Source organism: Bombina bombina, chromosome 1, assembly GCF_027579735.1.
Source record: "Bombina bombina isolate aBomBom1 chromosome 1, aBomBom1.pri, whole genome shotgun sequence".
Classification (NCBI taxonomy): Eukaryota; Metazoa; Chordata; class Amphibia; order Anura; family Bombinatoridae; genus Bombina; species Bombina bombina.
Window position 1 is genome coordinate 122,314,488 of NC_069499.1, and position 72,089 is coordinate 122,386,576.

Consider the following 72,089-nt stretch of genomic DNA (forward strand, 5'->3'; position numbering starts at 1 on the left):
AATTTTTTTTATTAGATAGTGTAACTGTACATTGTTTTGCAAAACAGCTAACCAGAGCTCTGAGGATGTGGTAATCATTATAGCATATATCACAGTTGCACTCACACGTTCACATTTACTTTCATCTTGTAATACGAGCGCTACATACAACCTTCTCAAACAGCCACTATACAACCGATATCTGTTAGCGCGCTACTCGTAATCTGGCCCTTTATCAGGGATGGGCAAGGTGTCCGTATATGGACACTAGTGTCTGTGACTAGCCCTTGCAGTGTCTGCCACAACCTTAGTATATGTTTTCTTTTTGGTTAAATAATAGAAATAAAAAAAAAAATATGTAGTGTGAATAAAGTTAGTGGCTTGTCAAGAGACTGCTAGCGATATTGGGTGATAAGTAATAGAATAAATAAAGCCTGAGTGAAATACTGGATGTGTATCTGCATCTGTGTAATAACACCCAGCTCTATACAAAGACACAGTAGTGACACTGGCACATGCGTATAGCCAGACAAGGGCTAGTTATAGGGTCAGTGGTATCTGCATCAGTATAACACCCAGCGCTATACAATGACACAGTAGTGACACTGGCACATGCGTATAGCCAGACAAGGGCTAGTTATAGGGTCAGTGGTATCTGCATCAGTATAACACCCAGCGCTATACAATGACACAGTAGTGACACTGGCATATGGGTAAAGCAAGAGGAGGGCTGGTTATTGGATCAGTGGTATCTGCTTCAGTATAATAACACCAAGCACTATAAAATAATATTTTTAATTTGAAATGTACCTTAGTGTCCTTCACTAAGGTTTGTACTTTGGAAAATGTCCACCACAACCTTTGTCTGTGCCTATCCCTGCCCTTTATGAGTAACCAATGCTTCACTATCTGGCAGTCTGATGGAAGAATGTAGATGTGGTGGATGCAAGAAGCATGTTACCTAGTGGAATGCATAGAGCTTTCTGTATAGTTTGGTGGAGGAAGGATAATGGTCTGGGGCTGTTTTTCAGGGCTTGGGTTAGGCACCTTAGTTCTCATGAAGGATCATCTTAATGCTACAGGATGCAAAAATATTTTAGACAATTGGGTGCTTCCAACTTTTGTGGCAACAGTTTGGGGAAGGGCCTTTTTCTGTTCCCATGTAGTGCATGAAGACATGAAAACAACTTCCCACAGACACACTCCAAAATCTTGTGGATAGTGTTCCTAAAAAAAATGTGGCTGCTACAGGAAGGGGGCAACTAAATTATTAAAGTGGATGTAAAGTCACTGATAGCCGACAATCATAACTGCTGTATCATCCAAAAACAGCATAAGTTTAAGTCATGATTTTTTAAAATACATAATATTATATTGATTTATATACTTAGATAATTCCAAACGTCTTGCGTTCTCCCTCCGCCCGCCATTTTGTTCCGCGTTTATAACTTTGATTGACATTTCCCTAAACTAATAATTTGCCGTACCCCGTGGCGTCCAGCCCCTTTTTAATAACGTCACTCATGAATTTATGCGCACGCGTCTTTTATATGCGCATGCGTAAATCAACTTCAGCTTGATTTCGAAGCGCTGTGCATTCACGCTTGAGGCATGCGCATATAAAGCCTGCAGCCACAGCCATACTACTATGTTGCTTTGAGAACATACCCGCTCACTACACATGCGCACAAAAATTAGCTGTCAGGATCGCGAGTACACCCTTATTTAAAAACGCATGCGCAATTGCCGAAGTATATCTTGAACGCATGCGCATAGACGGCAACAAATTTGAAACGCATGCGTACAAAAAGAAGCAATCGTGAGTGCGCATTGCTAATACGTCATAAAGCGGGTGGGACCGCTCTAGACGTTATGCGAGTAAAAAAAGAAGGGAAGTTATGGATGGGAGGAGCTCGGAATCAAAACGGGGCTAAGTTACAAACTTGAATATAATGTTAAATTTTAGATATTTGAAGCTAATAACTATGCGGTATTAATAAAATAGTAAATAAGAATCGATTTTTATTGTCAATATGTAAAAAATTTACATTCACTTTAAAGGGATATGAAACCCAAATATTTTCTTTCATGAGCCAGATAAAGAATACAATTTTAATAACAACAATCCAATGTACTTATAATATCTGATTTGATACATTAATTAGATATTTTTGTTGAAGAAATAGCAATGCACGTGGGTGAGCCAATCACACAAGGTATCTATGTGCAGCCACCAATCAGCAGCTACTGATCCTATCTAGATATGCTTTTCAACAAAGGATATCCTGAAAATGAAGCAAATTAGATAATAGAAGTAAAATGGAAAGGTATTTAAAATGACATGCTCTTTCTAAATCACAAAAGAAAAAATGTGGGTTTCATGTCCCTTTAATGGTTTTGGAATGGGCAGTTCAGCAACCTCATATAGGTGTGAAATTCAAGTGTCCATGTTCATATAGTGCATGTGTATATGTGTATAGTGTGTGTATATATATATATATTTTTTTTTAATTATGAATTGCACCCCTTTTGTGGCAAGCAGGGAGTTAACATGTAAAATAGAAATTTGGCCCTTCATTTCCCTGTAAGCATAACCATCTACAACTACTTATAGACACATTTCCTTTATAGTAAAATAAGCATGTGTCTGGTAACATTTAGTAATAACTCAGTATGCTTATAATGTGCACAGGATCATTTTCAAGGCCATATGGGGTAAAATATTAAGCCCCACACTCATCAGACTTGCATTGAACCTGTACGTTACTCAGTCAGCCGTTTTATTTTCTCCGAACCAATCTCATGTGTCCTCTTGTATTTTGTATGCCAGAAATATTTCTTAGTACAAGCAGAGTTATCTAGAAACTAATTAGTGCTGTGATGATATTAATTCAGAGTCACAAATTATATGAAGCTAATATACTGCATATGAGCTTACATTTTCCATGGGAGTAAGCTATCCTCACACGTCCAATAATTCTCTGCATAGTCTCTAAATAAATAAAAATGTTGATTATTGCTCCTACAAACTCCTCGTCAAAAGCTACAAAAATCAGCAATGAAAAAAAAATATTTGAATCCTCACAGCAGGCACATTTATGCATGAATTTATTTATGAGACAGAGTTTATGCCTGTATTTTGTTTCATATAGCCATGTGTGTGCCAAACATGTCTCTGTGAAATGCAAATGAACTAATCACAAACAGAAGCTAAAAATGTATTTTAAAGGTCAAGGGGAAAAAAATAATTATCGTATACAGATCTTTTAATGCACACATTGCTTTTTGTTCACTTATTGATTGTAACTAAAAGCAATTTTCAAAAGTCACATTATTTACTTTGTAATGTTATTTAAATTATATTTATAATTTATAAGTTTAATAAAGTTTCACTGCATTGCCTTACTTGTTTGCTCAAAACTAATTTTGGTAGCAAGTTTTTCTTTTCCCCTTTAAAATATGCACCAACAACTTCTATATCAAAAAGGAATTGGCTGTGGGTTTACACAATTTAAATTAAAAGGAGATAAAAAGGTGCAAAGGACTATGGACTAGGGGCCTGATCCGATATGCAGTGTTGCCCGCAAAAGCCGGCGATGCCAGATTTTGCGCAATTTTGGTAGCATAAAAGTTATGCGCGCATATTTTACCCTTCGGCCGTATTTTTTTTACCCATAGACTAACATGGAACTACGCGCAAATTGGTATACAATATACAGCGTAAGGACTTACGCGCGCAGATTTGAGAAAATCTACTCCATTCTCATCTCACCACAATTTGAAGGCGCAGGAACCCTTGCACTGACTAAAAAACCAACGTAACTCCCTGGAAGCCTTAACAAACACATACATTTGTTTATTTGTGTATTTGAAATAGTTTCAAGCCACAACATAATCAAATGGATTGAGCTTGTAGGTACTTTATCACATTGTGGACATATACTTGCTTATTTACTTTAAATTGGATTACCTTCATCTCTTTAGAGCCCACTGGAGTGTAATTTATTCTAATGCTAACACAGCTTGGCACTGATGCCAAAATATATAAAGGGACAGTCAAGTCCAAAGAAAACCTTCTTCTTTTAAATAGGGCATGTTATTTCAAACTACTTTCAGATTTAATTAGAACACTTGCTTTATTCTCTTGGTATTCTTAGTTGAAAGCAAAACCTAGGATGGCTCATATGATCATTTCTAACACCTTCTTGAAGGCTGCCTCTTTGCAATTGTGTCAACCCAATCACAGACACCACAACCTCTCACCTGCGGACTTAAAACACCTGATAATGCCCACCCTATCAGTAACATCACTACTTTATATGCCAATGTGTCAATTTATATTGGATGTGAGATACATTGATTTACATCTTACAAGTGAATATTACTATATGTACCCTTCAGAAACAACTATTGTGGATGTGAGTTATAGTACAAGAATATGTCATAAACAGGATAATATTACCTTTTTTGGGCCATTTTCCACACAGGCCTTATTATATGTTTTAACAATATTAGTGTACTAAAACACACCTCACATGGATGTGGTTGACAATTATATGGTAAATAACAGAGGACAAGATTTATGGTGAACTATAAGAATATTTATTTCTTTTTTGGCTTCTTGTATGAGGGAGCTGAGGTGACTCTAGTGGATTGCCTTATTCTCCTGGTTTGAGAAGTTTCTTCTGTTTCTGCTGGTGTGCTGGCCACAGATGATAGGCTGGAGGCAGTGTCCTGCTGGTGTGTAAAGTGCTCAATCAACACACCCAAGAGTTGATTTTGTTCCCGCCATCTATTGTCCATCTGCATCTGCATATCAGACAGAATTATCATCATCTGTGACTGGTTTTGAAAATTCCATTTAATGATGCTGCCATGTCCCTCTGCAGCTCAATGCTATGCCTGAGTAACCTCTCTTGGCTCCTGTGAAACCTCTATTGGCCTCTTGCAGCTTGTTATGAGCCTCCTCTGGAGTGAAATGTATTCCTCACCCAGGGGAGAATACAGTGCATCCACAGGCTCTTGAGCAGCAGGCCTTCTAGGTGCAGGTTCAGCTGCATCTGCTGGTGCTTGTGGGACATCTTCAGCTGCATCTGCTGGTGCTTGTGGGACATACTCAGCTGCATCTGCTAGTGCTTGTGGGACATCCTCAGCTGCATCTGCTGGTGCTTGTGGGACATCTTCAGCTGCATCTGCTAGTGCTTGAGTAATTCCATTTATATGCTCATCTGCAGATGGTGGAGCTCTCCCAAGGGAAGAGGATGGTGGAGCTCTCCCAAAGGAAGAGGATGGTGAAGCTCTACCAAGGGAAGAGGATGGTGGAGCTCTCCAAAGGGAAGAGGATGGTGGAGCTCTCCCAAGGGAAGAGGATGGTGGATCTCTCAGGGTGGATTGGTAGTCCCATTGATGACCAGTGTGTGACCACTCAGCCTGTCCAGTTTGCACTTCTTGTGACATACCCTGTGTGTAAAAGCCATGACTGCCCTGATATTGTGTTGGGGGGGGGGGTAAAGACATGGACCCTTTGTGTCTGACTTGGCCCCCCCTCAAAGCCAAAAGAAGAATATTCCTCTGGCCAGGAAACTTGCAAGGGGTCATATGTCAATGGTGGTGGCATCACTTCCGTGTCCTCTACTGAAGCCATCCAACCATGCTCATGCTTGGGAGCATAATGTTCACGTGGTTGCCTGAAGACTGGTGGTAGTGGCTGCATGCCTGTGACTGGTGGTGGAGGTGGCGGCATGCCTGTTTGCATCCTGCTGACAGGAGGTTCTGTGGAGGAGTCAAATGATGAGAGGGATTAGTACAGTCATATATATGTCCATGTGGGCATACAATGTACATTGATACATGCTAGGGCCTATGCTTATTCTCATGTCAAACTCTATAACATGCATGTGCACAATGTGATTTGTGATATGAGGGATTTTAATCTGCACAGTAGGCCAAATACCGTCTGTTCCCCTATGGTGCATGGCTTCCAGCCCCATCTTCTCTTTCACCCGCCTCTTACAGTCATTCCACCTTTCCGACCTAACTAACTCCTCTGTTTGGACATCTCTCTCTTCTCTGACTAATCCTCCACTCCACTGTAGTGTGCTGTACTCAACGAACCATCCAAACACACTGAAGAAAATGGCGGCTGCGCATGGGTTTATATATGACTTTTGAATAGCGTAATTACGTGGCGCATTTTTAGATGTAGTCGCGGGTGATTATTACAAGTGTTAGCCTAATTTGCATAAAACTACTCTTTATTGAGACTTTACGTGGACAAAATACAGGCGTAAGTTACTTGCGATGGGTAAAATGTGTATTTGCGCACTTTTCGGAAGAACGCCAGTTTGTCCTACTTACACCAGTTTAGCATCTAACGGAGCAGTATATGTAATACCCCGATGTGCGAGGTGAAATTATGGACGGCGCGGGTTCCCTCGCTTGCGCCAAAAACTACGCTGTGTATCGGATCGCGCCCCCGATTACAAGTGAGGCGCAAATGTTTTTTTTCGGCTAGCGTAATCGTGTTTTTGCAAGCTATTTTCATACAAGTGGAGCGCAATCGCCCTTTACCCTTCAATACTTACCACAATCTCAGAGCTGTGGTTAACTGGTTTTCGAAACATAAAAGTTGCACAAAACACATAAAAAAAGAGATCTCAGGTGTTAGAAAAAAAGGCAGGCAAATGGCTTTAACATTGAGACACATACATTGCTAAAGATGTATTTATAAATATATATATATATATATATATATATATATATATATGTGTGTGTGTGTGTGTGTGTGTGTGTGTGTTTATATATGTGTACATATATATTAATGTATTTATATGTATTTACAGTCAAAAATACATATTATTCGGGGTTAATAATATTTATTATAGGGTTATTGAGGCGGGAGTGAGGCGGATTAGGGGTTAATAACTTTATTATAGTAGCGGTGAGGTCTGGTCGGCAGATTAGGGGTTAATTATTGTAGGTAGCTGGCGGCGACATTGTGGGGGGCAGATTAGGGGTTAATAAATATAATATAGGGGTCGGCGGTGTTAGGGGCAGCAGATTAGGGGTACATAAGTATAGCGTAGGTGGCGGCAGTGTGGGGTCGGCAGATTAGGGGTTAAAAAAATGAATCGAGTGGCGGCGATGTGGGAGAACCTCGGTTTAGGGGTACATAGGTAGTTTATGGGTGTTAGTGTACTTTAGAGCACAGTAGTTAAGAGTTTTATGAACCGGCGTTAGCCCAGAAAGCTCTTAACTCCTGACTTTTTTCTGCGGCTGGAGTTTTGTCGTTAGAGTTCTAACGCTCACTTCAGCCACGACTCTAAATACCGGCGTTAGAAAGATCCCATTGAAAAGATAGGATACGCAATTGGCGTGGGGGGATCTGCGGTATGGAAAAGTCGCAGCTGCAAAGTGAGCGTTAGACCCTTTATTGACTGACTCCAAATACCAGCGGGCGGTAAAAACCAGCGTTAGGACCCCCTAACGCTGGTTTTGACGGCTACCGCAAAACTCTAATTCTTTTTATTTTGGAAGTACAATTTTTTTTATAGGGGCCAATAAATTTTGTTTTAATACACTTAAGTTGGGCGTTGCGCATGTTCCTTTATATCTCCTATTCAAAAACCTTAAAACTTAAAATTATTTTTGAACATTCCTTATAATATTTTTATTGCTTTTTTATGATCTTTTTTTACATTCCAATGTTCTTCAAATAGAATAAATTGATCTTTGCATTTTTAAATAAATATTCATATATATATATATATATATATATATATACATATATATATATTTATATATATATTTATATACAGTATATATATATAGTGTGTCCCCCAAAAAGTCATGCTTTTTCAAATAAAGTACACTTGAAAAGACCAGAGAGTGCCTTATTCTACTTGATATACCTAACTGTTGGCACCCTGGCAGTTGCCATTAAGATGAGAGTGCTCTTGTCTGAACTGTATGTATAAATATATATATATATATATATATATATGCACACAATATCTCACAAAAGTGAGCACACCCATCACATTTTTGTAAATATTTTATTATAGCTTTACATGTGACACCACTGAAGAAATGACACTTTGCTACAAAATAAAGTAGTGAGTGTACAGCCTGCATAACAGTGTAAATTTGCTGCCCCCTCTAAATAACTCAACACACAGCCATTAATGTCTAAACCATTGGCAACAAAAGTGAGTACACCCCTAAGTGGAAATGTCCAAATTGGGCCCAATTAGCCATTTTCCCTCCCCGGTGTCATGTGACTCGTTAGTGTTACAAGGTCTCAGGTGTGAATGGGGGGCAGGTCTGTTAAATTTGGTGTTATCGCTTTCACACTCTCTCATACTGTTCACTGGAAGTTCAACATGGCACCTCATGGGAAAGAACTCTCTGAGGATCTGAAAAAAAGAATAGTTGCTCTACATAAAGATGGCCTAAGCTATAAGAAGATTGGAAAGACCCTAAAACTGAGCTGCAGCACAGTGGGCAAGAACATATAGTGGTTTCACAGGACAGGTTCCACTTAGAACAGGCCTTGCAATGGTCGACCAAAGAAGTTGAGTGCACATGCTTAGCGTCATATCCAGAGGTTGTCTTTGGCAAATAGACATATGAGTGCTGCCTGCATTGCCGCAGAGGTTAAAGGGGTGGGGGGTCAACATGTCAGTGCTCAGATCATATATTATGCACACTGCATCAAATTGGTCTGCATGGCTGTCGTCCCAGAAGGAAGCCTCTTCTAAAGAAGATGCACAAGAAAGCCCGCAAACAGTTTGCTGAAGACAAGCAAACTAAGGACATGTATTACTGGAACCATGACCTGTGGTCCGATGAGACCAAGATAAAATTATTTGGTTCAGATGGTGTCAAGTGTGTGTGGCGGAAACCAGGTGAGAAGTACAAAGACAAGTGTGTCTTGCATACAGTCAAGCAAGGTGGTGGGAGTATCATGGTCTGGGTCTGCATGAGTGCTGCCGGTACTGGGGAGCTAAAGTTCATTGAGGGAATGGTAAAAAGAAAGACAGCGCCTCATAGTGCAAGTGGGTTCCAACAGTAATGGATCACAGTGAGAAAATAGACAAGTGGTAGTATACTCACAAGGATGTTGGCACCTTTGTTGAAAATGGTGCAAATGGGCAGACTGACATTTAAATCAGCAGTCAGTACGCTGGAGCCAAAAGGATTAGGATTTCCTGGGTAGGCCGCTGTGGACTCTCCTCTATGAATCAGAGCAAGATCCTGTGATCTCCCGCTGTATATACAAACTGCAAACGGTTAGTCTATGCGTATAGCATACACTGAGTACAGGACAAACTTCCCAGATAATCGGAAGATATGTATTATCTGATAGTGGCTGATATAACTTTGGCAGGCTGAATAAAAAGCAAGTAATGCTGTGGTAAATAAAGTTAAAAACACTTTATTTTGCAAGCTTAGACGCGTTTCTCGGCCGCAAGCTCCTGGCCGTTTCATCAGGTAAAATGTATTACACATGTGATTACAAAGAATGTTTAAAAAGCCTGCCAATGTGTTTGATTGGTCACAATCTAACCAATCCTTGAAAAATACAGTTTGAAAAGCAACAATTTTTGGACACATAATATGTAGTTAACAGAATAAATAGATTACAATTTCGGCTGATATGTTGGTAACAAAGAATCTATAAACCTGAATAATGGGTGTTTAATCTGTTAAATGCTAAGTGTGATTGTTGTCAACATAATAAAAAACTAAAAGTAAATATTTCTAGCTGGAATTTCGGATAAAATGCATTTGATCTGAGAGAATCGTACAAATCTTATCTCCATAATAAATCTATGATGGATAAAGAATCAAAGTAGTATAAACTATTAAAAATATATATATATATATGTAAATTAAAAACGTGATGCGAAAAAAGGGGGGAGAAGTTTCTTCTCACCCATAGTATTAGCAATAGGTTAAATAAAGGCTGTATGTGAATCCGCCAGCAGTCAATAGCAGCACAATTTCACCTGTCACCTGGCATATTGTTCTCATATATTCTATGTCAAGATATATATATATATATATATATATATATATATATATATATATATGAGAATGCTGAAATGTTTAAAAGCAATACATTGTAAAAGATTGCTGAAATATTTAAAAACAATAAATTGTAAGAAGGGTCTCTATTTGAAGAATGTGTCAGGGGACATGCAAGAGCCACCAATCATTTTTGTGTTAATACTGTATAAATAATATTGAGAACCAGTAAACATCAATGTGTGTAATGTCTAGTTTTATGTCATGGACAGTGGCTAAAATTGATACTCAGATTTGGTGAGTTTATTAACGGACAAAAAATATATTGTCAAGTAATATTGAAATATGTTTGATTGTTTCAACAAAAAGATCGGTGTAATATCTTGTTGGATCCAAAAGGATAGGGTATTAAATGAAAACTAGAATTGGATGGAAATTATTATAAAAGTGAAAAAAAGGGATGTGAGAATGAAAAAAGGGGGTGTGATAGCAGATTGAATAATAATAGGATAAATCAAGATGTTATGGTCAAATAATGTTATTGGTTAGAGAAATGTACTACTGGGATTCTAGCATATAAGTGCGAGTGACCAGAAAATGGAATGAATAAGAGAATAATAATAATTTAATTGAATGCTGCTAGGTCTAGGTTGGAATTAAGGCCCAGAGGGTGTAGGGTTTTTAGTTTGTGGATCCAAAAGGTTTCACGGATCCTTAACTGAATGATTCTATTATAGTCTGTAGAAGGTGGAATATAGTCTATAGGGTAAAATTTGAAAATATCAAAATTTCCCTTGTGTTTGTTCAAGCAATGCTCGGGAATGCTGTGTTTAATCTTCTTCTTGGTGCAGTTTTTACAATTGCACCAATGTTCTCCCCAGCGTACCTTGGCTTTCCTAGAGGTACGTCCTACGTACTGAATTCCACAACAGCACTCCAAGACGTATACTACATATACTGAGTTACAGTTCATGAATCTACTAATAGTAAAAACTTCTCCACTCACGAATGATTGAAAGGTCTTTTTCCCAGATGTTATAACTTTGCATGTATTGCACTTCTTTTGTCCACATTTATAGACTCCTATTCTATCCAGAAAGGAAGAGGTGGTTTTCTGTTTTATTGTTAATTGTGTATTGCATGATGTGTGTTTGACCTTTTTACTTGGTGCCAATTTGCTCCTAAGTGTCGGTGCTCTGGTGTATACTATCTTTGGATGATCTCCCACAAGTGTTTTTAGAACAGGGTCTTTCCTAATGATATGCCAATATTTGTTAATTGCTCCCTGTATCTGTGTGTGGTTGGAATTATATTGAGTTATGAACAAAGGTTCTGAAGAATAATTTTCCTCTTTGTTTTTAGTTGGTTTGTTTTTGTTCAATAATTTGTCTCTATCTAAATTTCTCACTTTTTTAAGACAGTTGTCTAAAACATCAGGGGGATAGCCTTTGTCAACAAATCTTTCGTATATAATCTGACTCTGTTTTTCAAAAAGAGTAATGTCTGAACAATTGCGTTTTATCCTTTCAAATTGGCTATATGGAATGTTGTTTAACCATTTTTTGTGATGGTTACCTGTGTAATCTAAATAACTATTATTGTCTACTTTTTTGAAAAATGTTTTTGAGCTAAGGTTGCCCTCTGAATCCCAGCCCAAAGTAAGATCCAAAAAGTCTATTGTTGTTGAATTGATATTAGCTGTAAAAGTCAGGCCCATGTCATTCTTATTTAAAGATTCTGTAAAAGTGTGTGCTGTTATTAGGTCGCCCCTCCAAATGAAAATCAAATCATCAATGTAGCGGCCATAGAACACCAGATTCGCCCCGGCTGAGGAGTTGTAAATGTAGGTTTCCTCAAAAACGCCCATAAACAAATTGGCAAAGCTGGGGGCGAATCTGGTGCCCATGGCCATACCCTTGATCTGTAAATAATGTAAATCCTGATAAATAAAATAATTGTGTTTGAGAATGAACTCAATGCATTCTAAAATAAATTCTTTCTGTATTTTGGGCATAAATAAATCACGGTTCAAGAACACTAAGGTAGTTTGTAAACCCAAATTATGTGCTACATTGATGATTTGATTTTCATTTGGAGGGGCGACCTAATAACAGCACACACTTTTACAGAATCTTTAAAGCATTACTTGCTTTTTATTCAGCCTGCCAAAGTTATATCAGCCACTATCAGATAACACATATCTTCCGATTATCTGGGAAGTTTGTCCTGTACTCAGTGTATGCTATACCCATAGACTAACCGTTTGCAGTTTGTATATACAGCGGGAGATCACAGGATCTTGCTCTGATTCATAGAGGAGAGTCCACAGCGGCCCACCCAGGAAATCCGAATCCATTTGGCTCCAGCGTACTGACTGCTGATTTAAATGTCAGTCATTTTCAACAAAGGTGCCAACATCCTTGTGAGTATACTACCACTTGTCTATTTTCTCACTGTGATCCATTACTGTTGGAACCCACTTACACTATGAGGCGCTGTCTTTCTTTTTACCATTTCTAGAGACTGTGTTTTCGATCAGACATACCAAAGACCAGCTGCCTGCAATATTGGAAATCCTGTTTACTATATTGGAAATTCTCCTGACTACAAAACATCTTTATCATGATAAGTTTGAAAGAAACATTGTTTCAGAGACATTAACACTTGTCGGCATCACTTTTTAGCACCTTATTTTATGGGACTTATACCACGATAAATCGTTTGATCACCAGTATATATATCTAATATATATTTTTTTCTGTTTTTGGTTCCCTTTTATACATATTTTTTATGAATTGATTTTTATTAACCAATACTGTATTGTGCATTTATTACATAGGTAGTATATACATATATACATTTTCTAGTTAATCTACACCTATTTAATTGGTAACACTTTTCAGCGGATTTGATTCACATCACATTGAAAAAAATTTCACAACTTAAACGAGTATTTTATTTATATTTACACATTCCCTATATTATCATCATTTTATTATTTGTTCAAACCACTACTATCACAAACACATTAGGCGCATGCTATTACCTATTTTGTCAATTGGTATTTTTTCATTGAGGGAACCATGAATGCCAACATGTACTGTGACATACTGAAGCAGAACATGGTCCCCTCCCTTCGGAGACTGGGCTGCAGGGCAGTATTCCAACATGATAATGACCCCAAACACACCTCCAAGATGACCTCTGCCTTGCTAAAGAAGCTGATGGTAAAGGTGATGAACTGGCCAAGCATGTCTGTCTCCTTATTCAGCATCTGTTGGGCATCCTCAAACAGAAGGTGGGGGAGCGCAAAGTCTCTAACATCCACCAGCTCCGTGATGTCGTCATGGAGGAGTGGAAAAGGACTCCAGTGGCAACCTGTGAAGCTCTGGTGAACTCCATGCCCAAGTGCTGGAAAATAATGGTGGCCACACAAAATATTGACACTTTGGGCCCAATTTAGACATTTCCACTTAGGGGTGTACTCACTTTTGTTGCCAACGGTTTAGACATTAATGGCTGTGTGTTGAGTTATTTTGAGGGGATAGCAAATTTACACTGTTATAAAGGCTGTACACTCACTACTTTACATTGCAGCAAAGTATAATTTCTTCAATGTTGTCACATAAAAAGATATAATAACATATTTACAAAAATGTGAGGGTTGTACTGTGAGATACTGTATATATCTGTATATATCTATATCCATATATATTCATAAATATAGGCATAGATATATAGTATACAAAAAATAACTCTATATATATATATATATATATATATATATATATATATATATATATTTGCAAACAAAAAGAGAAGCTTCATCTATCTTTTATCTTCGGTCCTGGACGTCCTGTTCATGTGGTCACCAAACGCACACTGAAATTTGAATGCAAGATACCCCCTTTATATAGCGGTACCCTTGCATTCCTCTTGGCTGATTTTTAATTTCAAATTTAAATCATCCAATAGAAAAAGCTTTAAAATGGGAAATTAGCCAAATGGAATGTAAGGGTATCCCTTTATAAAGGGGGTACCTCACATTCAAAATTCAATGTGCAGCTGGTAACCGCATGAACAGGACGTAAGATAAAAAGATGGATAAAGATCGCCGCTGGGATGAAGATAAGAAGATTGCACCGGGATGAAGATGAACCACAGCTTCCTGGATTTAACTTTAGATAGTACCATCTTTGGGTTTTAGTGTTATTTTTTTAGTTTTAAGGTAAGGTTATTTTTTTTATTTTTAAAGTTTTTGTTATTTTTTTTTTTTTCAAGTAAGGTTAGTCTGTTTTGGGGTAACTTAGGGGTTGTTAGGTTAGGGGGTTTAAATGTTAGTGGGTTACTTTGTGATGGGGGTTGTGGCGGTTTAGCCGTTAATAGTGTAGAGGGTTACTTTGCGATAGGGAGTGTGGCAGTTTAGGAGTAAATAGAATAGTTTAGTGCAACGGCTTCCTCTGCCCAAGCTCTTCATTCGAGCGATTGCATTTTCTTTCAACTTGTAATACAAGCGGTCATTAACACTTAATGCCACCAATAGAAAATAAGGAAAGCATAAATTACCGTAAGTTCATGCAAACAAATTTGCGGCAATTTAAACAGCACTCCACTTGTAATATTGATTCAAGTGTATTGAACGCCACGATTACGTGATCACGTTAACGCTCCTCGCGCTAAAGATAGTTCTCCACTCGTTAATCTGTCCAAACTTTAATATACCTTAATTATTTGTTTATTCCACTTTTAACTATGAAAATTATATATATTTTTCACAGCCCTAGGGAATCTAGAATACATCCTTCCACATTCTACTCAATGATTGTTTTATCAGTGTAAGAGCTAATTGATATCACCACCTAAATAAGATGTAAGATACATATTCAAAAAGCTTTTGAAGTTGCATGTGTTTGAATTGTAAAGAAAAAAGATTTTCTAATAAAATGCATATAGATGGATGAACAGAGATATATAGATATAGATAGATACACACACACACACAAATCTAGGCATTTTGTATATGAGTAAGTACCATCCAGTTTCTGCTGTTTTTGTATATTTGTGGTAGCTGTTTCTATGGATTTGCACTGTTTTATTCTGAGGTTGCTTTGCTATGGGAAATGCACCCAGTATACTAAGATCGTTTACAGGGACATGGGATATACACCCTGCCCACTCTGAGAGTGCAGTCTACTGCTATAATACAAACTTATATATCTGAATGCCTATATCAGCGTGCAATTGAAATATATATCTAGCTCTCTTTGTGCTAGAGAGATAAGTGACAAAATAGGAGGAATGCCCCAGTAATATTATTCAGTAGCCTAATAATTATGTGTATAATATTAGCCTATTTTTTGCTATAAAAAGCAAAGACAGGATACACTTTGACTGAAGCTTGAGAATGAAAACAATACTTGAACAATCTTTGATTTGCTGACTGAAAGAATAAGAAGAGTGAAATACATAGCTCTCAGCAGCAAACAGGAAATTTTAATTTAGGCAAAATCTCACATTTCTATTGCTACAACCTTGAATATACAATCAAGGGAGAAAGAGGGAAGTTATGGTAAAAGACCAACCTTCACCCGACTGTCATGTGCAGGAGTCTATGGTTTATTTCACAGTTAGATCACTTTCTTCCTTCCTTCCTCCTTATTTAACTAAATAATGATGGATATAGCATTTCAAGGTTTAATGCAGAGCTCATACATACAAGTCAGTTATGACAGACCCTCTGTTACCATTTTACAACCCCATTAATTCATAGGCCTAGACATCCTCTCTCCCACTAAACCTAGAAGATTTGCACTCTGCAGGCAGTATCTGAACAGAAGCCAATATGAAGGATTTGTTTAATTTCCCTGTTACAATATTTATTGAAGAATGATTTTCAGGCACTACAGTTAAGACTAAATCTGTAGGAAGTGTCCTTTGAATAAATACTCTCAATCTTCCTGACTTTTCCCTAAAGGTCAAAAACCCTTTTTTATTTGCTTCTTTAATTCTCTGTCTATACATACATTTTGTCTCTGTCCTTTTTGGTATTTGGCTCTTTTTGTTAGATGTGTGTTGGCTGCAGTCCTATCTCCCTATAAAATATAATGAGACACCACAAACAAATCCCTTGTTATTTAAAGTACAAACAGGTCATGTACATAACTCATACCATGAGAACCACACAGTTGTGTAATATCATCTCACATATTTCAACTTAGTTTCAAAAGAAGATTGGCTGAAATCTCATTTCTTTACTCTGACACCATATCAGTGGTATAATTGTATTCTGAAAAATATTGCAGGAAACATTCCCCCAAAACACTGTTGTTTTCTGTAGCAGAATAAAAATGTGTAAATTTGACCATCACTGCGTGAAGTGACAGCATGATGCACTTATTGCATTAGTTCATAGAGCTTAATATTGTGAAGAATTATTTGATGACAGATAAAAGCAAATAAGTCCATTTATGTTATCCATATTCAGAACTAAATAAACAAACACGACTGAATTAATCAGTTTGATGTATCTATATCATTGTATCAGATGGACAAGAATTACATATATCTAATATATTTTCCATACAGTACATTCTGATGAACTATCTATCTTTCTATTTAAAGGACCATAATACCCAAATGTTTAAACACTTGAAAGTGATGCAGCATAGCTGTAAAAAGCTGACTAGAAAATATCTCCTGAACATCTCTATGTAAAAATGAAAGATATTTTTCCTCAAAAGTTCCTCAGTAGCCACATCCCATTGTAAAGGATTTCTAAGCAGCATATTAGTGTGTCTGTCCTGGGACAGCTGAAAGGATGAGCCTCGTGAACTTTAATATTATTTCACCAATCAGGTAAAGGAAGTTTACTATGAAATCTCATGAGAGTTAAGTCAAATCTCATGAGATCACAGTAAGAGTTCATGACCTCAGCACTGCTGATGCTGATTGGCTGCTGTTCATTTCTTCATTTTTTTTTTTTTTACCTGCAGCTGGGAGCAGGTGAAGTATAACTTTTTACACAGAACTTACTCTGCTGAGCTGAGGACATTGTGAGGTAAAATATTCTTCCTTTTTTACATAGATATGCTCAGGTGATATTTTCCTGTCAGCTTTTTACAGTTATACTGCATCAGTTTCAAGTGATTTAGCATATGAGTATTATGTCCCTTTAATATAATGCACTTGGATTCATGATGAATATTAGTGTAAGGTTTTTAACATATTTTATTAACGTTAAATTGTTTAGAAAGTATATTTTAAGACTGTGCAGACATTTTAGCCCAATTTAATAATTTTATTAATTATGAGTTCAAATCCATATGAATACACGCTGATCAATTTAATAAGACCTGTGTGTATTATGATATTATATGCTTCAATTGGTTGCGCAAAAATGAGGATGCATGAAAAGTAAACTCAAAAAACAAAAAGAGGAGTCCCGGATCCAAAGATAAAAAATTCAAAATTGTTTTATTCATCCAAAATATTAAAACAAAGAAACGCACAAGGATCAGGACAAGGGTAGGCAGACAGGTCCTACGCGTTTCGGCTATGAAGCCAGTAATCATAGACACTAATAGTCTGAGCATACTCCACCCTTTAAAAAGGGAGTACTAAAATGTGATTGGTTAATGGGTATACACACCCCACAAACTTAACCCTTTACATCCCACCTAATTTTGAACTCATAGAACTAAAAAAGTAAAATGAACAAATGAACATTAATGTCAGTAATCACACACTATAATTTATACATACGTACATTCATTGATTCCAATTTATACATTTTGAATTTTTAAAACACCTATGGAATAAATACAAACTAACATATTATGTACTTTAGAAAATAAAAGATTACTTTTTTTATATTTAGTACTACAACTAGGAAGGATCAGGCAAAAAAAGAGGATATACATATATACACATAATAGGATCATACAAATATTTTTATTTTTTGTTTCATGATTAACCAGATAGATCAATGGTCATGCAGAATAGAAGCAGACTAAACAGGTGGCATACTGCAACTTTATCTTCAATTACTGATAACATCAAACTCAGAGTTAAATATCATAGGGATCTGCGTACCCAACTTAAATATCCAGTATACCTAATGTTTAGAAAAAAATCTGTCGCTATCGCCCCCATGAATAGGTGTTTTAATTATTTATATAGCTCTCCAACTAAAAGTTCTAACATCCTTATGATGGATATCCAAAAAGTGGGATGATAGAGCAGAGCAATATTTGTCATGCTTGATATAACCTAAATGCTCACGTATCCTGGATCTAACATTTGAAAAGTAGCCTGTTTGCCTAAATATGGATGCAAAGGTGTCTTAGCTGGGGTTCTTGTATGGTTGGCCGCTGTTATAGTAACTTTAGCCTTTGCTGTTTACCCCTGTATCTCCCTATCATTGCCACTGTAATCCCAGCTGACAGCCTGGCACTTTTCCAAAACCCTTTATCATCATTAGTTTCTAGAAAGATGTGGCAAGAGGAGGTACTGTAAATGCACTGCCCTAGAGCTTTGCTTCTTATTTAAAGGCATAATCATCTACTAGAGCCAATGTTTTGATGCTGGTATCCATCAATATTAAATCATATAGTTTGTTCAGGTAAGTTGTAGCATTTTAAAAACCTAAACTACAGAACTTGCTTTTTGGTCTCTATAAGGCAGTGTTTTTCAACCAGTGTGCCGTGGCACACTAGTGTGCCGTGAGAGATCCTCAGGTGTGCCACGGCAGACTGACAACAGTGTGACATATTTTTTAAACTTTGCTTGTTTTTTACTCCCAGTGCAGGGGTAGTTTGTAGGAGGCATGGCATAACAGCACAATACATACAGTATGTGTGTGTTTGTGTGTATGTGTATATATATGCTGTAAAAAAAATCACTGCTCTAAGGAGTGTGGGACAAACAGATTTTTTTACACAAAATCAATAAGTGTTTAATGCCCATTTAAATTGTTACATAGTTTACCTGTTGCTTTCATAAAACTATAAACCGAATATTACAAATTGGGTTTTTGTGGCCATGATACTGTAAATGAAAGTGAAATCTAATGAGCAAAGTATAATTTTGAAAGGGACTTCCTGTGTGATTCAGGCATTTGTGCAACATATCACAAAATAAACACAGGACACAGAGTGCCTCTTAAAAGTGAGATTGAATTTAAAATGTAATTCCTCATAAAAAATAATGTTAATCTAAGAAAATGGCAAAATATATTTTGATTAATTTTTTTTCTGTGGTACAGCCTGAATTCTTCAGATCCCTAACCACACACAATGCCAAAAAATAATTGCTTGATCACTGCAGGAGCTCATTTATCTGTCTGTCCATAATGGGCCAACACAAAGGGGATTTGATAAACCTACTGAAGAGACTTTTCATAGTGGTTTTACCAGGGAAGCAGGGGGCACTGCCCCCCACAACATAATGTCTGCCTCCCATGTGTCTCCCCAAATGTGTTTTCCCATCACCTCTCCAGACATCCCAACCTGCAAAAACTCATTTCAGGGAGGTGGCTTCTCCCTCTACTGCGCTGCCACCCCCCCTCCCAATTATATATTGGACACCTTGAAACCCTAAATAAGATAGAGACTTATCATTAAAGTAGTTTCCCACTAAAGTCACATTAAAAAAAGTAGCTTTATTGCACAACCACACACAAAAAAACTATTTTCCAGTGATCATACGCTTGTTGAATGCTCAAATATTTTAGAATACAAAGAATTACATGCAGTAAATAAGGTAGTATTTGTGTTTTATTTTATTAGAATAAGTGGGGACTTTTTGGTTACTGATGCATGCTTTGAGGGTTCTATAACATCCTAGCAACTAAAGGCATTCCTTAAAGAAACACTTTTCTGGATTTGGGACACATTGGATCATAGTACTTGGAGTTACTTGGAGTTTCAGGGAGATTGCACTCCATTTTCTGTCATCAGGGAGCCGCTATTACAGTCAGGGAGACTCCCTGAACTTCAGGGAGACTTGGGATGTCTGCCTCTCAGTACAGAATTCCCCAAGCTCAACCTGCCCAGACCCACCTAACCTACCCACTGTATACCCGTTCCCACCCCTCCTGTTTCAACCCTGCTCAAAAAACACTAGTGGGCTTCTGGGAAGTGCCCCCCTCAATAATTAAGTCTTGGAGAAGCAACTGGCCAAATTGTAAAAAAAATGTGAAATTAATGTATTAAGTTCTTTTTATAACAATATTTTTTACTTAGATATGCAGAGCCTTGACTCTTCTCTTGTTGCATGGTGATTGGTTAGGATGTGCTGGAGCTCATTTATATATGTCTCTAATTGGCTAAAGAAACAAGATGAAACAAGTGATTTTTATGGGGTTGTGTCCTGGGATTGCCAAACAATGCAAAATTATGTTCTCAAAATTATTATTTTTTTAATGATTTTAAAACATTTAGGCCTAGATTATAAATAGAGCATAACATTGTTAGCACTGACATTGCTAGAGCACAGTTCATAGTGCTTCACTGTTACTCTCATATTACAAGTCGAAAGTAAAATATTAACGATTCAGCAAATACATCTAGATATTGGATAGCAGGGGTCCGCTAAGTAGGTGGGAGGTGGTTTAAAAAAAAACCTCATGTTAGCTATCAGTCAAGCATTAAGCTGAAAGTGCTGAATGGTTAATGACAAGGTGTTGGACTGGGAAGGCTTCAAAGGTCTATACGTATGTGTGTGTGTGTGTGTATATTTGTATGTAAATAGATATATGTGTGTATGTACCTATGTATATGTGAGTTTACATATGTATGTATATGTACACATACACATATATACATACACACATATATTCTCACATACACATACACATGTAAACATCTTTGAGCCCTTCTCATTCCAACACCGCTGCTTCTTAACTTAAATTTCTGGTGGACCCGAAATGATGGGGCGTCGATGCAGCATCCGCTGCTTAATAAATCAACCCCTATGTCATAAACAATATTTTTTATATAAAATGTATATATATATATTTATATATATATATATATATATATATATATATATATATATATTTGTTTCATACAGCTAAAAAGCTTTGGGATTAAATATATACATATAAAGAGCACTCAATTGCAGCTTACTCATGACTTTAGGAAAATATCTGACCTGACAAATCACATGGCATACTATGGAAAACACCTGTTCCATGTTCAATGTGAGGCTGTTTGAGCAACCGCTACACCAGGTGAGTGTTTTTATCTAAAGCTGTACGCTCAGGTGAGATGATCTAAAAATGATCATCCAGCACTGCAAGATCCCTAGTGAAAAGGCAGATTTTGCTATTCTTCCCTAATGGGAGTTCTCTGCATTTCTTTATGTGAACGAAATACATGCCCAGAGCAATATAGCACTGCATGACATGAGAGTTCTGCTGCATTTATAAGTTGTGCTTTGTATTTTATTATACTTTACATTTCAGATTACATTTTATTACAATTAAACTTTGAACTTTTTATTTTGTATTTTATTTTGTATAAAGTAGTGTATTTATGAGTAGGATTTTTACAAATTATGATTATGTTAACGGTTTCTGTGTAACTTTAACAAGTAAAACTCATACTTTGTATGTTTATGTATATTTTACTAAATACATTGCACTTTATTTCTTCTATTAAAAATAAAACTGACAGCTTTAGTTTTCCAGAGAGCTTCATTGCTTTATATGGGCTAAGTAAAGATTCTATAGTTTGGAAATAAATTATAGTGCAGACAGGGGCTGAACTAACTGAATTCAATAAGGAAAAGGATGGAACATAGATGTCCCATAAAAAGTAATGAAACTCTCTGGGATACAGAATTTCACAGGGGAGAGAGAAGGTAACTGGACAACATTTTTTACTTTTCTGTCAGATAAAAAAGTGTATTGTGAGCAAACTTCTGCTGCATACATATTGCAAAGAAAATCAGTAAGACCAGGGGCCCCATTACATATGCGGCGTCACCCGTAAAAGTCGGTGATGCAGTTTTTTGCGTGGGTTTGGTATCCTATATACAGCGCCACATATAAATGCGGTACGTTTATTTCACCCATCGCCTGCAATTTTTACTCCCATAGGCTAGCATGGGACCGTGTCGTAAATCGGTATCCAATATCAAGGATTTAAGTGGAAATAGAGAGAAATCTTACTCCATTTTTACCTCGCCATAAAAGGCAGCCGTAGCAAAAATTGCGCTGAGTATGGGAGCACCGTAACTCCCGAAAATGCCTGCAAAAATAAACTAACACCTAACGCATGCGCAATGTCTATCTACCTCTCAACCGCAATCCCCCCACCACAATAACTAATAAAGTTTATTAACTCCTATATCTGCCATCAAACCCACACCGCAAGTAATAACTAAATTATTAACCCCTAAATCCCAATATCGCAAACTACCTATTAAAACTATTAACCCTTAATCTGCCATTAACCCACAACGCAATAATCCTATTAAAGTATTAACCCCTAAACCACCAAAGCCCACAATGCAATAAACCTATTAAAGTATTAACTCTTAAACAGCCAAAGCCCACAACGCAATAAACCTAACCCCTAACCTAACCCCCCTAACCTAACCCCCCTAACCTTACACCCCCTAAATTAACCCAAATTACCTCATTTACAAAATACAAAAGTTACTATTAAATTAAAAAACCTAATACTACTTTAAAAATACAAATAAACTAAGTATAAATTAAAGGGACAGTCTAATCAAAATTCTGGAGTAGACTGTCCCTTTAAGCTACAATTACAGAAAATAAAAAAATCTAAGATTACAGAAAATAAAGAAAATTACCAAATTTTACAAAAATTATACCTAATCCCTATGAAAATAAAAACGCCCCCCCCAAAATAAAAACACCCCCATCTAATAAACTACCAGTAGCCCTTAAAAGGGTTTTTTGCAGGGCATTGCCCCAAGATAATTAGCTCTTTTCAAGAAAATACACAACCCCCCCCCCACCCACCAACCCCCCAAATAAAATAACCTGACATTAAAAACCCTAAACTACCCACTGTCCTGAAAAGGGCATTTGTTGGGCATTGCCCTTAAAAGGGCATTCAGCTCTTTTACTGCCCACCCTATCTAAATAAAAAAATAAATAAAAAAAAAAACCTAAGTCTAAACCCCAAGTGGTCCTCACCTGTCCTGAAGTCCGGCGGAGAAGGTCCTGTTCCAGCGGTGAAGTCTTCTTCCAAGCAGCGACCTCTTCTTTCTTCTTCCAGTAACCAGCCGGAGCGGAGGGCGGAGCTGAAGACCGATGACCGCGGAGCTGAAGACCGGCGACTCTGGAACTGAAGACCGGCGAGCCTGGAACTGAAGACCGGCGACCACGGAGCCATAGAGTGTGGAAGATCCTCTTCACATGATCTCCGCCATACACTGAATAGGAATTCAAGGTGCACGATTAAAAATGGTGTCCCTTGAATTCCTATTGGCTGATTTGAGCCTTCAAATTCAAATCAGCCAATAGGATCAGAGCTACTGAAATTCTATTGGCTGATTTGAATTTGTATTTTAAAGTAGTGTTAGTTTTTTTTTAATTTAATAGTAACTAGTATTTTGTAAATTAGGTAATTTGGGTTCATTTAGGGGGTGTTAGGTTAGGGGGTTTAGGTTAGGGGTTAGGCTTATTACGTTGTGGGCTTTGGCAGTTTAGGGGTTAATACTTTAATAGGTTTATTGCATTGTGGGCTTTGGCGGTTTAGGGGTTAATACTTTAATAGGTTTATTGCGTTGTGGGCTTTGGCGGTTTAGGGGTTAATACTTGAATAGGTCTTTTGCGTTGTGGGTTAATGGCGGATTAGGGGTTAATAGTTTTAATAGGTATTTTGCAATGTTGGGGTTGGCAGATTTAGGGGTTAATAATTTAGTTATTACTTGGGGTGTGGGTTTGATGGCGGATATAGGGGTTAATAGTTTAATTAGGCTTATTGCGTTGTGGGGGGTTGTTGGTCTATGGGTTAATACATTTATTATTAGTAGTAAGAGGAGGGGATTGCAGATAAAGATTTTTACGTGTCGGGCTTATTTTAGGGAGGCGTGTTAGACTTTTAAGGGAGATTTGTTATTTTCTTTACTTTTCTTAGGCGTCGGCAGTTTCTAAAGTGCTGTAAGTCACTGGCGACTCCAGAAATTTGTATTTGTGCTCATTTCTGGACATCGCTAGTTTATCCAATTTACGGCACTTTATGAACTGCCGGCGGGGTTTATGTAATAGCCCGATGTGCAAGGTGAAATTATGGGTGGCGCGGGTTGCAGCAGTTGCGCTGAAGCCTGCGCCATATATGTAATCATGCCCCAGTTGTTTAAAATGGTTACAGCATTTCACAAGACTTGGGAGAGAGTGTCAAACATGCCCTGGGAACTCCCCTGTTCAGCCCAGGCAACTCCCCTGCCCCCCACTCTTTCTGAAAATGTATTTTATTTTCTCAATAAAGAAAAAAAGTGCAATGTAAGTAATTATAATAAAATATGATCCTAATGTGTTCAAGTAACACAGAAACTTTCAAAACATAATCAGATTTTTTAAAATCAATGCTGGATGTAAATCTAAATGCATTAAAATAGAAAATAGAAAATCCAAATCCTAAATGTTATAATACTGAAAGGACTTTCATATATTGAAGTGCTTTATTGCACTGGGCTTGTCTCTTCTTCAGATACAAAAATGAGAGAGGTCTCACAGTGCTGGAGAGTTCCACCCTTTTACTTTGAGAATTCAGTGAGTTCAGCCCCTGTGAAGTCTTCACTACAATTTCTCTACAAAGAAGGAGAATCTTTGGTCAAAATTCCCTCAGAGAGAACATTTGGAAATAAATATTTATTACTTATATCTACTACCTCCGACCCAGGGCTTGATCCGATATATAAATCGTCGCCCGCAAAAGCCTGCGACGCCAAAATCTGCGCGGGTTTGGTATCCTACATACGGCATAACCTAGACGTTATGCCCGTATATTTCTGCCGTCGCCCGTAGTTTTTTGGGCCATAGGCAGGTATACCAAACCCGCGCAGTTTGGTATCCAATATACAGTGTAAGGACTTACGTGGCGAAAATGGAGAAATCTTACTCCATTTTCACCTCGCCACAAAAAGCAGCCGTAAGAAGCCTTACGCTGACTATTGGAGCCCCGTAACTCCCTAAACTACCTGCTAAATAAAACCTAACACCTAACGCATGCGCAATGTCTATCTACCTGTCAACCGCGATCCCCCGCCGCAATCCCTAATAAAGTATTTAACCCCTAAACTGCCACTCCCGGACCCCGCCACCATCTACATAAACTAACCCCCTACTGTGAGCCCCTAAAACTGCCACCATCTAACTGATCTATCCCCTAATGTGAACCCCTAAAACCGCCGCCATCTACCTTATCTATCCCCTAATGTGAACCCCTTACACCGCCGCCATCTACCTTATCTATCCCCTAATCTGACCCTCTACACCGCCGCCACCTATATAAAAATTATTAACCCCTAATCTAATCCCCCTATACCGCCGCCAGCTATATTAATATTATTAACCGCTAATCTAATATTCCTAAAGTAATAAGTTCTATTACCAGCCCTTAAAAGGGCCTTTTGCAGGACTTTGCCCCAAAGTAAACAGCTCTTTTGCCCTATAACCTGCCCTCCCTACACTGCCGCCACCTATATTAATAGTATTAACCCCTAATGTAAGCCCCTTACACCGCCGCCATCTATATTAAAATTATTAACCCTTAATTTAATCTACCTACCCTGCCAATCAGATTCAAGCCAATCAGCCAATCAGATTCAAGTTCAATCCGATTGGCTAATTGGTTCAGCCAATCGGATTGAACTTGAATCTGATTGGCTGATTCAATCAGCCAATCAGATTTTTCCTACCTTAATTCCGATTGGCTGATAGAATCCTATCAGCCAATCGGAATTCGACGTCATTTATGTTTAAATATTTTTTATTGAGTTTTTTACAGCATAAATATAACAAATTATAAACTGTTGCATGAGGTAAATACATCAGAGCCCCTTTAAGTGGGGGGCAGTTGTCGTCATAACATCGTATTAATACCTTTCATTATGGCATACAAACGAGAAAAAAGGGAGGAGGGGGAAAGGAAAAAGAGGGGAAGGGATGGGACAGGGAAGGAAATTGCCCTGAGTTTTCCAAAAAATTAGAACTGAGTAACATATGGACAGGGCTAGCCATATATCCATACATCAAAGAGATTAAGAGAGAAAAGAAAAAGAAAAAAAGAAAAAGAAAAGAGAAAGAAATAACTAAATCTCAAAACTAGGGGAAAAAAAACAAAACAAATTTTGTACTCACATCAAAGTTGCATATATCAATATCAAATATTTTAGGTTACGAAAGAAAGAGGTATTTAAAAATTGCTTTATAGAGGCTACTTATTCTTTCCCGAGCCAACACACCTCTGCTATTGTGTATATATTTTCTTCTGATCCAACCCCCAGATCAAGCGTCTGTACTATGTAGTGTTTAAATGGTAGTGGCGTTATTCAGGGCCCAATAGAACCAAACCCTCTCAAATGACTCTCTAGTATCCATGATCCATGAAGCTGACTCATACATTCTAAACATATTGTTAATTTTATTCCTCACCTCTATCCATGTTGGTGCCCCCGTTTTCCAGTGGTATGCTATTGCTATTCTTGTGGCCGTGCATAGGATTCTGATAAAGGCATTAATATCTTTATTATATTGTTTGAAACCTGTGTGTAATAAGGCCTGTGAAATATCAAGCTCTATCTCTTCCTCTAGGATAGAGCTAAGTAAAGTGGAGAGAGAATGCCATATCTGTTTTACCCCATCACAGTCCCACCACATGTGTTTAAAGGTGCCTATGTTCCCACATCCCCTGTAGCATAAGTTGGATGCCGCCTGTGACATATGAGAGGTAATATTTGGTGTGAGGTACCAGCGAAATGCTATTTTGAGAGTATTTTCACGTAGATCTGCACTGATCAACCCTCTTCCCATGGAGCTAAATATATTCTCCCATGTGTGTTTATCATATATGACATTAATGTCTTCTTCCCACCTCTGCATCAAAGGGTTTTTTAGGGGCATTGGGGTCTTTCTGTAGCGCTATGTACATAATAGAGATTGTACGTTTAGGCCTGGATGTTAGTGAGTATATGTTTTCCAGTGTTGTGGGGGAAGAGGCTCTCTCATCGCCCATATATTTACGGATGGAGGAGGACAACTGTAAATATTGAAACCACCTTATCTTCATCGGAGTCAGTTTACCTTGAATCTGAGTGTAGGTCATAAGTGTATTATTGAGTAAGGCGTCCGCAACTTTATACAGCCCTTTATTTGCCCATTTATCTATAGTGGTATAAAGTTCTTGAGGCATAATTTTCCTAAGTGGGATCATCACTGATCTCGGAGGTAGTATGTTGTGGTGATCTGTTATCCATTTTTTAACTTGTTTGGTGGATGCATGGATTGGTGATCTATATATAAGTGTATTACTTGTTTGGTCCTTCCATAACATGTCGTCTGCATTTGGTAGTCCCTCCATCCCCGCCTCTAACTTGGGCCAGATAATGTCCCCTTGTCTCCTCCCCAGTAGTATTGTTTGCGATATTCTAGCTGCCTTGTAATAGTCAATTAGGTTTGGGACACCTACCCCTCCCAGAGTTTTGTGTTGTGTCAGAACCACTGAAGGGATTCTTGCTTTTTTGCTACCCCTAACATAGGCTATTAGTTCCTTTTGTAGTGTGGATAATTCTAAAACCGGGATAGGTAAAGGTAGTGTGCGGAATAGGTAAAGTAACCGTGGGAAAACATTCATTTTGACTGCGGCAAGTCGGCCATACCAAGAAAAAGTATGTCTTCTCCAACTCTGGAGGTCCTTTCTTATAGTTTTAAATAACAGAGTATAATTGTACTTATACAGTTGGTTGTATAGAGATGTTAGCTGGATCCCCAGGTACCTAAGAGAGTGTTTCACCCATTTAAACTCAAAGTTAAGCTCTATGGTTTTTTTTGTATGGGGGGGTAAAGCTATTGGTAATGCCTCGCATTTCTCAAGATTGATTTTATATCCCGATATCTGTGAGAATCTATCGAGGAGGTTGTATAAATTCGGGAGAGACAACAGGGGTTTCGTAACGGTGACCAAAATGTCATCTGCAAAGAGGGTGAGTTTGTATTCTTGATTTGCTATAGTGGCGCCGGCGATATCCGGGGATAGTCTTATTCTAGCTGCTAGGGGCTCTATGCATAGCGCAAATATCAGGGGGGACAGAGGGCATCCCTGTCTTGTCCCATTCCTTATGGGAAAAGGTTTAGATCTATATCCTGCCGATACAACCTGTGCAGTGGGGCTAGAGTAAATTGCCTGAATTGCTTTAATAAAGGGACCATCAAACCCCATGTGCCGCAGTACCATCATCATGTATCCCCAGTCTATCCTATCAAACGCCTTCTCCACGTCCAAAGATAGGAGCAGAGAAGGCGTTTCCTTCTTTCCCAGGTGTTCTATAATATTTATCATTCTTCTTATGTTATCCGGGGCCTCCCTATTTGCTATAAATCCCACCTGGTCCGGATGGACAAGTGAGGGCAATATAGTTTTTAAGCGATTGGCCAATATCTTGGTGAATATCTTCAGATCCTGATTTATGAGCGATATAGGGCAATAACTGGCGCAGAGTTTGGGATTTTTCCCTGTTTTAGGAATGACCACAATTTTAGCCCCCAGTAATTCCTTTGGTATTTCCCGGCCCTCTAAGAAATGATTACAGAATTTCGTGAGATGAGTTAATAATGTTGTACGAAATAGCTTATAATAATCCCCCGGGAAGCCGTCCGGTCCCGCTGCCTTTCCCACTTTCAATTCTTTTATAACCTGTATAACCTCTATTGGAGATACGGGGGCATTTAAGATAATTTTGTCCTCATCTGAGATAACCGGAAGATGTGCATCAGTCAAAATGTTATGTGTGTCTTTTGTAATAGATGGTGAGTGTTTAGTTTTGTGACCATCATAGAGTTGGCCATAGTACCTTGCGAATTCATCTACTATCTCCTGAGGAGATGATGTTGTATCTCCATTGGCTAGCTGTAGGAAGGGAATAGCCATGGCTCTATTTCTTTCCTGTAGTTTATGTGCCAAATATCTGTCTGGTTTATTGGCAAATATGAAATATTGTACTTTCAGTTTATGTAGTGTTTTAGTGGCATTTGTAGTCAGTAAATTAGCTAATGTGGTTCTTTTTGCCTGTAATGTTCTTAAGGTATTCTCACTATGTGTAAGCCTGTGTGACTTCTCTAAAGTGGCTATCTCTTGGTGGAGTGTAGATATCTGTTTTCGACATTGTCTGGTATGTGCCGCCTTCCCTTGCATTAATATTCCCCTAAGATATGCTTTGTGGGCCGCCCATGTGTATAAAGGGTTGGAGGTGGTATCTATATTTATGTCCCAGTACTCTTTGAGATATTTCAGGACCTGGTCCTGTGCTAGGGGCTGCTGGAAATATTGTGGGTCATAGACCACGACTTTTCCCGCTTATGATCTTGTATCCCATCTAAAGATAGCGTCAGTATGGAGTGGTCAGACCAAACGCAGGGGTATATTTCAGAAGATAGTAAGATCGGGTGAAAGATTTGGCTGGTATAGATATAGTCAATTCTTGTATAAGATTTATGTGCAGCGGAGTAATAGGTGGTATCGTTTGTGGTTCCATATAAGGCCTGCCAGGAATCTATAAGAGTGTGGGACGCCAGGTGTTCCTGAATGTGCTTTATATCCCGGTTGTGTTGCTGTTTTTTATGTGATAAAGTCTCTCGACTGGGTGTCTGGATCGGAGATAAGTTAATGTTAAAATCTCCAGCTACTATAATCCTAATTTGGGACCACTGAGTTAGAAGATGCGATATATGGGCAAAGAATTCTGTCTGTTTCGTATTAGGTGCATATATATTGCAGAGTACTATGTCTGTGTTATCAATTTGACCTTTAACTATTAAATATCTCCCCTCCTCATCTGTGGTTATGGATTCAAGTTCAAAGTTAAGGACCGAGTGAATCAAAATGGAAACTCCTCTTTTTTTGGTAGAGGCTGTGGCATGGTAATGTTGTTGAAAGTGTCTGGACCAATATTTAGGAACCTGATTGTTAAGAAAGTGAGTCTCCTGTAGGAAGAGAATATTAGCTTTGATATTTATATATTGATTCATTGCCACTCGTTTCTTTACATCCGTATTCAGGCCTCTCACATTATGAGAAATTAATTTAATTTTAGGGGCCATCTAAGTGGATATAGGATGTATCATAAATATATTGGGATATAGTTTGAGAAGATGTGTGCATCTGGAATTTCTCTGACCGGGGTAAGCCTCTGACCATTCTACAACTGTGTCATCTGGGCGTGTGTGATGTGCTACAACATTATGTGGCTCTAAAAGGGGATTGTAGTGAGTAGTGTGAGTACAATAACAAATTAGTGAATTAACCATAGAAAAAAAACATAATTCCCTCACTTGAGGGCAAGGTAATAAGATAAATAACCTTAACATTTTAAGTTTAAGTAACTGTGCAAGTGTTATAACTATGCAATAGAGAACAAAAACAATGGGCGTGAGCCCTGTCTCTTCTACAGGCACATGGTAACTGCAGTTCATCTTTCTCCCAACTCCCTGCTTTACCCCATTACCTGCAGAGTTCTTCATATATAACCTGATGGTCTATACAGGGAGTCCCGTATTATACCTATTAAGCTTACAAAACTTCCATAGCTGGTAGCATGGCTACCACCTACTCATTAGAGAGTCACATAAAAAGGTACTTCATGTGAGATAGCTATGTTCCTCCTGCATTTGTCGACTTGTGGCTTTCATTTCTTTTCTCTTCCAGAGATAGAGAAAAAAAAAAGGATTTCCCAGAAGGAAGCTGTGTTTCACTTATTCTTAGAACGTTTTTTAATGACTGTTTTCCATCTAGGAATGGTGTTTGATCTCAGAAATGCCTGGGGTTCCAGTTGTAGGGCTGAGACCGGCGGATCAGCATTTTTGGTGTTTCTAGCCCCAGTCGTTGGCATAAGTCAGGGATGTCTGTCGCTTCCTTGATAGTCACAGTTAAGTTGCCCTTCAAGATATACAGAGCAAAAGGGAACCCCCATTTGTATTGAATCTGTTGTTTCCTCAATAGCTGAGTTAAGGGGCGAAAAGAGTTCCGCCTTTGGAGAGTCCTAAAAGATAGGTCTTGATAGAATTGAACAACTGACCCCTGGAATTTGAACGTAGGAGCATTTCTAGCTGCTGAGAGTATTAGCTCTTTGTCTTGGAAGAGCAGCATCTTCACTATTACATCTCGCGGTGGAGCCTCCCCCTTAGGTTTAGCCCTCAGAGCTCTGTGAGCTCTTTCCATAGTAAAATCACTATTTCCCTTATTTCCAGTTATGCTTCTGAAGAGTTGTTGTAGATAGGTAGGTAGCTCCTTACCATCCACTGTCTCCGGGATACCTTTTAGCCTTAGATTGCTTCTTCTACTCCTGTTCTCCAGATCTTCAATCTTGTCTTGCATCTCTATGAACAGTTGGTGATGTGAGGCAATGGTTTGTGAAAGTCCATTCATATCCTCCGTAACTGCTTCTGTATGTTCTTCAATTTTATCCATTCTACCTCCTAGTTCTGCTATATTAGACCTGATCTCTGTTAGACTAGCTGTAACTGCTGTGTGCATGGAATCAATTTTAGTCCATAATTTATCAAAGCTAGCTGATATATCTTGTTTTGAAACCAAAGATTGCAGGTCTGCTTTAGTTACTGGGGTCTGATCTGTGTTTGATACTGCAGATTCTGAATCTGAGTCAATTTCTTCTGGGATCTCAGCGTCTGGTTGGTCTATCTGTTTTATTGTTTTGGAAGGCTTGAAGTATGTGTTCAAAGATGTAGGCTTGTTTCTTTTGTCTAAGGAGGATTTCCTGGCAGACATTTCGGGAGACCTGTGAAAAAACCCCAGGTTCTCACTATGAAATAACGTAGTGCATCAAGGAGCAGGTGTCAATAGGGTTATACTCCGTTTGGTGAAAAAAAGGAAACTCGTGAGGTTCTTAAAAGTTGGAGGGGGAGGCTCTCACCGCGCTATCTCTGACTAGAAATGCATAAGGATTGTCACGGTGGTTTTGATATAATACTGGTGTTCTCTGTCCCGCTTTGGATGCTATTTTCCGGGATACATGTCCCCAGATACCTTCGTATGACTCATGTTAACAGACTAGCAGGGTATCAGTCCACACTTGCACAGCATAAGGTCAGCGGCTAAAAGTTCGGCATATTTTTAGACTGCAGTCACACCAAATTTAGCTTCGATAGCTGTAGGTTATTTGGACAAGGAGAAAAAAACAGCCGTATGGGCTCTCAATTTTCTGTAGCTTGTTTGTAAATCACCTAAGTGAATAAAGGCTGCGTGGTTTAGAACAGATTACTGTCCTGTATCAAAAGCTGCAAGACAAGATGGCCTCCTTTCCCGCCACTGGCAGTCCTGCTAAAGTATAGTGTTAATCCTCCAATTGGCCTTATAAACCCAAGAGGGTGACAATTCAGCAGCAAAGTGTCCCAAAGGATATAGTCAGCTAACTGGATGTGTGCAGCTAATTTCCTTCTGTTACATTTTAGGAGATAGGCCCGGAGTGTTTAAAACTTATTTCTGTCAATAGATATGTTCAATCTCATCATTTGTAGTTTCCTGGGGTCTCCCTTTATAGCACTCCTGTAATCAGATGGGTCACTCGTTTCTTTTTCCCTCTTTTTAGGGCTGGAGGTTCCGGAGTAGGCCGCAGCCGCGGCCTTTCCTAGAAATCTGCTGGTTCTCGTTTGTGGATATATCGGAAATCGGCAGGTATCCACTCCAAAGTTGTACCGGATAGTCCCTGTTAGTATATCTATCATCTAGTGGGCTTTTGACGGTGATATTCCTCAAATAAAAGTGTAAAACTGGTGTTATTTGTCACTTTCTGTGCAGAGCTAAACAGAAGTGCTGCTTCTCTCTTTGCTGGCAAACTCTGCCCCCCCTGGATGACGTCATTTAAAGGTACCTCATTCGTCGTTCAGTCGTCGGCCGGGATGGAGGCTCCGCGTCGGAGGAGCGAAGAAAGAAGATTGAAGATGCCGCTTGATGGAAGATGCTGCCGGATGGAAGAAGACTTTGCTGCCGCTTGGATGAAGACATCACTGGGATGAACACTTTTTCTTTGCCGCTTGGATAAAGACATCGCCGGGATGAATACTTCTTTTTTGCCGCTTGCATAAAGACATCGCTCGGATCGGATGAGGAGTTCGGCCCGGTTGGGTGAAGACAAGGTAGGGAGATCTTCAGGGGGGTAGTGTTAGGAATTTTTAAGGGGGGTTTGGGTGGGTTTAGAATAGGGGTATGTGGGTGGTGGGTTGTAATGTTGGGGGGTGGTATTGTGTGTTTTTTTCAGGCAAAAGAGCAGTTTTATTTGGGGCATGCCCCGCAAAAGGCCCTTTTAAGGGCTGGTAAGGTAAAAGAGCTTTGAACTTTTTTAATTTAGAATAGGGTAGGGAATTTTTTTTATTTTGGGGGGCTTTATTATTTTATAGTATAATGTGTAAGATCCTTCAGGCGCCTAACTGAAAGGTGGAGGGGAATAAGAAAGGATGATCAAACCCATGTAATAAGTATCAAATGTAAATAAAAGTTAATACAATTTATTACAAACAGTCTATCTGTACAAAAATTCAAATATTCAAAAAATTCAAAAGATACATGGATCCATGATACAAATATCACATATATAGAAAAAAACAACAAGGAGAATTAAAATTGAGATAAAAAATGAAATAAAAACAATGTGGATGATATGTCTCCTGATAAATTGGAAGATCCCAAAGATGGTGAATAATTCTAAGTGATGATAATAGTGCAAGTGACACCAGGTGGTGTGTAACTTAACGAATCACAATTGTCCAACTGTGAAAAGTGTAATTCGAAAAGTGTCCAACTGTAAAAAGTATAATCCGATAAGTGTCTAACTAAAAAGTGTGTCCAACTTGAAACTGTGTCCAATCCAAACAGTGTATCAAAAACAAAAATTGGCCATTCAAAAAATGTGTATATTTAAATGTATCCAACAGTTAAAAGTGTGAGTGAAGGTGAAAGGAGTATCCTGCGGTGAGGAATGATGAGACCACAATAGGAACAGTGAATGAATATAACTATAAACGATGTTATACTTCCTCTAGTTGTCCAAAATTAATAAAACATCCAAGGCGATGCCTATAAAAAAGTAAATAAAAACAACATAGTGGAATAACGTCTTTGTAATAGTGGTGATATAAGAATATAGCTTACCAATCAGCCAACGCGTTTCGGCCCTTGATAGGCCTTTATCAAGACTGATTTTTAATGAGGATTGGTAGCTATTTGTAGTCTAGGAACCGGAAGTGTCACGTTAATCCACTTCCGGTTTTCGTAAAGTCACAGTTGGATTTTAACATATATAATTAAACAAATATGTATCTATAAAACAGTTTAGTGTACATTTATACTTTAAACGGAGGTAATAGTGAGACAAGAGGTGGAAATAGTGCTCTTTGATCATCCTCTTATTTCTCCGTGTGCCAGTGACGTCACTTCCGGTTGGGTCTCTCGAGTTTCTAAACCTTACTGGTGCTTTTTTAAGTATTAAATATACTTTTCTTATAGACAATAATAGTCGTCAAAAAGTCTAATTGCTTGACTATTTTAGTATGAAAAAGGGGGGTTAAGCCCTTTCAGACGTCAGTGGGGACGTCTGAAAGGGCTTAATACTTATTCACTATCCTTCTTGTATGTATATATATATAACGGTGCCTGATCATTTAAATACAGGGGATCTTGAATTATGGTTTTAATATAAACCATTTATCTGAAAGGTGGGAGTTGCATGATCGTTATATACTGTTTACATACGATAGTCATCTGAATAAATATATATTTATAGGGTATTTCTATGACATCTAATGTGTGTATATAAAGCCTTATATTACCTTCATGGTATGGTTAAATAGGAATAAAGTAGGGATTGGGTTTAGAGACGAACCTTTATAATACCTATACGATATAACAAAATCTATGAGAACGAAAAATAAAATAAAAGAATATAGACCTGTTGGCTTTCAGTGGTTAGGGATATAGGTTTGGGAAAAAAGGATTCCTTGTTGGTTACTAAAAGCTGACCTATCTGTTAGATGTCTAAAGTCTTAATTCTATATAATGAAGCTGGAAAACATCAGTAGATGCAAAATCTTATAAATCGCTACTGGGAGTGGATGTATGTATCTCCCTACTCAGTGTACATGTTTGTGTCTTTAATCTTGCTTTAGCAGCAGAGTCTGGGGGATCGATGGATTTCTTCAAATTCTTATGTATACCCTTCTATTGAAAGTTCTTCATTTACCATTTAAATATATATATACCTTTTTTTGTGCATTTTTTAACCCACTATTATGGACTTTCAATCATTGTATTGTATTTTATTTTAATTTGTTTATCCTATATTATCTATCTATTTAGAAGTTACACACCACCTGGTGTCACTTGCACTATTATCGTCACTTAGAATTATTCACCATCTTTGGGATCTTCCAATTTATCAGGAGACATATTATATCATCCACATTGTTTTTATTTCATTTTTTTTATCTCAATTTTAATTCTCCTTGTTGTTTTTTTCTATATATGTGATATTTGTATCATGGATCCATGTATCTTTTGAATTTTTTGAATATTTGAATTTTTGTACAGATAGACTGTTTGTAATACATTGTATTAACTTTTATTTACATTTTATACTTATTACGTGGGTTTGATCATCCTTTCTTATTCCCCTCTGCCTTTCAGTTAGGCGCCTGAAGGATCTTACACATTATACTATACAACTTAGGTGGTAACTAGGTACCACTACCCTCAGGCTAGTAGGGGTTTGGTTGGCGCAGGGCCAGTACTTTTTCTTTGGCTTTATTATTTTATTAGGGGGCTTAGAATAGGTGTAATTAGCTAAAAATGTTGTAATCTTTTTTTATTTTTTGTAATTTAGTGTTTTTTTTTTTTTGTAATTTAGTTTAGTTTATTTAATTTTATTTTTAGATAGATATTTGTAGTTTATTTAATTTATTGATAGTGTAGGTGTATTTGTAACTTAGGTTAGGATTTATTTTACAGGTAATTGGGTAATTATTTTAACTAGGTAGCTATTAAATAGTTAATAACTATTTAATAGCTATTATACCTAGTTAAAATAATTAACAATTTACCTGTAAAATAAATATAAACCCTAACATAGCTACAATGTAATTATTAATTATATTGTAGCTATCTTAGGGTTTATTTTATAGGTAAGTATTTAGATTTAAATAGGAATATTTTAGTTTATAAATGATTTAGATTAATTTAATATAAATTTAGTTAGGGTTAGATAGAGTTAATATAGTTAATATAAATACTATAGTAACTATATTAACTATATTAACTATATTAACCCTAATATAATTAGGGTTAATATAGTTAATATATATAATGTAATAACTATATCCTATATAATAAAAGGCCAAGTGTGTTTGTCCGAAGCTGTCATGCGCAGTAGACAGCACAGCACGAGGACAAACACACCTGGCCTTTGAGAGTCCCTAAGTCTCTGCTCTGCAGTGCGAGCAGAAGTGTGCATGACCGAGCATGGCCGGGGGGGTGGCCGAGCGTGAAGGGGGCGTGGCCTAGCGCGAGGCCCGTGAGGGGGAGTGAAGGGGCGGGGTCAGACGGGCCGTGAAAGGCTGTGCATTTTTAGAGATCAAAACAGCTCAAAAGAGGTGAGAGAGGGGATAGGGAAAAGATAAGAAAGGTGAGAGAGAGATCAAGAGGGGAGATAAAAAGAGCACAAGAGAGGGAGCAAAAGAGAGGGGGAGAGACAGCAAAAGAGAGTGGAGGGAGAGCAAAAGAAAGGGGACAGAGAGATCAAAAGAAAGGGGGGGAAGAGAAAGAGAGGGGGGGAGAGAGAGAGGGGGAGGAGAGAGAGAGAGGGGGAGGAGAGAGAGAGAGGGGAGGAGAGAGAGAGAGGGGGGGGGGAGGAGAGAGAGGGGAGGGAGAGAGAGAGGGGAGGGAGAGAGAGAGGGGGGAAGGGGAGTGAGAGAGAGAGGGGAGGGGGAGTGAGAGAGAGAGGGGAGGGAGAGAGAGAGCGGAGGGAGAGAGAGAGAGGGGAGGGAGAGAGAGGGAGAGGGGAGGGGGAGAGAGAGAGGGGAGGGGGAGAGAGGGGAGTGGGAGTGAGAGAGAGAGGGGAGGGGGAGGGAGAGAGAGAGGGGAGGGGGAGGGAGAGAGAGAGGGGAGGGGGAGTGAGAGAGAGGAGGGAGAGAGAGAGGGGAGAGAGAGAGGGAAGGGAGAGAGAGAGGGGAGGGAGGGAGGGAGAGAGAGAGGGGAGGGGGAGGGAGAGAGAGAGGGGGAGATAGAGAGGGGGGAGATAGAGAGGGGAGAGAGAGAGGAGAGAGAGGGGAGAGAGAGAGGGGGAGAGAGAGGGGGAGAGAGAGAGGGGGAGAGAGAGGGGAGAAAGAGAGAGAGGGGCGAGAGAGAGGGGGGAGAGAGAGAGGGGGAGAGAGAGGGGAGAGAGAGAGGGGGAGAGAGAGAGAGGGGGTTGAGAGAGAGGGGGAGAGAGAGAGATAGAGGGGGAGAGAGAGAGAGATAGAGGGGAGAGAGAGAGATAGAGGGGAGAGAGAGGGGGAGAGAGATAGAGGGGAGAGAGAGAGATAGAGGGGAGAGAGAGGGGGAGAGAGATAGAGGGGAGAGAGAGAGTTAGAGGGGATAGAGAGGGGGAGAGAGATAGAGGGGAGAGAGAGAGATAGAGGGGGAGAGAGACAGGGGAGAGAGAGAGCGCAAAAGAGAGGGGTGAGAGAGCGCAAAAGAGAGGGGTGAGAGAGAGAGCACAAAAGAGAGGGGGAGAGAGAGAGAGCGCAAAAGAGGGGGGGAGAGAGAGAGCACAAAAGCGGGGGTGAGAGAGAGAGCGCAAAATAGGGGGGGAGAGAGAGAGCGCAAAAGAGGGGGGATAGAGAGAGCGCAAAAGAGGGGGGGATAGAGAGAGCGCAAAAGAGGGGGGGAGAGAGAGCGCAAAAGAGAGGGGGGAGAGAGAGAGAGCGCAAAAGAGAGGGGGGAGAGAGAGAGAGTGCAAAAGAGAGGGGGGAGAGAGCTCAAAAGAGAGGGGAGAGAGAGAGCGCAAAAGAGGGGGGAGAGAGAGCGCAAAAGAGAGGGGGGAGAGAGATCTCAAAAGAGAGGGGGAGAGAAGGCGCAAAAGAGAGGGGGGAGAGAGAGCAAAAGAGAGGGGCAGGGAGAGAGCGCAAGGGGTGGGACCGCTGTACCCTGCAAAAAATGGCCCGTGTGAACGGGCTTTAGAACTAGTTAACTATAATATACTTAGGGTTAATATAGATAATATAGCTGGCGGCGGGGTAGGTAGATTAAATTAGGGGTTAATAATTTTAATATAGATGGCGGCGGTGTAAGGGGCTTACATTAGGGTTTAATACTATTAATATAGGTGGCGGCGGTGTAGGGAGGGCAGGTTATAGGGCAAAAGAGCTGTTTACTTTGGGGCAAAGCCCCGCAAAAGGCCCTTTTAAGGGTTGGTAATAGAACTTATTACTTTAGGGTTATTAGATTAGCGGTTAATAATATTAATATAGCTGGCGGCGATATAGGGGGATTAGATTAGGGGTTAATAATTTTTATATAGGTGGCGGCGGTGTAAGGGGTCAGATTAGGGGATAGATAAGGTAGATGGCAGCGGTGTAAGGGGTTCACATTAGGGGATAGATAAGGTAGATGGCGGCGGTGTAAGGGGTTCACATTAGGGGATAGATAAGGTAGATGGCGGCGGTTTTAGGGGTTCACATTAGGGGATAGATCAGTTAGATGGTGGCGGTTTTAGGGGCTCACAGTAGGGGGTTAGTTTATGTAGATAGCGGCGGGGTCAGGGAGCGGCGGTTTAGGGGTTAATAACTTTTTTATTATTAGGATAGTGAGGGGGGATAGCGGTTAGAGGGTTAGACATGTCGGGCTATGTTTAGGTGGCGTGTTGGACAGTGCGGGTGATTTCATACTTTAGTCAGGTTTTGTAGGCGCCGGCAGTTTCTAACGTGGCGCAAGTCACTGGCGACGCCAGAAATTTGTACTTGCACAGATTTCTGGACATCGCTGGTTTATCCGACTTACAGCACTTTAGCAACTGAAGGGCCGTATATTGGATAGCTCGAGTTGCGAGCTGAAGCTGCGGGCGATGCGGGTTCCCTTGCTTGCGCCGCAAACTACGCCGTATATCGGATCGCGCCCCCAGAGTGAATTTTTTTACTGCTGGCTATGTTTACACAGCTTTTCTATAGCCTACACTTAATTATAGAAACTTTCACTATAGGTAGGGATCCCACAGGGAAAATCATCTATTTCAAATGCCGATATAAAGGAAAAGGAGTAGACAATTTTATACACTCCAGCAGGTAAAATGGATCATAGGGAACAAATTAAAGAGGAGAAAATGTTATAGTAAACTGTGCCTTTAAGTAACACTGGCCAGATTTTCAGGATTTCAATGGTTGAGTTTATCAGTGTCTCGATCTCTGTGATTGACTCTCCTGTGGCCATGAAGGGAAATCCTTTAAAGCTAGCCTGTTGTGGGTACTTAAAGACTGGAGTTGAGAAACAGTGCTTTATATCACAAAAATGTGCTGTAATCTAACAGCCATAAAATGCAAAGTGGTAACAGATTTACTAATAACAGACAATGGATGCATTTGAATGCAATAGCAAAGCTTATAAAATATTTTTATGTTTTCCCATTGGGGTTGTATTAAAAAAACAACACATCATGTGCAATTTCATTTTTATCCTTTTGTTTAATTTGGATATTTTCTTGTTTATTCATTTAATAGAATAGGAAGCAAGGCACATGAAAAAACTAATATATTTTATCCATATAGTAATGAGATAAAATAGCTGCATATGCTGTACAGACAGAACATTCTATTGCAAAGTGTATTAAAATATGCTCTATTTTTTATGTGTGTAATCTTTGTTTTGTTTTTTTTTTAACTTTATGGCCTCCCTAGATTACAAAAATATTAGCACTATTGTCGTTTGAACATAATTAATAATGTTTCTATTTTTGTAGGAATATTACAATTCCAAATTTGTTCAATAACTATTCATGGGCACACTAACATCTGCATATCAGATAGTGCAGGTGCGCTAAATCTCTCACATAACAGACTTCTATGACTTTGTGCACTAAATTTTATGTCAGCTGCTATGCTAAAGGTGCGCTAGGCATGCAAATAGTCCTGTGCTAAACTAGTAATTATAATGGTTTACCTCAGGTCTTAAAAAGAGCAACATTTTACATTGGTATTTTCAATTAAACTCTTGCTCATTACGTTTGTAATGAGCACCATAATATCGCTCTCAGCACTATCCATTAAAAGTGTAGGGCATGTTAAAAACATTTGGCGGTTTAAAGGGACAGTCTACACCAGATATTTTTTTTAAAAGGTTATCCCTTTACTACCTATTTACCCATTCCGCTGATTTGCATAACCAACACAGTTATATTAATACACATTTTACTTCTGTGAATACCTTGTATGTAATCATCTGCAGACTGCTCCTTTAATTTCAGTTCTTTTGACAGACTTGCAATATAGCCAATCAGTGCTGATTCCTAGGTAACTTCATGTGCGTGAGCACAATATTATCTTTGTGACACACCTTGAATTAATGCCCTCTAGTGGTGAAAAACTGTCAAAATGCATTCAAATAAGAGGCGGACTTCAAGGTCTAAGAACTTAGCATATGAGACTACCTAGGTTTAGCTTTTAAATAAGAATACCAAGAGAACAGAGCAAAATCGGCGATACAAGTAAATTGGAAAGTTGTTGAAATTACATCCCCTTTATGAATCATGAAAGTTTATTTTGGACTAGACTGTCCCTTTGACCCATGACCATTTTCTTGCTAGAACCCCTATACCGGCTAAATTCCACTTTTATTTTAAGTCTTCACTCCCTAATGAAATCTTGGGATTTCCTGAACTCCCCACTGAGACACCTTTCAACATGGGAAACATTCCTAACAACTGAAATGCAATGTGTGTCCCCCCCTATCCCACCACTATCAATGTCTACTAAACTCCCAAAACCTACAAAAAATATATATATATTCAAGCCTGGGAGAAAGACAGGAGCATGACTTTCCCTGAGAAAAGCTGAAGAGATTGTATAGCCCATACCAAACAAGCTGTCCATTGCACAGCACTTTATGAACTTTACCACAAACTTCTCACTAGATGGCACTTTGTACCGTTCAGGCTACACAAAATGTTCCCTGCCTGTTCACCACTGTGCTGGAGGGGCATTTGGTGGTCTTGCCCTGCCATTAAACATTTCTGGTCCAAACTGCTTAAATTATGTCAACTCCTTAACCTGGTGGGGGACCTACCCGCCGAAGTTGCTCTCCTCAATCTCAACCTCTAAAAACAGACCTTGCCGAAAAGGTGCCTTCTCATCATCATTTTGATGTCAGCTAAGCTCACTATTGCCAAAAAACTGGTAAAAAAAATCCCCCGCATTTGCAAGGACTGATAAACCAAATCACATACTTTAAGTCTATGGAGAATCATGTCTACAACTCCAAACAGCAATATGATCTATATTTCCTCATATGGGAACCCTGGAATGCTATCGGTGAAGATAGAATTCTGGCCCTTCCTTAAAAAATTTAAATTGATATCCTAATTTTTAATATTTGGCTGAAGGTAAAACCCTTTACTATGACTAAATTGGACACTCAGCTACCCCTCACCCCCTACTTTCCACCTGCCCACCCCACATAACCCTGCCTCCCCCCTTTTTTTTACCTGTCCTTTCATCTTTTCAACTGGAATAAAAATTTGGACTTCTAAAGGCCACCTTCCCTACCCTTTATAAACCACATCCTCACACCAAAATTTACCTGACCGTATTAAAAAAGTTAAATAGTTTTTGGATACTCGTTTTAAGGGTAAAAGAATACAGACACACATTAAAGTTTCATGCTGAATTGTGAATGTTTGGTTAATAAGTTTTATTATTGTTTTATTATTGTATTATGTAATAAACTGTTAAATAGACAAAATCAGAAAAGAGTAAAAGAAAATAGTTTAGAAAGAGAATTAAATAATAAAAAAAAAAATACAAAAGGAGAAAAGAGGAAAACAACAACATTTGCACTAACTCTTTCAAGTCTTCTAATTACAAGACTTTATACTTGGGACTTTTGCTCACGCAGCAAAGGATTCATACTCATGGGGTCATATATATCAAGCTCCGAACAAAGACTGCTGCTCCATAACCTGTTTGCCTGCTCTGAGCAGACGGACAGACATCGCCGGAAATCAACCCGATCGAATACGATTGGGTTGATTGACACCCACCTGCTGGCGGCCTATTAGCCACGAGTCTGCAGGGGGCAGCATTGCACCAGCAGCTCTTGTGAGCTGCTGATGCAATGATGAATACGGCGAGCGCATTGCTCGCCGTATTCATCAAGGTCTGTCGGACCTGATCCGCACTGTCATGGCCATGGACTGAACTATAAAGGGACTTGTTATTTAATCAGGCTCTCACGACATCTTGCATTTTGTTGTTCTTTGTTTATATTTGATTATCTCTTTCCAATAAAGCTCTTTTTTTTTTTTTTTTTTTTTTTTAAAATATCCTCTTTTATTACCAAATAAAAGTTAATGCACTCTCACTTGTACGGGTTATTATTGCATTTTGAATAGTGCTCCTTTACATATATTTACAGTACCTACATATTGTATATGCAAATTTTTTTATAAATCAAATCCTTATTTAAATATTACAAAAGTTTCAATATTGGTTCTCCAAAAGGACCTTTTACTTTAGTGCCGGCCCTGGATGCCGCCACACTAATCCTCCTATTAGTGGGCGGAGCTCTGTGAAGAAGAGGAGTGGGTGAGTGCTTCTCTACGGCATGCTAAAGGTAAGGTTTTTTTAACTATTTAATGGAAACTATTGAATACTGAAGAATTTTTCATTATTTTTTTTATTTTTTTTCGTGTTGCATTTTTTTGGATATTCCTTTCATTAGATCATGTAAGTGCATTTGTAATTAAATAAATGCACATTTCTAATGCCTACCATTAGACACATACATGGACAAAATGTGTTTCTGATGAATTGTTCATTAAAACAACAACAACAACAACAAAATAATCAGAGTAAGCAGGGATATCTGCACCATGCACATGTGTCATTTGTTAATTGCTGACATGATACAAGCCCCACTGGTGCTCTGTGTACCTGCAGTATTTAAAATGCTGGGGCACTGAGAATATCAATTCACAATCCAAAAGAAGAAGAAATGAGCACTTTCAGCAAATAAAAGTTCCTTTATTGACAACTTGTTTAAAAATTCATTAGTACACCATCAAAGGTAAAAAGGTTGGAAGGGGAATCCTGGACCCACTGACACGTTTCGGCTGAAAAGCCGTAATCGTAGTAAAATCTGATGGCCACTCAATGTTTTAAATCCTTCTGATTGGTTAAGAGACAACCACTGATTAACCCTATCAACCCATTATTTTAAATTTGAGTAAAATGCTAAATACTCGCTTAGAGAGTGAGCTTCCATGCTGAGCTTAATATTTACAAAACACATAGCATCTGTATATTGAAATATGGAACTTAGATTAGTTAACCAGAATATGTCTCAAAGTGCAATACTTTGCCGGGTACAAACTGGGGAAGGGAACGAAAAGAAGCCTAATTACAAAATAAGAGGTTAACATGTGAAGCACCATAATTTCAAATTGATCTACAGAAAAATTGACACAAACACAGATATCACTCTTTAGCAAGAAAATGGTCTATACCATGGTCACAATAAAGTTAGCAAACATAATGCTAGTGTCACTTCAACCATGGCACAACCTGCCATTTTGCTATTTGGGTAAATATTCTTATAATCATAATTATCATGTGATGGCCATATGTTAGCTAAATATTCTCCTCAGGATATGGTGCAAGTTTTTGACATGGTTATAACATGCTTGTAACTAAGAGAACACCTTATTGCTAATTCCACCGACAAAAATTAGCAGGACCATAGAATGTTATTACTTCTATTCCTATTGTTTACATCCCAATTATGTCACATTATTTGACTATAATCTCTAGAGGTTGGTAATATATAATTGTCAAAAACAACATATCTGACATGATATATTTACTCCATGATCAAGAGTTAAATGTGAATTGGTTCAAATAATCAAAAGGAAGAGTTTGGTTAGAAAAACTTTACAAATATCAATTGTGACTAGAAAAATTGCAGAAATAGATTCAATAACAAAAGCAGTTAACCTATTACATTTCATTATTATATACCCCTAAAATATCTATACTATAATTGCGTTTGTAATGTCCGTCGCCGTCGGCAGTTGCGCATGCATCCTCAATGGAATGTTGGCAACGCGAGGACATAAGAATTCACCTGGATGCAGCGAAGCTGCATCCAGGTGAATTCCACCACCCTGCCATTTTCGGAATCCACCGGGATGCAGCGAAGGCAAACAGAGCATTACAAAGCAACAACTAATCGCCCATATTAAAGTATTAAAAAAAAAAACGCCCGCATCAAGTATTAAAAAAAAAAACACCGACGGTACGAAATATAACAAAAAAAAATCCCACACAAAGTATTAACTCCTAAACCGCAAAACCCCTACATCGCAATAAATCTAATTAACTTATTAACCCTTTAAACCGCCAAAACCCACAATGCAAATAACTATTTAGATAACTAAGTACCCTAACCTAACACCCCCTAACCTAACAACCCCTAACCTAACACCCCTTAACCTAACACCCCATTAAATAAACCCAAATTACCTAAACTAATACATTCTAAAGTTACAAAAAATAAAAAAAAATAAGTTTACAAAAAATAAAAAAGGCTAACATTACAGAAAATAAAAAAATGAAATGACCAAGTTTAACAAAATTACACCTAATCCCTGTGAAAATAAAAAAGACCCCCCAAAATAAAAACACCCCGTACTCTAAGAAAAAAACTACCAGTAGCCCTTAAAAGGGCTTTTTGCAGGGCATTGCCCCAAGATAATCAGCTCTTTTACAAAAAAATATACAAAGTCCCACCTAACATTAAACCCACCCCCCAAAATAAAAGAACAACACTAAAAAAAACTAAACTACCCATTGCCCTGCATTTGTTTGGGCATTGCCCTTAAAAGGGCATTTAGCTCTTTTACTGCCCATCCCTAGTCTAAATAAAACAACCCCCCCCCAAAAAAAAACATAAAAAATCCTAAGTCTAACTTCCAGGTTGGTACTCACGGTTCCTGAAGTCCGGCGGAGAAGGTCCTGTTCAAGGCGGTGAAGTCTTTTTCCAAGCGCAACCTCTTCTTCTTCCAGAAACATCCTGTGTGGAGCAGAGAGGAAGACTGAAGATCGTGGAGCTGAAGACCGGCGACCCTGGAACTGCAGACCAGCGACCCCGGAGCCATGGAGCATGGAGGATCCTCTTCGTATGATCTCCGCCGTACACTGAATAGTGAATTCAAGGTACGCAATTAAAGATGGTGTCCCTTGAATTCCTATTAGCTGATTTGATTCTTCCAATTCAAATCAGCCAATAGGATGAAAGCTACTCAAATCCTATTGACTGTTTAAATTAGCCAGTAGGATGAGAGCAAGTGAAATTCTATTGGCTGATTTGAATAGCCACTATTCAGTGTACGGCGGAGATCGTACGAAGAGGATCCTCCACGCTCCATGGCTACGCGGTCACCGGTCTGCAGTTGAAGGGTCGCCGGTCTTCAGCTCTGCGGTCTTCAGTCTTCAGCACCGCTCCGCGCAGGATGTTCCTGGAAGAAGAACACTTCACCGCCTGGAACAGAACCTTCTCCGCCGGAATTCAGAAACCGTGAGTACCAACCTGGGGGTAATGGGTAGTTTAGGTTTTTTTAGTGTTAGGTTCTTTTATTTTGGGGGGTGGGGGGTTTAATGTTAGGTGGGACTTTGTATATTTTTTGTAAAAGAACTGATTATCTTGGGGCAATGACCTGCAAAATGTCCTTTTAAGGGCTACTGGTAGTATATTCTTAGAGTAGGGGGGTGTTTTTATTTTGGGGGGTCTTTTTTATTTTCATAGGGATTAGGTTTCATTTTGTTAAATTTGGTAATTTGATTTTTTTATTTTCTGTAATGTTAGCCTTTTTTATTTTTTGTAAACTTAGTTTTTATTTATTTTTTGTAATTTTAGAATGTATTAGTTTAGATAATATGGGTTTATTTAATGGGGTGTTAGGTTAGGGGTTGTTAGGTTAGGGGGTGTTAGGTTTGTGTACTTAGCTATTTAAATAGTTATTTGCATTGTGGGTTTTGGCGGTTTAAAGGGTTAATAAGTTAAATAGGTTTATTGTGATGTAGGGGTTTTGCGGTTTAGGGGTTAATAGGGTAAATAGGTTTATTGAGATGTAGGGGTTTTGCAGTTTAGTGGTTAATAGGTTAAATAGGTTTATTGCGATGTGGGGGTTTTGCGGTTTAGGGGTTAATAGGGTAATTAGGTTTATTGCGATGTGGGGGTTTTGCGGTTTAGGGGTTAATAGGGTAATTAGGTTTATTGCGATGTAGGGGTTTTGCAGTTTAGGGGTTAATTGGGTAATTAGGTGTATTGCGATGTGGGGGTTTTGCGGTTCAGGCGTTAATAGGGTAATTAGGTGTATTGCGATGTGGGTGGTTGAAGGTAAAGGGGTTATTAATTTTAGTTTTACTTGCGATTTTCTTAAATATTTATATAAAAGAACAGTTACAAAATAGGTTGTTTCTACATCTGTGGTTTAAAAAATAATTAGACTGCCCTCTGGGCAGGCTTATCGACTAGTCTTTTATAAAAATAATCATAAAAATATTTTGAGAGAGTGTTCTTGACACAGACTTGAGAACAAGTTATTTGCACCATGCACGCATGCCATTTGTTAATTGCTGACATGATACAATCCCCACTGGTGCTCTGTGTAGCTGCAGTATTTAAATGCTGGAGCACTGAGAATATCTAGCTATGCTTCACATTCACATGCAGAGAAAAATGTTAATACTAAAACAGTGATAACTATTACTAGAAGCATTTTTTCCAATACATGTTTATTTCAAATATGTTTCTATTCAAAGAAGTAATTTATCTACGTGCATTTAAATTTTGACTGGAATGTCGCTTTAATCGCTAACATCCATTTATAGAAAAGAGATTCAGCTGTTCTTTTAAGAATTTCATCCCTTTGGTTACAAAACTATGACTGCTGCACCTATTAAGAGGGTATATTGGTAATATATTGATGATATACATACTGCTTTCGAAATAATTGGTACAGGCGCATATTCCCAAATCCAGAATTCCAAAATCAAAACATATTCTAAAATCCAAACTTTTTAATTAATGTTTTTTTTAGAATAAAATTATTAAAAATTGCTATGTTCCCTGCTTGTAAGTCACAAAGGTATTACAAATTACATAAAACCACCTTGTGTTGCATTTATAAGCTGTATTATAACATTTAATCATTGCCTAAATTACATAAGATATTGTTGTATACACTTGGTTCCATTCCCTCTCCCAACTGTCCTATTTTAAAGATGCAAATATTCCAGAATCAGAACTATTCCAAAATCCAAACCTTTACTGGTTCAAAGCAGTTTGGATATAGGGTTTTCTACCCATAAATAAATTCTTGGAGTTGGTTTATTTAACATAATCTATATTAATTTAAAGGGACAGTAAACACCAGAATTTTTGTTGTTTATAAATATAGATAATCCCTTTATTATCCATTCCCCAGTTTTGAATAACCAACACAGTTATAATAATACACATTTTACCTCTGTAATTGCCTTGTATCTAAGCCTCTGCAAACTGCCCCCTTATTCCAGTTCTATTGACAGACTTACATTTTAGCCAATCAGTGCTCACTCCTAGGTAACCTCACGTGCATGGGCTCAATGTTATCTATATGAAACACATGAACTAACGTACTCTAGTGGTGAAAAACTGTCAAAATGCATTTAGATTAGAGGCGGCCTTCAAGGTCTAAGAAAATAGCATATGAACCTCCTAGATTTAGCTTTCAACTAAGAATACCAAGATAACAAAGCAAAATTGGTGCTAAAAGTAGATTGGAAAGTTGTTTAAAATTGCATGCCCTATATGAATCATGAAAGTTTTTTTTTGACTTGACTGTCCTTTTAAATAGGCATTTTTTAGGATGTAGATACATTTCATCTATAACATTCCAGTCTTCATATGACATCTGTTAAACTGTGTCATTTATGTTTCTTTCCTAAAATGTACATTTTCTTAAATGTGTTGTTTTGCTAAACAAATCTTCCAAAAAAACAAAATTAACTGAAGCATAAGGGGCGGCAGGTGGTAAATCAAAACTATATTCCATGTATACTGGTCTTCTGAGACAATCACTAACTGTTAAATTTGGCAAAGAACCATCACAAAAATTAGCATTAGTGATTGTAATTGGCAATGGTATGTAACTGCAGATACGAACTTGGAAGTTTTGCTGAATAATATTTTATGATCAAACAAGGATGGAAGATATAGCCCAACTTTATGTACATTTATGTAGGTGTGCAAGGATAAGCAACTTTGTTTTATTTAAATAAGGATTTGATTTAAAAAAACATTGACATATACAACGTGCAAGTCCTGTAAATACATTTAACCCCTTTGCTACCAGGAATTTCAGAGAAATATTTGCCCAAAGTACAGGAGATTTTTTTTAGCATTTTTTGCAATCACTCAGTTTAAACAGAAATATATATATTTTTTTATCTATGAGAACTATATATATATATACATTTTTAAAGTAGACAACCCAAGTTACTGATCTAGGCATATTTTATTATATTTGATGTCACTATTTAGCTATCAGATATGAACATATAAAAAAAAAAAGTAATTAACATTATGCAAACTTTGGGTTTCTCACTGAATTATTTACACAAAATGACTGCAGTCATAAGACAAATGGTTGTAAAAGCTTTTGTGGGATCCCCTTTGTTTAGAAATAACAGGCATGCACAGCTTTTGCTATTGGTTTTTGGCAATTAGAAGGCTGCTTTGCAACTGTGCACCACACTTCTAAAAGTCCTGGCAGTGAAGGGGTTAATCAGTTAGCTTTCAAAGTTAATATTTGCTCTAGTGCAATGATTTCCTTCCCACCTCACATCTCCCACCCCCTGATCCCTCCAAAACAGCTCTTCCACCCCTCCTCTGGTCACCACCATCCTAAGCCCTGGCAGACAACCTGCAGTATGTTGTTTAGTTATTTACGTACTTAATTTCTGTTGTGTAGGAACCCCTCCTCACTACCTGCAATGATTGGGCGATCTGGCTTCATATGGTAAGGGAACACACAACTTGCGCCTCTGTGTTTGAACTTGGAAGTAGATACTACACTGGGCAAATTATTGTGTGATGTAGTACCTACGTCCAATTGGTGCAAGGGGATAAAGAAACACAGTTCAAAATGTAATAACCACCCAAGTGGAGCGCAATCAATAGCACAACATTTTTTGTTCAAAGAATAAATCACAATCTGATATTACAAGTGGATGGTTAAATATTTTAACCAAAGCATCTTAATGTGGCCAAAACTTTGTTTTAGCTTGCCCTAAACTTTTAATGAATAGCTTAGTGAATGCTATTAGCTCACTCAGGACCAGATTATGGCATCTATTTATCAAGCAATCAACTTACTTGCATTTGATGGCACCAATACGCTCGCCTAAGATCGCCTAAAATCGCTGCCACGGACCTGAATACATTCTCCAAAATTATCAAAAAAGCTGTCAAAAAGCCGCGCACCAAGTACGGGGCGATGAGCAGCGGACTGTTGTTAACTAACAGTCATCGATCTTGCTGCTCTTCTGCTTTTTCACAGCTTTCTTGGTACCCTGTCACTAAACACCCACACTATACTATACTGTTTTACCCCTATACCGCCGCTCCCGGAGCCCACCGCAACTCTAATAAATGTATTAACCCCTATACCGCCGCTCACGGACCCCGCCGCAACTAAATAAAGTGTTTAACCCCTAAACCGCCACTACCAGAGCCCACCGCCACCTACATTATACTTATTAACCCCTAATCTGCTGCCCCTACATCGCTGCCACCTACATTATACTTATAAACCCCTAATCTGCAGCCCCCTACACCGCCGCCACCTACATTATATTTATTAACCCCTAATCTGCCCCCCCTACAACACGCCACCTACCTACATTTATTAACCCCTAATGTGCCGCCCCAACGTCGCCGCCACTATATTAGTCTAACCCTAACCCTAACACCCTCTAACTTAAATATAATTTAAATAAATCTAAATAAATATTCCTAGCATTAAATAAATTATTCCTATTTAAAACTAAATACTTACCTATAAAATAAACCCTAAGCTAGCTACAATATAACTAATAGTTACATTGTTTCTAGCTTAGGGTTTATTTTTATTTTACAGGCAACTTTGTATTTATTTTAACTAGGTAGAATAGTTACTAAACTATTTAATAACTTCCTAGTTAAAATAAATACAAATATACCTGTAAAATAAAACCTAACCTAAGTTACAATTACACCTAACACTACACTATAATTAAATAAATTCCCTAAACTAAATACAATTAAATAAAATTATCTAAAGTACAAAAAACAAACACTAAATTACAGAAAATAATAAACAAATTACAAGCTTTTTAAACTATTTACACCTACTCTAATCCCCATAGCAAAATAAAAAAAATCCCTACCCTACACTAAATTACAAATAGCCCTTAAAAGGGCCTTTTGCAGTGCATTGCCCCAAAGTAATCAGCTCTTTTACCTGTAAAAAAAAATTACAACCCCCCCAACATTAAAACCCACCACCCACACAACCAACCCTACTTTAAAACCCACCCAATCCCCCTTAAAAAAAAAACTAACACTAACCCCTTGAAGATCACCTTACCTTGAGAAGTCTTCACCCAACGGGTCTGAAGTCCTCAATGTAGCCGGCAGAAGTTGTCCTCCAGACGGGCAGAAGTGGTCCTCCAGACGGGCAGAAGTCTTCATCCAGACGGCATCTTCTATCTTCATCCATCCGGCGCGGAGCAGTTCCATCTTCAAGACATCCGACGAGGAGCATCCTCTTCTGACGACTTCTTCTTCAACAATGATGGTTCCTTTAAGTGACATCATCCAAGATGGAGTCCCTTCAATTCCAGTTGGGTGATAGAATTCTATCAGCCAATCGGAATTAAGGTAGGAAAAATCCTATTGGCTGATGCAATCAGCCAATAAGATTGAAGTTCAATCCCATTGGCTGATCCAATCAGCCAATAGGATTGAGCTCACATTCTATTGGCTGTTCCAATCAGTCAATATAATGCAAGCTCAATCCTATTGGCTGATTGCATCAGCCAATAGGATTTTTCCTACCTTAATTCCGATTGGCTGATAGAATTCTGTCAGCCAATCGGAATTGAAGGGATGCCATCTTGGATGATGTCACTTAAAGGAACCGTCATTGTTGAAGAAGACTCCGGATGAAGAGGATGCTCCGCATCAGATGTCTTCAAGATGGAGCCGCTCCGCGCCAGATGGATGAAGATAGAAGATGCTGTCTGGATGAAGACTTCTGCCCGTCTGGTGGACCTCTTCTGCCTGGCTTGGATGAAGACTTCTTCCCGTCTGGAGGACCACTTCTGCCCGATTGGGTGAAGACGTCTCATGGTAGGGTGATCTTCAAGGGGTTAGTGTTAGTTTTTTTTAAGGGGGGATTGGGTGGGTTTTAGAGTAGGGTTGGTTGTGTGGGTGGTGGGTTTTAATGTTGGGGGGGTTGTAATTTTTTTTTACTGGTTAAAGAGCTGATTATTTTGAGGCAATACCCAGCAAAAGGCCCTTTTAAGGGCTATTTGTAATTTAGTGTAGGGTAGGGCTTTTTTTTATTTTGGGGGGCTTTTTTATTTTGTTAGGGGGATTAGAGTATGTGTAATTAGTTTTAAATCTTGTAATTATTTTATTATTTTCTGTAATTTAGTGTTTGTTTTTTTCGTACTTTAGATAATTTTTTTAAATTGTAATTAATTGTATTTAGTTTAGGTAATTAATTTAATTATAGTGTAGTGTTAGGTGTTAGTGTAACTTAGGTTAGGTTTTATTTTACAGGTAAATTTGTCTTTATTTTAACTAGGTAGTTATTAAATAGTTAATAACTATTTAATAACTATTGTACCTAGTTAAAATAAATACAAACTTGCCTGTAAAATAAAAATAAACCCTAAGCTAGCTACAATGTAACTATTAGTTATATTGTAGATATCTTAGGGTTTACTTTATAGGTAAGTATTTTGTTTTAAATAGGAATAATTTTGTGAATTGTAGTAATTTTATTTAGATTTATTAAAATTATATTTAAGTTAGGGGGGTTAGGGTTAGACTTAGGTTTAGGGGTTAATAACTTTATTATAGTGGCGGCAACATTGGACGCGGCAGAGAAGGGGTTAATAAATGTAGGTAGGCGTCGGCGATGCTAGGGCTGGCAGATTAGGGGTTTATAATATTTAAATAGTATTTTTGATGCGGGAGTGCGGCGGTTTAGGGGTTAATATATTTATTATAGTGGCTGCGATGTCCAGTTCAGCAGATTAGGGGTTAAAATATTTATTTTAGTGTTTGCAATGTGGGGGGGCCTCGGTTTAGGGGTTAATTTGTAGCTTATGGGTGTTAGTCTACTTTTTAACACTTTAGTTAAGAGTTTTATGCTACGGCGTTGTAGTGTAAAACTCTTAACTACTGACTTTAGAATGCGCTACCAGGCTTGACAGGAGAGGGTCTACCGCTCACTTTTTGGAAGACTCGTAATACCGGCGCTATGCAAGTCTCATTGAAAATATAGGATACGCAATTGACGTAAGTGGATTTGCGGTATTTCTTAACGCAAGACTCGTAATCTAGCTGAATATTAATTTGTTTTAAAAAATGTTTAGACTTAGTTAATATTAGTTATGTAGAATGAAACAGCTTTAAAATATACTTTCATTATTTATTGTGTCCCCTTTTCATGTACTTTAGCTCTGAAAATGTATGATTTCTAATTCTCTGAACCACAAATGCATCATCCTGACTTACAAGGCTAACCATGCTACACATTTTTCCAATTTGTTTTAACTGATAACAAAGTGCATTGTTTTTAAATTATCTCTCAATCTGACCATGGTTAGTCTTGTTTTCTGCAGACTCAAGCCTGGATTGGCTCCTCAAAATAAAGCAGATGGTGGGCGAGGTTTGGCTATTGAAGAACAATTGCAGTGAAATGGATGTTAATTTAAAACATTTAGGCTTGCCTTATATGTTATTCTATTGCAACACAATATAATGTCTTGTAATTACTCCTTTTTGTCCCTTTAAGTGTTGTGCTTGAGTGCAATCCAAAATGCTGCTGTAAAATTTAGTGCTTTTTAAGATATCTGATATTAATTTTATTGTGCGCCTCCATAGAAGTCTGTTACGTGACTGCATGTTGCAGGGTGACACAAACTGCAGTATACTCAATGTTCCTTTAAGTATTTTTGGGTGAGATGTATAGTCACGTTTGCTTACATATGTGATTTCATAGTATAATAAATCTATTGGTCTCTATTTAAGAAACTCCAGATGGTCAAGGTTTGCTCTTGCAAACCTGACTGTCTGGCATCAACGCTAGAGTGCAGCAATATGCTGCCGCATTTAACATTGCACAAGTGTCTGCTTGCGCAATGCCTCCCCTGCTCGTGTGTGACCTACTGCGAGCAAGCAGGTACTGTCAGTCACCGAGTTTAACTAGTCTGGAGTGGTTGCAAACTTCCAGCTGGTGTATAGGTAAGGAAGTAACGGTGTCAAGAAGTATCGGCCACAGGTTTGCTCATGCAAATCATTCGCAGCTTGTTAAATGGAGCCCATTATGTAATATACCCAGGTAGATAAACGCATATCATTGACTTCAGTTCTTTGTCTTCTATATTTGAAGACATTTTACTGTTTGAGATGAAAAATAGGAAAGTTAGCTGCAAACTTCCTTTTTGCAGTATATTAAGCTGTAATTGTTACCTATGTCTTCATATCAACACATACAAAAACCTTTTAGCCATATCTAGTATATTTTGGCACATTGCTGATTCCTCCTAGAGAGGGTGAAAAGAAACAAGCTGCAGAAATGTGACTAATCTCTATAATTATGACTTTCAGTTGCAGGGATGACTCACGTCACATGTCTAGATTGGATAACTCGGTTTTACCTACTCATCCTGGTTGCTCATTTTCTGCATCAAGTAGACACATTTTGAGCAATCTTTATTCAATTTGTTGTGGCATTTATGAGAAAAACATTTTAGTCGAACTGGGAACAGCACTATTCAATTCATAAGAAATACAAACAAACTTAATTTATCTGATGATGATAACTGTACAAAAACAGTATTTACTTGACCCTTTAAACTGCAATTATCCGCAATAAACAGATACCATAAATTGTGCTATAAAGGCTGCAGCTAAATTTTATTGATAAACATATAAAACACAGTAACCATAATTATAAATAAATAATTAAATAACCTTAAACAAATCAACCAAATACCCCAGCAGTGCTTGTCCATCAAATAACTTCAATTAACCCCACTCCACTTCAACACTGAAAATCACCCAGCAAGCACCCCCACCCAAGAGCTGATAGATAGATAGAAAGATAAATAGATAGAATGATAGATAGATAGATATAGATAGATAGATGATAGATAGATAGATAGATAGATAGATAGATAGATAGATAGATAGATAGATGATAGATATGTTTAATGGACTGACACTCATGAGTAAACCTTTAATAGCATTTTGATAAAATTATATTTAACATTTTGAAAATAGTTTATTTGATGTCTGTCAAACTAGTCCCTTTGATGTCTTCCTGTCTATCTTGCACAACAACAGTACATAAATATTAACAAAGGATAGGAAAAAGACAAGTGTTCTTCATTATGCTTTGTTCAATCCCAACGAGTCCTTAAAGGAACACGCAATGCAGTAGAATTGCATAATTGACACATGTATAGTAAAAAGACAATGCTATAACACCTATTCTGAATTTCAAATAAGCTGTAGATTTTTTTCTAACAATTGTTATGCTCCCTGTCCCCCTGTATTACGCGACAGACAACAGCCAAAGTTTGATAATGGGAGTAAATTGAAAAGTGTCCTAAAACTGCATACTCTTTCTGAATCATAAAAGTTAATTTTGATTTGAGTGTGCCTTTAAGAAACCTGGCTTCTTGGTTATAAAGCACAAGAACTAAAAAGTGAACATCTATGTTTAAGAACAACTGTTTTCTTTTACTGGCATATGGTTTCTGGTATGTGGGAAGCAGAACATAATGTATTGCACTCAACATTAAATGGACAGTAACATCAAATTCAACATCCATGAGTCATATAGAGCATGCAATTTTAAAACCTTTTTCATTCTACATCTATTACCAAATTTACTTTGTTCTTTTGCTATGCTTTGCTAAAGACTAAACATATGTAGGCTGATAGGAGCATAGAAGTGTGCACATGTCTATAGCAGCAGTGTTTGTAACTATGCATTACATTGCTTTAAACAATCTTGCAAACTCTGACTTAAAGGGAGAGCAAACCTCAAAAATAATGTTATATAATTCTGCACATAGTGCAGAATTATATAACATTATATTAGCGCAATCTTTATAAAACGTAATATTCCCTTTGAATTTAAAAAAAAAACGGCTGTTTTACAGACCCGCTCTCTGTGCTCTTCTGAGCGGTCTTTTTTTTTCACACAGCGCATCGGGCCAGCTGTATAGTCACAGCCGACCCGACCCCACCATAAGACTAAGTGCAGCTCGCTCCTGCTCTGTCTGACAGCAGGAGCGAGCTGCACTGTGTATAATGGCGCGATCGGGCCGGGCTGTGACTATACAGCTTGCCCGATGCGCTGTGTGAATAAAACAGACCCACACAGAATTATGTGCAGAATTATATAACATTATTTTTAAGGTTTACTGACACTTTAAAGGCTTAAAGGACCACTAACAATAGTAGAATATCATAATCAGTAAATGGATAACAAAAAGACAATCCAAAAGCACTTAGTTTGATTTCATACAAGTAGTAGATTTTTTTCTAACAAATTTTAAAATTATTTCTATTTCCCCCACCCACTGCATCATGTGACATCCATCAGCCAGTCACAAAATGCATATATATATATATATATATATATATATATTTATATATATATGTCAATCCAAAGGCATTGTTTTTAAAACAATTCATTTATTAATTCAAGTTAAAAAAAGGACATAACGTTTCCGCACATTGTTGTTTATTTGTCAAATGTCAAACAGGTACAACAGGTAACCTAAAACCAATGACAAACAGGTATATACACACTCCTTATATACTTATCTAATTACCACTGCAACCTCGAGCGTACCGCCATCAGACACATGTACATGACGTCATCAATATGTGCCGTTGTGCGCAGCGTCATGACGTAGGTGCCGATGTTGTCATGGCAACGTATGTAAACCAAAAATGACATTAGTGATCATAGCTAAGAAGAAAAAAGTAAAAGGTGGATTTACATTGATCGCATAGTACAGCTGATACAAGTGTTCCGGGCATAACAGAGCGATGCATAACCAAATAAGGTGTAAGCGAGTTCCATGAAGGATAACTATAACATCGCAAATAAACCTCCACTTATGCATAAAACATTTAAAATATGAACAATCCACATTTAAATACCATATGGCTCATATAGAGTGTTTGTAATAGTACTAAATGCAAATTGATAGATAGCATTAAGCATTGCACAACCAGAGTAAGAATATATAATAAAACTGTATATCTCATTTGTAAAGAGACATAAAAATACAAAAGTATTTCATGCCTCTATGGCCCATGTTAGAAATGTTGATGAATTGTGAGAACCCTTTGAATGATGCCATAAATAATATAGTAGTCTCATTGAATAGAGTGGAGAAAGTATGACTTTAGTACTGTGTCATTAAATTTAGTAGAAAGGGCTGAAATCCAGGGAGCTGTTAAGGCCCCTTGTGGCTAAGGTGTCCAACCGATAAATCCACCTGCTTTCAAGTTGTAACAATTTATTTGCTCGGTTACCACCCCTTAGCATGGGGGGTACATGGTCAATTAGCATAGATCTTAAGATTGAGACAGCATGCTTGTATTTAGAAAAGTGGCATGCCACTGGCTGATTGGATTCACCTTTAGTGACACAACGATGATTGGCCATCCGTTCCCGAAAGGTTGTCACAGTTTTACCGATATAGACCCTTGAACATGGGCAAATCAACATGTATATTACAAAGGTACTTGTACATGATAGCCGATGGTTTATCTTGAATCTGTAGTTGTTATGCAGATGTTGAAATGTATTGCCCCTAAGCATACCATTACATGTAATGCAACTTCCACATGAAAAACAGACCATCTTAGCCGATTTTAGCCATGTCTCCTTCATGTAATGTTTAACAGGGTCAGACTTGACCAACAGGTCTCTCAGATTGTTTGCCCTGTGAATTCTGTGAATCTTGCACATGCTCAATTGGTGCTGATGCCTCAGAAAATGTGCATATAAAAAGATTGTGCACATTTAGATAATGGAAGTGAATTGGAACATTGTTTAAAATTGTGTGCTCTATCTGAATCATGAAAGATTAATTTTGACTTGAGTGTCCCTTTAAGACATGCACATTTCTGAGATCACTTAGGATTACTCTTTAACAAAGGGCACTGAGAACTAAGCAAAATGTGTCACAGAAGTAAATTGGAACGTTGCTTAAAATGACGTGCTCTATCCAATCCATTTAAGTTTATTTTTGACCTAACTGTCCCTTTAATAGGAAAGTCAAAATTAAGCTTCCATAATTCAGACAGAGCATGTCATTTTAAGGCACTTTTAAATTCACTTCTGTTTTCAAATGTGCTTCTTCTGGTATCAGTTGTTGTCAAAGAATATCTAAATATACTACACCATTTGGAGTTTGCTGGTGATTGGTGCCTGCACTTGTGTCTCTTGTGGTTAACTGACTAAATGTGTTCAGCTTGCTTCCAAAAGTGCATTGCTGCTCCTTCAACAAAGATTGTCAAGAGAATGAAGCAAATTTGATAATAGAAGTAAATTGGAAAGTTGTTTAAAGTTGTACGTTCTATCTAAATCCTGAAAGAAAATATTTAGTTTCATGTCCCTTTAACCCTGTATAAGAAGAGATCCAGGAGATTTGTTTTTAGTAATGTTATGCGCTTTTAGTCAATTGTTTAAGTTTATTTTCTGAATGAATATTGCAGTATTCTCTTAAATTTCAGAAACCATTAACAAAGTACTAAATAAACTTTAATGGAACATGTCTGTATTAAGACCAAAAAACTTGGAAATCCTTTATTTCTGTTGAGTTTCTATCAATATTTTGTTACATTACTCCCCGGAAGATATCCATAACACTGGGATAATTTGCTGAGTAATCTATCACAGAACAGTTTAATATTACCAGTTGTTTTAACTGTTTCCCTGGGAGATAAATAAAGAACCATTGATGAGTAAGCCTCTCAGTTTCTGAGTTTATTGGCAATGTTCAAGTCGCAACCATCTACTTTCTCACAATAGTTTTTATGCCTATCCCAGTGTAATAGGCTGCACATCCTGCTACTAAACCCTAGTCTTGAGAATATCAGCCGCAGCTCATAAGAACATAAGACTCTTGGATGTTGCATTCTCAGATGGGATACATCCACCAATCCCGTTGTTGGAAAATTAAGTGAACAGAATCATTACCAATCAACTGGGTAATGAGGTAAGTGCAATATATATGCTTACACATCAGAATGCAAGTGCATTTTCCATTTTTTCATCTTATACAAAAGAGAGTTTGATCACAAAAGATAATTTGAGGAAATCCATGCAGCTTAATTTGAATGTGTTTGCGAATGATCCACTTATAAAATGCTCTTGTACTATTGTCTGTCAATTTAGGGCCAAGTTATGAGTGGAGCACTAAAAAGTATGCGCAATCAATTGAGCGCCAATTTAAGTAAACACGCGTCCTCAGCTCTGGTTATTTGTTTCAAAAAACAAAAAAGTGTCACAAACACACATCAATAAATGCATTACAAAGTACACTTAAAATAATAATAACTATCTAATAAAAATGATTTAAAAAAAAAATGCACAAACAAAAGTTATAATGGTTCAATGATATGAGGTCTCATGTGTTAGGGGGAAAAAAGGCAAGCAAAATGGATTTAACATAGAGATACATACATATACATGTCTAAAGATGTATATATATATATATATATATATATATATATATATGTATTTATTTATTTATTTATTTATGTGTGTGCATAAGCATAAGTGCATTGGAGCCCTTTGCAATTAAGTAGATGAAAACATAAAAACGCATATTTATGCAATATTCATATTTAATAAAGTGTTATACTGTGTATTTACTGGAAATATTTCACATTCCAATGTTCTGCACATAGATAAATATTTATATGTATTTATAAATAGATATTCCTAAATATATACATATCTGTATATATCTATACCTATGTATAATCATGTATATATATATATATATATATATATATATATATATATATATATGTATATATATATATATATATATATATATATATATATATAAAATCCCATCAGTTGTACAGTGTTACCCTCCAATGGTCATCTGCCCGGGTGCCAACATGCAATTAATATTCCAGAAAAAAGGTCGCACTCTCAGGTCTTTTAGTGAAAAATCGTAGATAATTTTAATGAAACGTTTTCGGGGCATTCCTCCCCATCATCAGCATAAACATACAGTGCATCAAACAAACTTAAATAGAGGCATATTGCTCATCAAACAAATACGAAATACCTGTGTGTGAAAATTTTCTCAGTGTGGTGACGCCAAACAGTGTGTGTGTGGACCGCATATTCTGCGTTCCACTGTGAGGGCCGGAAGTGTTAAGTGCAGTATTATATCCGGTATCCTCAGTTTTACAGAAAAAACTTATAATAGTGTTTTATGCACACAAACTTGCGGTGTTCATTTATAGTTAAGTTACTAAGTATGCCATAGTGCTTCATTATCTGTGCCATTATTGACAGTGCATCACATTCTTTGTGAATTATTCCAATTACGTGAATTTATTTTACCAATGCATTATCCACTACTCGTAAACTCTTATATATGCACATTGTTCCCTATTATCTTAAATTACATCTCCCTTTCTGAAGTATTACTAATGTCCGTTACGATGATCTCTATGACTGGTTCTATAGGACTCGCTGTCATATTCTGGTTGTCATAGAAACCGTGTGTTATGCCGGTTCTACTTGGGCGGATTGATCTATTAATTTACCTTTATCAGATTCAACTCTATCCTATAACCAGTATAGGCTAACTTCGTGCCTTGCTATTAACATGGTTTTATGGACTTCATTCATTTATGTATCTCTTTTGCTTGTCCTAGAATATGCCTGTTAGAGGTATATATAGGGGCTAATGAGTATTCTCTGGCACTTGTTATGTGTACTATCTATGTATCATCCCGGTTATCGTACGTGTACTTCTAAGCTGTCAATGTGGATTGTGTGTTTGATCCACACAAATGGACCTAGATTACAGTGAAAATAAAAGCATCAAACAATCTAACACAAATAAAAAATAAATAGCAACCTAAACGCTGTTGCTACATTATACACTTAGCATTAGTAATGTATAATTGGTTTCGATTTTGTTCTAAATTATATCTATCCCTCTTATGCCTGTATACACTTTACGTATAATATACACATCTTGGCTCTCTTATTGTATATTAGAGAAAGCTATTGTTGCCCTATTAGTCCATATAGTTATTCTGTGTCACATTGCTATATAGTGACTTCCATCCGTGATTCAATCTTTGGTTTTATCATAGTTAGATAGTCCTAGTACAGTGTCCCTAGTTTTTGGTGTTAGCACAACCTGACCCTGGGGTGTATGGGGTGTCATCCTCAATTTAATGGTTAATGTCATCTCTGTCATGGTTGTATGTCCATGGTTCCTAGATCTGTGGCTTTTTTGGTGTTCCAGTCGGTTAATTTCTACACGTTGAGATTATCACCTTGGATTGGTGCAGATGGATGATCTCTATGTAGTTGCCATGTATTTAAAGGAGGCTCAGTATTTTAAGACTGCATGAGAACTTGTTGGCAATTGGCATTGATATACCGAGTGCTGCTGCATTGGAGGGAATCACCACCATGACTCCCCCAACAACAGGCAGTGCGCCCTGCACTAGATAGTCTACCCCCCAAGAGGTCTGACCCTCAGTGCATTGTCACATATTACTCGAGGTGTATTTGCCATGCCCCAGTATGTATCTCTGCCTAAATGAGCGCTTTAAAATCTGGAGGTGAGTTTAACCCTCCTGGGGCTACAGTGCCCAATCTGTATATCCATTCAGCCTCTCTTCTAAGCAGGGCCTTGTTTCTATCACCACCCCTGTCAAGGGGGGGATGTGATCAATCAGGATATACCTGATAGTGGACACCTGATGTCTCATGTTGGCACAATGTCTAGCCACTGGTTGATCAGATCCTCCTTGTTCCAATGCCAGCCGTATTGCCCGTCTATGGTTAGCCATCCTGTCGCGGAGTGTTCCGCTCGTCTTGCCCACATAGAACCGGGCACATGGACAGAATAACAGATAGACTACAAATGTTGTGGTGCAGGATATTGAGTGCTTGATCTTGAATACTTTATTCGTGTGAGGATGGTGAAAGTTCTTAGTTGTCATGAGACCATTACATGTTGTGCACCCTAGGCCCAGCGGATAAAGGCGGGGCAATAGTCCTAATGGACTATGAGGATTATAAAGAAGATATACTTATGCAATTGACTGACAACAACACCTATAGAAAGCTACTAGGTGACCCTACGGTCAAATACAAAAAAGAACTGGATGGTATCCTTAAACTAGGATTTGAACAAGGACACCTAACGGAACAACTCTTTGAGTACTGCACCACAACACATCCAAGAATCCCAATACTATACACCACCCCAAAAATACACAAAACCCTACACCACCCACCAGGGCGGCCCATAGTCTCCGCAGTACAGTCACTCACACAGCCAGTGGCACAAGTAATAGATATTTTCCTTCAACCCATTGTCAAGACAGTCAGATCATTTATTTCAGACACCAATGACCTAATTAGGAAGATGAGGGATGTGCGTGTGGAGACTGGGGACATCCTGGTCACCCTGGATGTCAACAGTCTCTACACTATCATCCCTCATGATACAGGACTCATGGCTACCAAACAACACCTCATAGACAGCACACTATATGAGGGACCCCCTATTGACTACTTTTTGACACTAATGGAATACTGCCTCACTAGGAACTACTTTCGCTTTGAGACATCTTTTTATTTGCAACTTACGGGCACTGCGATGGGGTCAAATATGGCCCCATCATATGCCAACATATATATGTCTCAATTTGAAAACCAATTCCTATGGAGCACTGACACATCGCCGGTTGTTTTCTACGCAAGATACATCGATGATGTGTTCATGGTGTGGCGTGGCGGACAACAGGCACTGTTAGAGTGGTTTTTGAAATGGAACAATACCCCTACACCAGTGAGATTCAAGATCACGCACCATCACAAGGAGATACAATTTCTAGACCTCAATATCTAAATAGAGGGAAATACCTTAGGCACCACACTCTACAGTAAGCCTACTGATAAAAATTCCATTTTAAGTGCAACAAGCTGCCACCCCCCAGCCTTATTAAAAGGGATAGTCAAATCACAGATGACTAGAGTTGTGCGCAATAATTCCAACAAAGCTACAGGGGTCTCACAGTTGCAGCTCATGCGGGACAAATTCTTGCAGCGGGGATACAAGCAACAGATACTTGATAGTACCCTAAGAGAAGTCCTTCCATACACCCAGGACAGTCTGATATATAAGGGGACTCTGACAGAGAAACCGAACAAATTGATAATGGCAACAACGTTTTCACCTAACACAACACAAGCTGGTAACATACTAAGAGAACACTGGCCAATAGTACAGTCTGACCCTAAATTGACCTTTACGCACAACCTGACACCAATGATAGCATACCGGAGGGGAACTAACCTTAAGGACAGCCTGGTACGCACAGACCCTAAATCAAGCTACATGGACACTGCCCATATTAACATCAAAGGCTCATACAGGTGCCTAGGGTGCACAACATGTAATGGTCTCATGACAACTAAGAACTTTCACCATCCTCACACGAATAAAGTATTCAAGATCAAGCACTCAATATCCTGCACCACAACATTTGTAGTCTATCTGTTATTCTGTCCATGTGCCCGGTTCTATGTGGGCAAGACGAGCGGAACACTCCGCGACAGGATGGCTAACCATAGACGGGCAATACGGCTGGCATTGGATCAAGGAGGATCTGATCAACCAGTGGCTAGACATTGTGCCAACATGAGACATCAGGTGTCCACTATCAGGTATATCCTGATTGATCACATCCCCCCCCTTGACAGGGGTGGTGATAGAAACAAGGCCCTGCTTAGAAGAGAGGCTGAATGGATATACAGATTGGGCACTGTAGCCCCAGGAGGGTTAAACTCACCTCCAGATTTTAAAGCGCTCATTTAGGCAGAGATACATACTGGGGCATGGCAAATACACCTCGAGTAATATGTGACAATGCACTGAGGGTCAGACCTCTTGGGGGGTAGACTATCTAGTGCAGGGCGCACTGCCTGTTGTTGGGGGAGTCATGGTGGTGATTCCCTCCAATGCAGCAGCACTCGGTATATCAATGCCAATTGCCAACAAGTTCTCATGCAGTCTTAAAATACTGAGCCTCCTTTAAATACATGGCAACTACATAGAGATCATCCATCTGCACCAATCCAAGGTGATAATCTCAACGTGTAGAAATTAACCGACTGGAACACCAAAAAAGCCACAGATCTAGGAACCATGGACATACAACCATGACAGAGATGACATTAACCATTAAATTGAGGATGACACCCCATACACCCCAGGGTCAGGTTGTGCTAACACCAAAAACTAGGGACACTGTACTAGGACTATCTAACTATGATAAAACCAAAGATTGAATCACGGATGGAAGTCACTATATAGCAATGTGACACAGAATAACTATATGGACTAATAGGGCAACAATAGCTTTCTCTAATATACAATAAGAGAGCCAAGATGTGTATATTATACGTAAAGTGTATACAGGCATAAGAGGGATAGATATAATTTAGAACAAAATCGAAACCAATTATACATTACTAATGCTAAGTGTATAATGTAGCAACAGCGTTTAGGTTGCTATTTATTTTTTATTTGTGTTAGATTGTTTGATGCTTTTATTTTCACTGTAATCTAGGTCCATTTGTGTGGATCAAACACACAATCCACATTGACAGCTTAGAAGTACACGTACGATAACCGGGATGATACATAGATAGTACACATAACAAGTGCCAGAGAATACTCATTAGCCCCTATATATACCTCTAACAGGCATATTCTAGGACAAGCAAAAGAGATACATAAATGAATGAAGTCCATAAAACCATGTTAATAGCAAGGCACGAAGTTAGCCTATACTGGTTATAGGATAGAGTTGAATCTGATAAAGGTAAATTAATAGATCAATCCGCCCAAGTAGAACCGGCATAACACACGGTTTCTATGACAACCAGAATATGACAGCGAGTCCTATAGAACCAGTCATAGAGATCATCGTAACGGACATTAGTAATACTTCAGAAAGGGAGATGTAATTTAAGATAATAGGGAACAATGTGCATATATAAGAGTTTACGAGTAGTGGATAATGCATTGGTAAAATAAATTCACGTAATTGGAATAATTCACAAAGAATGTGATGCACTGTCAATAATGGCACAGATAATGAAGCACTATGGCATACTTAGTAACTTAACTATAAATGAACACCGCAAGTTTGTGTGCATAAAACACTATTATAAGTTTTTTCTGTAAAACTGAGGATACCGGATATAATACTGCACTTAACACTTCCGGCCCTCACAGTGGAACGCAGAATATGCGGTCCACACACACACTGTTTGGCGTCACCACACTGAGAAAATTTTCACACACAGGTATTTCGTATTTGTTTGATGAGCAATATGCCTCTATTTAAGTTTGTTTGATGCACTGTATGTTTATGCTGATGATGGGGAGGAATGCCCCGAAAACGTTTCATTAAAATTATCTACGATTTTTCACTAAAAGACCTGAGAGTGCGACCTTTTTTCTGGAATATATATATATATATATATATATATATTGTATATATATTGTACCAAAATACCCTCAGATAAATGTAGAAACATGTATTTATTTAAAAATAGAACATATTCTGCTATGTGAAGAACATTGGAATGTGAAATGTTAATATATTTATGTTGGGTTTGCACACTTGAGAATGTGAGATTGGGTTTGCGAGCGAGTAGGGTGTTAGTTTATTTTCCACTTTTTTGCCCCATTGACTTCTATGGGGAAGTACGTTAACATGAGTGCAATATTCTAACTTGGGCTTTTTGCCCGCATCAGGTTAGCGCTCTAGCGAAAACAGTTTACTTTCAACTTGAATACGAGCACTCCCTGATGTGCGCAAACAGCTTACTTTTAGCGGAGTTAGTGCACGAGCGGGAGCGTTAAATACGGCTAGAGACTAAAATACTATTGTGTGTGAATATGCATTGTATATATTTAAAAATCTAATCAAACTACATTTTTAATACACACAGTTTTATAATAAGGATTTTTGCAGGTAAGGATAATTCCAAAATTTGGATGGATATCAAATCATGGGGTATTCCAGTCTTGCCAATTTTATTTTGTATAGACTAAAGTGTTCATATAAACCATTTAAAAAACTAAGCAATCACAATCCATTCACCTCTTTTCAGCACTTATTGGATAGCAATAGACAAAGTTAACTCATCAGATACTTACATTTGGTGTGTTCCTTTATGAATGAAATCTCCTAATACACATTTATTTATGTATGTATTTATTTACTGAATTTTATTTTCCTATCTAACAATTTTTCTTTTTACATTAAAGGGCCATGATTCCAAAATGCTGAAACACTTGAAAGTGCTGCAGCATAGCTGTAAAAAGCTGACTAGAAAATATCACCTGAACATCTCTATGTAAAAAAGAAAGATATTTAACCTCAACATGTCCTAAGTATTCAAACCCCATTGCAAAGGACTTTAAGCAGCAAATCAGTATGCTTGTTCCAGGACAGGCAAGGGAGTGAGCTTTGTGCACACTCATATTATTTCCCTATTCAGTTTAAGGAAGTTTACTATGAAATCTTATGAGAGTTAAGTAAAATCTCATGAGATCACAGTAAAAGAGTTAATGACCTTGGCTGCTGTTCGTTTCTTCATTTTTTTTTATTACCTGCAGCTGGACAGTAACTGAAATATAACTTTTTACAGAGAGCTTACTCTGGTGATTTGAGGAAACTTTGAGGTAATATATCTTTCTTTTTTACATTGAGATGCTCAGGTGATATTTTCTTGTCAGCTTTTTTACAGTTATACTGCATCGGTTTCAAGTGATTTAGCATATGAGTATTATGTCCCTTTAATTAAATCTAATGTTCCAATCCAGCTGAATATCAAATGTTCAAACCTGCTGACTTCCCTCAGTTATTTAGTTAAATTCCTGCAAACATACATGTAAGAGGCATCCGTGCTAACCTACACAGAAGCAAACTCTAGCAGCCAAGGGTGAAGGAACAGACTGTCAAACATAGACATGCAATTTCACAACAGCGCTTTATATCTCTATCTATCTATCTATCTATCTATCTATCTATCTATCTATCTATCTATCAATCAATATATATATATATACCAAAATTCATTAAAATTATGGGGGGAGATAAAAAACTGAAATTAAAATCCTCCATGTCTCAAAATTAAATCAATGTAAATATTTGCATAGGAAATTAACACATCTAGGCAAGAATCCCAGCTTGCTTTTCCCCAGAAATACCTCATTTACAATGTTACCAATGCACAAGAGAATTCTGGGTAAGTTATGCAAATTAAATATGCAAATTCTCAGTTTTTTTGCTTCAAAAATACTGTTTTAACACAGCTATCCTTTTAACAGGATTATAGCAGCAAATCAGAAATCACTCACTAGACAGCCTGTTTCGTAGTGAGTGATTTCTGATTTGCTGCTATAATCCTGTTAAAAGGATAGCTGTGTTAAAACAGTATTTTTGAAGCAAAAAAACTGAGAATTTGCATATCTAATTTGCATAACTTACCCAGAATTCTCTTGTGCATTGGTAACATTGTATAATGAGTAGATATGTGCAATTCGGTTCGGTTCGATTCGGAAATTCGGAAAATTCGGCGATTCGGATCAAACCGAATTTCCGAATCAAAATACTGCCGAATTTCGTGAATAAATCCGAATTACTTCGGATTTATTCGGTAAATTCGGATGGCCATGGATTACACTAGTATTGTACAGTATATTAGGTTATATCACTCTGCTATGGGTTACAGCTAATATACAGTACATAATACTAGTCTAATCCCACCTAACACTTACCGAAATTCCGAATTTCCGAACCGAACCGAATCGAACCGAATCCAGACGAATTTCTTCGAATCCGAATGAATCCGAAACGAATCCGAAACGAATCGATTCAAAATTTTCCGAATTCGAATTGATCCGAACCGAACTTCGAAAAATTCCGAATCGATCCGAACCAAACCGAACCGAATTTTTTCGCCATGCACATGTCTAATAATTAGGTATTTCTGAGGAAAAGCAAGCGGGGGATTCTTGCCTAGATGTGCTAATTTCCTATGCAAATATTTACATTGATTTATATATATATATGTATATATATATATATATATATATATATATATATATATATATATATATATATATATATATATATATAATATATATCTATCTATCCATCTATCTATCTATCTATCTATCTATCTATCTATCTATCTATCTATCTGTCTGTCTGTCTGTCTGTCTGTCTGTCTGTCTATCTAATCTATCTATCTATTTATCTATCTATCTATCTATCTATCTATCCATCTATCTATATCTATCTAATCTATCTATCTAAATTATCTATCTATCATCTGTCTATCTATCTATCTAGCTATCTATCATCTGTCTATCTATCTATCTATCTATCTATCTATCAATATATCTATCTATAGATCTATCTATAGATGTCAGACTTGCCCCTAACCTCTCCTCCTTTAAACGTTCCCTAAAGACCTTTCTGTTCAGGGAAGCTTATCACCCAACTTATCAACAAACTAACTTAACTAACAGTTGCCCTCTATCTCCTCACTAATATCATTCTCACCTCTGCAGTTCCCACCTCCTGTTTCCCATCCTCCTACCCGTCTAGATTGTAAGTTCCCATGGGAATAGGGCCCTCAATTCCCCCTGTATTTGTCTGTAACATTTTGTGTCTTATCGTATTGTTTCTCCACTGTACTGTTATCCTTGTACCCATGGGCAGCGCTGCGGAATCTATCGGCGCTTTATAAATAAAGAATAATAATAATAATAATAATAATCTATCTAATATCTCTATCTATCTATATATCTATCTATCTATATTATCTATCTTTAATATATCTATCTATCTATCTATCTATCATATATATATATATCTAATATATATATACTGCATCGGTTTCAAGTGATTTAGCATATGAGTATTATGTCCTTTTAATTAAATCTAATGTTCCAATCCAGCTGAATCTCTAATGTTCAAACCTGCTGACTTCCCTCAGTTATTTAGTTAAATTCCTGCAAACATACATGTAAGAGGCATTCGTGCTAACCTACACAGAAGCAAACTCTAGCAGCCAAGGGTGAAGGAACAGACTGTCAAACATAGACATGCAATTTCACAACAGCGCTTTATAGCTCTATATCTATCTATCTATCAATATATATATATATATATATATATATATATATATATATATATATATATATATATATATATAATATGATCTATCTATCTATCTATCTATCTATCTATCTATCTATCTGTCTGTCTGTCTGTCTGTCTGTCTGTCAGTCTATCTATCTATCTATCTATCTATCTATCTATATCTATCTAATATATCTATCTATCTATATCTATCTAATATATCTATCTATCTATCTATCTATATATCTATATTATCTATCTATCATCTGTCTATCTATCTATCTATCTATCATTCAATATATCTACAGTTGCAAGAAAAAGTATGTGAACCCTTTGGAATGATTTGGATTTCTGCACAAATTGGTCATAAAATGTGATCTGATCATCATCTAAGTCACAACAATAGACAATCACAGTCTGCTTAAACTAATAACACACAAAGAATGAAATGTTGCCATTTTTTTATTGAACACACCATGTAAAAATTCACAGTGCAGGTGGAAAAAGTATATGAGCCTTTGAATTTAATAACTGATTGAACTTCCTTTGGCAGCAATATCTTCAACCAAACGTTTCCTGTAGTTGCAGATCAGACGTGCACAACGGTCAGGAGTAATTCTTGACCATTCCTCTTTACAGAACTGTTTCAGTTCAGCAATATTCTTGGGATGTCTGGTGTGAATCGCATTCTTGAGGTCATGCCACAGCATCTCAATCGGGTTGAGGTCAGGACTCTGACTGGGCCACTTCAGAAAGCTTATTTTCTTTTGTTTAAGCCATTCTGTTGTTGATTTACTTCTATGCTTTGGGTCATTGTCCTGTTGCAACACTCATCTTCTGTTGAGCTTCAGCTGGTAGACAGATGGCCTTAAGTTCTCCTGCAAAATGTCTTGATAAACTTGGGAATTCATTTTTCCTTCGATGATAGCAATCCGTCCAGGCCCTGACGCAGCAAAACAGCCCCCAACCATGATGCCCCCACCACCATACTTCACAGTTGGGATGAGGTTTTGATGTTGGTGTGCTGTGCCTCTTTTTGCTACATATAGTGTTGTGTGTTTCTTCCAAACAACTCAACTTTGGTTTCATCTGTCCACAGAATATTTTGCCAGTACTGCTGTGGAATATCCAGGTGCTCTTGTGCAAACTGTAAACGTGCAGCAATGTTTTGTTTGGACAGCAGTGGCTTCCTCTGTGGTATCCTCCCATGAAATCCATTCTTGTTTAGTGTTTTACGTATTGTAGATTCGCTAACAGGGATGTTAGCATTTGCCAGTGACTTTTGTAAGTCTTTAGCTGACACTCCAGGATTCTTCTACACCTCATTGAGCAGTCTGCGCTGTGCTCTTGCAGTCATCTTTACAGGACAGCCACTTCTAGGGAGAGTAGCAGCAGTGCTGAACTTTCTCCATTTATAGACAATTTGTCTTACCATAAACTGATGAACAGCAAGGCTTTTGGAGATACTTTTATAACCCTTTCCAGCTTTATGCAAGTCCACAATTCTTAATTGTAGGTCTTCTGAGAGCTCTTTTGTGCGAGGCATCATTCACATCAGGCAATGCTTCTTGTAAAAAGCAAACCCAGAACTGGTGTGTGTTTTTTATAGGGCAGGGCAGCTGTAACCAACACCTCCAATCTTATCTCATTGATTTTACTCCAGTTGGCTGACATCTCACTCCAATTAGCTCTTGGAGATGTCATTAGTCTAGGAGTTCACTTACTTTTTCCACCTGCACTGTGAATGTTTACATGGTGTGTTCAATAAAAACATTGCAACATTTCATTATTTGTGTGTTATTAGTTTAAGGAGACTGTGATTGTCTATTGTTGTGACTTAGATGATGATCAGATCACATTTTATGACCAATTTGTGCAGAAATCCATATCATTCCAAAGGGTTCACATACTTTTTCTTGCAACTGTATCTATCTATCTATCTAATATCTCTATCTAATATCTCTATCTATCTTTTCTATCTTTCTATCCATCTATATTATCTATCTATAATCTATCATCTATATATCTAATATATATATATCTAATATATATATCTATCTATCGATCTATTTAATATATATATATATATATATATATATATATCAGGGGCGTATTATGGCCTAGGCCAACAAGGCCGGTGCCTAGGGCAGCAGATTTGAGAGGGGCAGCACATCTGCCCTATCCTCTCTCTAAAAGCCAGCACACAGTACAGTGAGCGATAAAGTGCAGACTTTTACAGAGAAGACAAGGCACATGCGCTGATTAAGGTCGCTCTTCACAGGCAGTGCTCCTTTAAACAGTTGCTTCATTTAGAGTTGCCAGCATTTTTGCAGTGGAAGCTTTCTTGGTGAGAAACTTGCCCGGGTTATGCTTACAAGGTGAAGCTGGAGGAGAAGACCTTGTGCCGATATGCTGCCTCCCCTTGTCAGCTGTGGTGGGTCTGCGAGTGCAGTGCTAATTGCAGGTCTTAGTAACTAACAGACTGGATGCGTCTGTGCACTGCTTAGATCAGTTTGTTATGTCTAATCATAAACTCTAATAGCTAGCATTCTCTGCATTCATTAACCCACATAGTAAACGGGTACTTAAAAAGTTTCATTACTTGAATGATGGCAATTACTGTATGTTGTTGCATGTGAAGGGCAGTGATTGTTTTAAAGTGTATTCTTCTTTCCCCCCCCTTCCTCTTCTCTCTCTTCTCTCTCTTCTTTCCCTTTCTCCCTCCCTCCCACCATTCCTCCTTCAACTCACTCCCTCCCTCAACTCCCTCCCTTCTTTCCCTCCATCCCTTCATTCTCTTAACTCCCTCCATTTATCCCTCCTTTCCCCCTTCTTTCCCTT